The 72,089-nt window shown below is 44.4% G+C and overlaps 3 protein-coding genes across 3 annotated transcripts; 1 reads left to right on the forward strand and 2 right to left on the reverse strand.

Moving 5' to 3' along the window:
• Positions 1-14,156: 14,156 nt before the first annotated feature.
• Positions 14,157-17,108, reverse strand: LOC125514111 (ran-binding protein 1 homolog c). The gene is made up of 4 exons (XM_048679373.1): positions 16,848-17,108; positions 16,610-16,761; positions 16,368-16,493; positions 14,157-14,677 (listed from the first exon to the last, which is right to left on the reverse strand). The coding sequence occupies exons 1-4, from the start codon at positions 17,024-17,026 to the stop codon at positions 14,466-14,468; spliced, it is 669 nt and encodes a 222-aa protein (XP_048535330.1). The 5' UTR covers positions 17,027-17,108; the 3' UTR covers positions 14,157-14,465.
• A 15,610-nt stretch (positions 17,109-32,718) lies between these two features.
• Positions 32,719-35,581, forward strand: LOC125514119 (pre-mRNA-splicing factor cwf23-like). The gene is made up of 4 exons (XM_048679382.1): positions 32,719-33,643; positions 34,234-34,455; positions 34,783-34,965; positions 35,171-35,581. Exons 1-4 carry the CDS (start codon positions 33,164-33,166, stop codon positions 35,195-35,197), a joined length of 912 nt encoding a protein of 303 aa, XP_048535339.1. The 5' UTR covers positions 32,719-33,163; the 3' UTR covers positions 35,198-35,581.
• Positions 35,582-38,288: 2,707 nt separating this feature from the next.
• LOC125514128 (ERBB-3 BINDING PROTEIN 1) lies at positions 38,289-41,579 on the reverse strand. Its single transcript, XM_048679396.1, has 10 exons — positions 41,409-41,579; positions 41,201-41,297; positions 40,262-40,346; positions 40,023-40,172; positions 39,786-39,939; positions 39,398-39,613; positions 39,171-39,307; positions 39,005-39,096; positions 38,631-38,813; positions 38,289-38,497 (listed from the first exon to the last, which is right to left on the reverse strand). Exons 2-10 carry the CDS (start codon positions 41,295-41,297, stop codon positions 38,427-38,429), a joined length of 1,185 nt encoding a protein of 394 aa, XP_048535353.1. The 5' UTR covers positions 41,409-41,579; the 3' UTR covers positions 38,289-38,426.
• Positions 41,580-72,089: the final 30,510 nt, after the last annotated feature.

Below are 72,089 nucleotides of genomic sequence, written 5' to 3' on the forward strand. Positions count from 1 at the left end.
TGTTTTAGTCTTGTCGAGTTGTAATATTGAGTTGTAAGTAAATAGAAGTGTGATGATCATCATTATTAGAGCATTGTCTCAATGAGAAAATAAATAAATAAATAGAAAAAAGAGAGGCCAAAAAGAGCCCAACAAAAAATGAGAGAAAAAGAGAGAAGAGGCAATGTTACTATCATTTTCCACACTTGTGCTTCAAATTAAGTAGCACCATGTTTTTCATATAGAGAGTCCCCTATGTAGTCACTTTCATATACTAGTGGAAAATTTTCATTATAGAACTTGGCTTGTATATTCCAATGATGGGCTTCCTCAAATGTCCGAGGTCTTCATGAGCAAGCAAGTTGGATGCATACCCACTTAGTTTTCAGTTTGAGCTTTCATACACTTATAGCTCTTAGTGCATCTGTTGCATGCCAATCCCTACTCCTCTCATTAACATCAATTGATGGGCCTCTCCTTGCCCGTTGATTAGCCGCGTCGATGAGAGACTATCTTCCCTTTTTGTCTTCTTCATATTAATCTCTATCACCGTATTCTATTCCACCCATAGTGTTATATCCATGGCTTGCGCTCATGTACTGCATGGGGTTTAAAAAAGCTGAAGCGCATTAAAAAGTATGAACCAATTGCTCGTCTTGTCATCGGGGTTGTACATGATAAATACTTTGTGTTAAGAAGATGAAGCATGACAAGGCTATATGATTTTGTAGGGAGAGCTTTCTTTAGCATTTTTTAAAGGCATGATTGTTTGTTGGTATGCCTGAGTATTGATGTCCTTATGCCAAATTATAGACTATTGCTTTGAATCATTCGGATCTAAATATTCATACCATGAAAAAAATTACACGATGAACATTTAGGTAGCATTACATATCAAAAATTCTGTTTTTATCATTTACCTACTCGACGACAAGTAGGAATTAAACTCAGCTTCACAAAAAAACATTCACAAGCATAAGTTCAGTATGTTTATGCATCTCAATGATTCATCAAACATAACCAATATTTACAAGTTCATAACAAAACACAAAGCCATGAGAAGATGTACAAATCAAGAAAAATCGATCGATGCTTCTATGAGCAAAGGGCCTCCCTAGACACACTTTAATTTCCCGGGGTTCACTCTGATATCTCTTGTTGCCACCATTCAGGGTTAGGTTCTCTCATTCCATAATAACAAATTATAAGTGTGTTCTCAGTTGAAATATTGAACTGAACCTCTTGGTGGATTGACCATCTGAACTTCTTGTGTATTTCCACTAAATGTAAGCACCACTATTTGCAGAAATATGTAACAATCGAAGGAACATGCAGACGTGCTTCTTATACGCGCACATGGCGCCACAACCTCGTATGCAATGGAGCTCCTACAGTTGTGCTTAAAGGGGCACTACACCTTCTTGCACTGCAATCAGCAAGTCCACGTACGAATCGGCTTATTTTATCTTGCATGGTCATCTAACTAGTTACGAATGTAGGAATAACTAATATGGGTGGCTAGAGGACGACAGGTAGCAAGCGCCATCTAATTATGTGCAGTTTCACTAAAATTGAGGCATGTGCTTTTGTTTGCACATATAGAAACAACGTGGAGATAGATATTCCTATTTGCACAAATAGAAATGGAAGAACTTACATTGCCGGTGTACGCGGTCGAGTGAACCGAGGATGCTTTGGAATCCTCTTGATGCTCCAACTGTCAACGGTTTTTCTGTGTCCTTCATAGTTTGTTTTTGCAAGTACTCTGGTCCAAATACATTTACCATGATGAGTGCAAATTTCATCGTGGTATACACGCATGTGGTCTTTCCTATCCGGATTTTAGCATCATTGGCGTCTGCGGCTTTACCATAAGCAAGCATCATGTGTCGAGGGTTTGGTGCGATATATGCCAAAGGATGGCTTATCATGATGGGGGCTAGTAAGACGTCGCCGGTGCCAGGAAGCGGGATGAGGCAAAGATATGCATGCCGGTGAATCTTACCCAGGTTCAAGGCTCTCCGTGGAGATAACACCCCTAGTCCTGCTATGCGGGGTCTCCGCATGATCACTCAAGCAACAATGGTGGCTACAAGCTTGTTCCTTGAGCTGTTTCTCTATAGGGGGAAGGAGAGCAAGTCTAGCCCTAGCTTCCTCTCTCTATATGGGTGTGTGGGTGAACAAGAGGATGAACCCTTTGCATGGGTGCCCTAGGGGGTTTATATAGGCCTACCCCCAAGGGTACAATGGTAATCTGGCCGGGTGTAGGCCCGAGCTGTTAGTGTCTCTGGTCGCCGGCTTCTCCGCTGACCAATGGGGCCCGCTGCCTAGTGGGTCCCACCGTATGTCCGGTACTTGGCCGACAGGCTGTACTCGCCGCTTGCGGGTCCTGCCGGCTGCCCGATACTATAGCGATGCGGCTAATGATGCGTGCTTTGTTGGTGGAGGCGTGGCTACAGTGCCGCCGCCTGGCGGGCGTTCACTGTAGCCATTCCACGTCTCATCTCGTTAATGGCGCACCGGTCCCCAGGATGGGGAGGGCCGCCTGGTCATCTGCCGGCTTCTACTGAGCCGACTGGACAGGGACGGCCGCCTTCCGGTCTTCTCGTTATCGAGTGGGGCCCACCACCCACGGGCCGTACCGACAGCCCATCGTGGGGGCACAACCCCCTCTGACAGGGGTGACATCAGGGTCAGCATGGCAACAGTGCCGCGCCGAATGGAGGAGCCCCGCTTGGTACGGCGCACTGTGGCCTTGCTATGTGATACGTCTCCGTCGTATCTACTTTTCCAAACACTTTTGCCCTTGTTTTGGACTCTAACTTGCATGATTTCAATGGAACTAATCCGGACTGACGCTGTTTTCAGCAGAATTACCATGGTGTTATTTATCTGCAGAAACAAAAGTTCTCGGAATGACCTGAAACTTCACGGAACAACTTTTCGGAAAAAAAAAATCCTTGCAAAAGATGAAGGCCAGGGGGGCCACCACCTGTCCACGAGGGTGGGGGCGCGCCCCCCAACCTCGTGGGCCCCCTGGAGCTCCTCCGACTCCAACTCCAACTCTATATATTTTGTTTCAGGGAGAAAAAAATTAGAGAGAAGGATCCATCGCGTTTTACGATACGGAGCCGCCGCCAAGCCCTAAAACCTCTCGGGAGGGCTGATCTGGAGTCCGTTCGGGGCTCCGGAGAGGGGTATCCGTCGCCATCATCATCATCAACCATCCTCCATCACCAATTTCATGATGCTCACCGTCGTGCGTAAGTAATTCCATCGTAGGCTTGCTGGACGGTGATGGGTTGGATGGGATCTATCATGTAATTGAGTTAGCTTTGTTAGGGTTTGATCCCTAGTATCCACTATGTTCTGAGATTGATGTTGCTATGACTTTGCTATGCTTAATGCTTGTCACTAGGGCCCGAGTGCCATGATTTCAGATTTGAACCTATTATGTTTTCATCAATATATGAGAGTTCTTGATCCTATCTTGCAAGTCTATAGTCACCTATTATGTGTTATGATCCGTTAACCCCGAAGTGACAATAATCGGGATACTTACTGGTGATGACCGTAGTTTGAGGAGTTCATGTATTCACTATGTGCTAATGCTTTGTTCCGGTACTCTATTAAAAGGAGGCCTTAATATCCCTTAGTTTCCGTAAGGACCCCGCTGCCACGGGAGGGTAGGACAAAAGATGTCATGCAAGTTCTTTTCCATAAGCACGTATGACTATATTCGGAATGCATGCCTACATTACATCAATGAACTGGAGCTAGTTCTGTGTCACCCTAGATTATGACTGTCACATGATGAACCGGATCCGGCATAATTCTCCATCACTGATCCATTGCCTACGAGCTTTCCATATATTGTTCTTCGCTTATTTAATTTTCCGTTGCTATTGCTATCATCACTACAAAAATACCAAAAACATTACTTTTACTACTGTTACCTTTTGCTACTGTTACCACTACTATCATATTACTTTGCTACTAAATACTTTGCTGCAGATATTAAGTTTCCACGTGTGGTTGAATTGACAACTCGGCTGCTAATACTTGAGAATATTCTTTGGCTCCCCTTGTGTCGAATCAATAAATTTGGGCTGAATACTCTACCCTCGAAAACTGTTGCGATCCCCTATACTTGTGGGTTATCAAGACTATTTTCTGGCGCCATTGCCGGGGAGCATAGCTCTATTCTTTAAGTCACTTGGGATTTATATCTGCTTATCATTATGAAGAACTTGGGAGATCCAAAAACCAAGATTCATCCCTCAACTACGAGGGGAGGTAAGGAACTTCCATCTAGCTCTGCACTTGATTCACCTTCTGTTATGGGTAAGCTTGCGACACCTAAACCTGCTTCTGCTATTCGTTCTAATATGTCGCATGTTATTGATGATACTACTTCTGCTATGCATGATACTTATGATGAAACTACTTCTATGCTTGATACTACTGTGCCACTTGGTGAATTTCTTGATGAACACCTTGCTAGGGCTAGAGAGAATGAAAATATTGAATCTGATAATACTGATGAAATTGATGATGAAGACTTGCATGTTATTCCTGAGGGTTATGTTTTTGATAAAGAAGCTTCTTTAGCTATTTTAGCTTGCAAAGATAGATACGAACTCAAGAGGTTATTAGCTAAATGGAATAAGCAATCTCTAAATGCTAGAATAAAACCTGACCCTGCTTTTGCTACTTCACCTATTTGTGTTACCGATAAGGATTATGAATTCTCTGTTGATCCTGATATAATTACTTTGGTTGAATCTGTTCCTTTTCATGGCTATGATTCTAAAACTGTTGTGGCACATCTTACTAAATTAAATGATATTGCTACCCTGTTCACTAATGATGAGAGAACTCGCTACTTTTATATCCTTAAAATATTTTCGTTCTCATTAAAGGGTGATGCTAAGATATGGTTTAATTCTCTTGATCCTGGTTGTGTGCGTAGTCCCAGGATATGATTTATTACTTCTCTGCTAAATATTTCCCTGCTCATAAGAAACAAGCTGCTTTAAGGGATATATATAATTTTGTGCAAATTGAAGAAGAGAGTCTCCCACAAGCTTGGGGAGGCTTCTCAAGTTACTTAATGCTTTGCCTGATCATCCTCTTAAGAAAAATGAAATACTGGATATCTTTTATAATGGACTAACCGATGCCTTCAGAGATTACCTGGATAGTTGTGCTGGTTCTGTTTTCAGAGAAAGAACACCGGATGAAAGCTGAAATTATATTAAATAATATGTTGACAAACAAAAATAATTGGACAGCTCCTGAGCCAGTTCCTGAGCCTATTCCTAAACCAACTCCGAAGAAGAGAGGTATTCTATTTCTCTGTCCTGAAGATATGCAAGAGGCAAAGAAATCTATGAAAGAAAAAGGTATTAAAGTTGAAGATGTTAAGAATTTACCTCCTATTGAAGAAATACATGGTCTTAATTTACCACCTGTTGAAGAAACATATGATCTTAATCCTTTACCTATTGAAGAAAATCATGGTCTTGATAACCCGACACAGGTAGTAAAGGTAAATTCTCTCTATAGATATGATAAAGCTGAAATCTCATTTACTAAATTTGCTAGCCCATGCTTAGATGAGTTTGATAAATTTATGGCTAAGCAAGAAGATTTTAATGCTTACTTTGGTAGACAATTGAAATACAATTCAAATATGCTTGAACACTTGGGTGATTATATGGCTAATGTTAAAGGTGAACTTAAACTTATTAGTAAACATGCTTCTATGGTTACCACTCAAGTAAAACAAGTACTTAAAGCTCAAAATGATTTGCTCAATGAATTGAATAGTAAGAATAATGACAATGCTGTTAGAGTGGCTACTAGAACTGGTAGAATGACTCAGGAACCTTTGTATCCTGAAGGCCACCCTAAGAGAATTGAGTAAGATTCTCAGAGAAATAATATAGATGCACCTAGTCCTTCTAAAAGGAAGAAAAAGAAAAATGATAGGACTTTGCATGCTTCTAGTGAACCTATTACTGAAACACCTGAGAATCCAAATGATATTTCTATTTCTGATGCTGAAACACAATCTGGTAATGAACCTGAAACTAGTGATAATGTTCATGATGATGCTCAACCTAGTAATGATAATGCTATAGAAATTGAACCTGTTGTTGATCTTGATAACCCACAATCAAAGAATCAACGTTATGATAAGAAAGACTTTGTTGCTAGGAAACACGGTAAAGAAAGAGAACCATGGGTTCAGAAACCCATGCCTTTTCCTCCCAAACCATCCAAGAGAAAGGATGATGAGTATTTTGAGCGCTTTGCTGAAATGATTAGACATATCTTTTTGCGTATGCGATTAACTGATATGCTCAAAATGAATCCTTATGCTAAGTACATGAAAGATATTGTTACTAATAAAAGAAAGATACCGGAAGCTGAAATTTCCACCATGCTTGCTAATTATACTTTTAAGGGTGGAATACCAAAGAAACTTGGAGATCCCGGTGTACCAACTATACCATGCTCCATTAAAAGAAACTATGTTAAAACTGCTTTATGTGATCTTGGAGCCGGTGTTAGTGTTATGCCTCTCTCTTTATATCGTAGACTTGATTTGAATAAGTTGACACCTACTGAAATATCTTTGCAAATGGCTGATAAATCAACTGCTATACCTGTTGGTATTTGTGAGGACGTGCATGTTGTAGTTGCAAACATTACTATTTTAACGGACTTTGTTATTCTCGATATTCCCAAAGACGATAGTATGTCTATTATTTTTGGAAGACCCTTCTTGAACACTGCAGGGGCTATTAGGGCTGGAATTCGAGCCGAGTTGAGCCAGCTCGGCTCGACTCGCTAGAGCTCGTTTCGTTAACGAGCTAGCTCGACTTGACTCGTTATTATAACGAGCTCAAATCCAAGATTGGCTCGACTCGTATAACTCGTGAGCTGGCTCGTTTAGCTTGTTAAGCTCGTTAAAGATATGAACATAAAACCCTCAAATATTATAAAAATGATTATGTATATATTAAACATACATATCACTAACAATAGTAATTTCCTTCTAACGCTTGAGTCTCCTAGGCGGTTGGGCCTTCAACAGCTAGGCCTTGTGTTGTGCGCCTAGGACATAGGGTGTTGAGTGGCTGATCTTATTTTTGTATTGGGAGTGGCTGATCTTTTGTACTGAGCCTAACGAGTTACACGAGTACTCATGAGATTGGCTCGTTTAACTTGGTCTATAAACGATCTTAAACTAAAGCTTGGCTTGACTCGTTATTCTTTGAGTTCGAGTCGATTCGAGCCGAGTCATGAGCTACTCGTTTAGCTCACGAGCTCCGAGCTTTTTTTTCCAGCCCTAGGGGCTATTATTGATTGCACTAAAGGCAATGCCACTTTTCATGTTAATGGTAATGAGCATACGGTACACTTTCCGAGGAAACAACCTCAAGTTCATAGTATCAACTCCATTGGAAAAATTCCATCGATTGTATTTGGAGGTTTTGAATTTCCTCTTCCTACTGTCAAGAAGAAATATGATATTCTTATTATTGGGGATGTGCATATCCCCGTTGAGGTAACATAGTGTTATTTGAAATTTCTCCAGTTCCATGTTATTCAGAATGAGTTCGTTAACAAGACTTGATCAACCTTGTTAGTGGATTCCTTTTGATGAGCATGAGATGGATGAAACTAGAAGGCACAACCTTCTGTACCCTCCTTTTACTTTCTGTTATTTATATTAAATAAAATAAAAATAGTATTTTTCTATCTGTTATCTGATTATTCGTGCAATATAAAAATACCCCGAAAATAAAAGTTCTCCAAATGCCCTGAAATTTAAATATGATTTTTTCTAGAATATTGGAGAATATTTGGCACTGAGAACACAACAGGGGGGTCATCCACCTGGCCACGAGGGTGGAGGGCGCGCCCTACCCCCCTGGGCGCGCCCCCTGCCTCGTGGGCCCACAGTGGCCCTCCTCTACTTATCCTTTCACCCACACACTCCTTCTTCCTCCCCCAAACACAAATATCCAACTCAAACCCGACTCCAAGCTCATTTTCCTGCCATTTTCGATCTCCTTGCTCAAAGCACCTCTCACAAAACTGCTTGGGGAGATTGTTCCTTGGTATGTGACTCCTCCATTGGTCCAATTAGTTTTTGTTCTAGTGCTTTATTCATTGCAAATTTGTGTTGTCTAGGTGACCATGTTCTTGAGCTTGCATGTCAAATTTATATGGTCAAAAGTAGTTTTGATGCATGATATAGGCTCTGGGCACTTGTATGAGTAGTTGCTATCAATATTATTGAGTTTGGTTTACTTTTATTTTGAAGTTACTAAAAATTTCAGAAATTTTTCAGAGGAAGAAATATGCTTAGGAAAATGTTCCAAGGTGGTTCTTCAAGGAAGCAAGGACCCAGGCTTGCAATGCGTGATGCTGATGAAGAGCCACCAAGAGACGCTCCAGCGCGTCCTTGTGAATGGCCTTCTGAGAACTTTATGGATTGAGGGGGAATTAAGGAAGAATTTAATGCATATTTGCGTAACGCTGATCTTGTGAGCTTCGAGGAAGAGAAGTGCAGCCAGTATCACCAGCTCACTAGTTCCTTTGTGAGGAGGTTTGAATTTTCATCTTCTCGTAATTCTCCAACTGTCCTGTTTGATCTTTATGAAAATTCTTACACTATGGACTTAGAGGATTTTACCACTGCTTGCAAACTTCCACAATGGGGTAGTATCAGGGATCCTCGCAAATCTGAATTTAGAGATTTTCTTGCTAGTATAACTATGGGAGAATCTAGAGATATAACACAAGCCACTATAGGGACCATTCACTTTCCTGCTATACATTATTTTGCTCTCTTCACAGGTAGATGCATTAATGATAAGATGAGGCATGTCACAGGTGTGTCCCTGACCTCAGTATTCTTAGGAGTGCTTTGTTAGGAGATAAATCTTATAATTTGGGAGCCATTGTTGCACGTAGGTTGCATCTTAATAGATTTAATGGAGATTTCTTTGGTGGAATTTATGCAACCCGCATAGCTAATTTTCTTGGTATAGCCATACGCGAAGATGATATTGAATTACCCCCTGCTTACCTAGACTTTAATACTATAGTTCACCACCAGTTTGTCGAGAGGAATGAATCACCTCTCCAGTATCGACTAATCTTTGACAGACGTCGTGTTGTCCATATTACTCTCCCTGCTCATGCCTTCTTTGATCATCAGGCAAAAGGAAGATGTGTTATTACCAGAGAGGAGGCAGATGAGTACGAGAGGAGGGCTGAGGCCGCTCGTCGCCACGCTGTAGCTCAGGAGGCGATAGCCGCTGCATCGCAGTACGACCCCAACTACTATTATGGATATCCGCCAGGCCAGCCGTGGCCATAGAACAACTTAGGCCAAAAGCCTAAGCTTGGGGGAGTACGTATTTCCCACCGACATTACATTTATGTTCACACACTCATTGCTAGATGTCGGTGCTCATACTTTTTCATTGTATCATCTATGCTAGTTTATTTTCCTTTTTATGCTTTCCTCTTGTGTGTTTAATAAACCTTAAGAAAAACAAAAAAATAGTTGTAGTTTTTAATTAGTTTCCTTTCCATGCTTGTAGTAGTAATTAAAAAGAAAACCCAAAAAGATTTCTTGTTCTTCTTTTGCTTGTTGGGAGCTTTAGTTTTATTTCTTTTCTTTTCTTTGGGGGGTCGATCGGAGAAGACCATGATTAAATTGTTGAAGTGACTCTTATATGCATTATTGTTGATCTGACAAAAGAGCCCATATTGCCTTGTCTTCTCCTGTTTATTGAATGCTTGCGGATTCCAGCTTAGTACAATGCACGCGCACTATTATTATTATTCACACTATTCGGTCGTGCAAGTGAAAGGCAATTATGATGATATATGATGGACTGACTGAGATGAGAAAAGCTGGTATGAACTCGACCTCTTTTGTTTGTAAATATGATTAGTTCATCGTCCCTGATTCGGCCTATTATGAATAAACATGTTTGCAATGACAACTAGAGATCATAGATTCTTATGCCATGCTTGACTAGCTATGAGTTATAATGGTTTACCTTGCGTGCCAACATGCTATTGAAATGGTTATGATGTGGTATGATAGGGTGGTATCCTCCTCTGAATGATTTAAGTGACTTGACTTGGCACATGTTCACGCATGTAGTTGAAACAAAATCAACATAGCCTTCACGATATTTATGTTCATGGTGGATTATATCCTACTCATGCTTGCATTCGGTGTTGATTAATTTTAATGCATGTTCATGACCGTTGTCGCTCTCTAGCTGGTCGCTTCCCAGACTTTTGCTAGCTTTCACCTGTACTAAGCGGGAATACTGCTTGTGCATCCAATCCTTAAACCCCAAGGTTATTCCATATGAGTCCACCATACCTACCTATATACGGTATCCACCTGCCGTTCCAACTAAATTTGTATGTGCCAAACTCTAAACCTTCAAATAAATATCATGTTTTGTATGCTCGAATAGCTCATGTATCAACTAGGGTTGTCTGTATCTTCCATGTTAGGCGGGTTATTCTCAAGAGGAGTGGACTCTGCTCCTCACTCACGAGAAAGTGGCTGGTCACCGGGATGCCCAGTCCCATACTTTATGCAAACTAAATCAAAATAATTGCAAACAAAACTCCCTCTAGGACTCTTGTTAGTTGGAGGCACTCGTTGTTTCGAGCAAGCCATGGATTGCTGCTTGTTGGTGGAAGGGGGAGTATAAACTTTACCATTCTGTTTGGGAACCGCCTATAATGTGTGTAGCATGGAAGATATCGCCATCTCTTGGTTGTTATGTTGACAATGAAAGTATACCGCTCAAAATATTATTCACCTCTATTTCAAAACCGAGCTCTGGCACCTCTACAAATCCCTGCTTCCCTCTGCGAAGGGCCTATCTATTTACTTTTATGTTGAGTCATCCTCCTCTTATTAAAAAGCACTAGTTGGAGAGCACCACTGTCATTTGCATTCATTACTGTTAGTTTACATTGAGTATGACTTGAGTGGATCTCTTTTACCATGAATTACAATGTCTAGTCAGTCCTTGATCTTTAAAGGTGCTCTGCATTTATGTTTTGCGGTCTCAGAAAGGGCTAGCCAGATACCATCTTGTTATATCATATTATGATTGTTTTGAGAAAGTGTTGTCATCCGAGATTTATTACTATTGCTCGCTAGTTGATTATGCCATTGATATGAGTAAACTTGAGACCTAAGCGTTATTGTGAATGTGGTTAGTTATAATCTTTGCTGAAAACTTGAATTCTGGCTTTACATATTTACAACAACAAGAGCAAATAGAGTTTGTAAAAGTTTTTCTTTATCTCTTTCAGTTTGTCAACTGAATTGCTTGAGGACAAGCAAAGGTTTAAGCTTGGGGGAGTTGATACGTCTTCATCATATCTACTTTTCCAAACACTTTTGCCCTTGTTTTGAACTCTAACTTGCATGATTTGAATGGAACTAACTCGGACTGACGCTGTTTTCAGCAGAATTACCATGGTGTTATTTATGTGCAGAAACAAAAGTTTTAGGAATGACCTGAAACTTCAAGGAACAAGTTTTCGGAAATAATAAAAAATCCTTACAAAAGATGAAGGCCAGGGGGCCCACCAACTATCCACGAGGGTGGGGGGGCGCCCCCTACCTCGTGGGCCCCCTGGAGCTCCTCCGACTCCAACTCTAACTCTATATATTTTGTTTCAAGGAGAAAAAAAATCAGAGAGAAGGATTCATCGCGTTTTACGATACGGAGCCGCCGCCAAGCCCTAAAACCTCTCGGGAGGGCTGATTTGGAGTTCGTTCGGGGCTCCGGAGAGGCGAATCCGTCGCCATCGTCATCATCAACCATCCTCCATCATCAATTTCATGATGCTCACCGCCGTGCGTGAGTAATTCCATCGTAGGCTTGCTGGACGGTGATGGGTTGGATGGGATCTATCATGTAATTGAGTTAGCTTTGTTAGGGTTTGATCCCTAGTATCCACTATGTTCTGAGATTGATGTTGCTATGACTTTGCTATGCTTAATGCTTGTCACTAGGGCCCGAGTGCCATGATTTCAGATCTGAACCTATTATGTTTTCATCAATATATGAGAGTTCTTGATCCTATCTTGCAAGTCTATAGTCACCTATTATGTGTTATGATCCGTTAACTCCGAAGTGACAATAATCGGGATACTTACCGGTGATGACCGTAGTTTGAGGAGTTCATGTATTCACTATGTGCTAATGCTTTGTTCCGGTACTCTATTAAAAGGAGGCTTTAATATCCCTTAGTTTTCGTAAGGACCCCGCTGTCACGGGAGGGTAGGACAAAAGATGTCATGCAAGTTCTTTTCCATAAGCACATATGACTATATTCGGAATACATGCCTACATTACATCGATGAACTGGAGCTAGTTCTGTGTCACCCTAGGTTATGATTGTTACATGATGAACCGCATCTGGCATAATTCTCCATCACTGATCCATTGCCTACGAGCTTTCCATATATTGTTCTTTGCTTATTTACTTTTCCGTTGCTATTGCTATCATCACTACAAAAATACCAAAAACATTACTTTTACTACTGTTACCTTTTGCTACCGTTACCACTACTATCATATTACTTTGCTACTAAATACTTTGTTGCTGATATTAAGTTTCCAGACGTGGTTGAATTGACAAGTCAGTTGCTAATACTTGAGAATATTCTTTGACTCCCCTTGTGTCGAATCAATAAATTTGGGTTGAATACTCTACCCTCGAAAACTATTGTGATCCCCTATACTTGTGGGTTATCACTATGCCCTAGACTAGGGGCGGCGAGGCGTGCGGTAGCCACGCCCCGTCTCATCGTATTTATGAGGGTGCAAACTCTGAGAAACCTTGGGGCCGCCTCCCAAGAGTCGGCCCATCTTGAGGCCGCCTGCTGGGTCATGCCGCCTTCTAGCAGTCGGCTGCCTGGACCAGCCGGCGAGAGAAGGCGGCGCTTTGGTCTTGGATTCTTGAGGGGCGCAGTCGGCCCCGATGTCTTGAAACGCCATGGTGAGCTGATGAGGCTACCCGTGGCTAATTACTCCGACATCATGAGAGTAGCGATGATTTTTGTAGAGAGAACGGAAGTTATCCGCAATAATCCTTTCTCAACTTGAAGTAGTCATCAACCTCCTCCACTGCATTCACTATGCGCAAGAACTTATTTCTGCCCATCTGAAAGTGATGTTGAAAAAAACCTTGGATGTTGGGTCCGGTTTGAAGTAGTCCTTGTAGAAAAGCTTTGCGCCAATGGTCCTATCCCGGGGGAACAACCCTTCTGCCCTTTATTGAACCCTAAAGTTTAGAACATGCTCCTCTTGCCTCCAATTCCTCGCGGATCTTCATCAACGTCATTATTTCAACATCTTCTCCGTCCAAATCTGACGAATCGACAAAATTTGTGAAGATCCTTCTTCCCATACTCATCATCCAACAAATCCATCGCTGCCTAAAAATGAGCAGAAGAATAAAAAAACTACTTAGACATTCCATCAAACACATAGAGCCCAATGTGTATGTCCGGAAGAGTGACATATAAGACCTTGTACGGTGACAGCACGATTGACGACTTTGTGGGTTGGGGCACCCAGACAATGATGTAGCTAGGGTGGCGGCGGATCTACGGTGACAACTGTGCGGAAGAGACGGGTGAGAGGAGAGAGGGCAGTTCAAGCTAGGACGGAGACGTCTTGAAGAGATTTGGAATGGACCATTCCCGTCCCTATATCCACCCACACATGGGTTGGATTTTTGAAGTGCCACAGCCCGGACATAGGACAGGTTTTCATGACCGAGTAGATGGACATAGGACTCATCTACCCGGACATATAGGTGGAGCCGTGGAGGGTCGAGGGGTCCTATTGTAGATGATCTGATAGCTCCGTGAAGATTACGTAACTAAGTTGTCTTTTGTACAGTTTCAGCTCTAATGTATCCAAATCTACTGACTTCAAACTTTATAAGAACAAACCAAGGAACTGCTTCTCACATGTAAGAAGAACAAACCAACAAGGAACTGGCATATCAAATGTGCAAAAATAATATAGCAAGTAATTTATAAGCTGTATGCAATCCATAACCAACACATGCAACTCAAATACCCACAATTCAAACCCAAAATGTTCCAAACTCAATACTCATGGACTACATTTCAAGTTCTTGACAAAAGCAAGACAACACCATCCAAAAGCCATGCGAGCAGATATTTTACATAACAATAAATACTCAGACGCGTGAACACCCAGCCGGGGTGAAGATGGACTCTGCTCAAGACACCTTCTGACTGTCACAAAAAGTTCTCAGCATATTTCATCGTCAACGACTACCAACTTCCGTCGACAGGAAGGACCGACAAACTGACTCATGCCACCGAGCAATGCTCAGCAGTACCATTGTGACGGGCGTTGCTCTGCCCACTACTCTGAGGGGGCTGTTGCGGCTTTGGTTTCTGTCTCCTTGCTAGCATCAGTCGATTCCTCCTTAGCTGCACTTTCCTCAGGTTTGCTTTCACTTACACTAAGTTTCTCCAGCAGTCCAGCCGCAGAAGAACCTTCTTCGCTTTCACCGCCCTCATTCTTTGCAAGCGACTCAGCAATCTCGTCAACCAAGTCCTTAAACTTCTTGCAATCTAAAAAATAGACAAGGGAGTCATTAGCAGAGACATTCAACTAGTTTCAAAGTCTGCACTTAGTAAAACATAAATATGGAGCATCAGCACACTATCACTACGGTGGCATAGAGCAAAAGAAATTGCACGACTAAAGTTGACCTCTGGTTGACTGGGGCAACACATGGAAAACACTGCAGGTGTGTTTAGTTCCTAAATGTTAATGCTAACCCTGGGTGTTTGGTAGAGGAAAGTTAATTTTACCAAGCAATTCTGGGCTAGAAAATCTTTACTCCGCTGGGAGAGCCTACGCAGCTCTCTTCTGACAGCAATAACAGAGAAAAATGCAGAGTTAAACTGTTGTCCTGCTAGTGGGTGAAGATACTGCTGCTTGAATATGCTCAGGTTGGATTAGCTAACCACATATCAAACAAGTAGCTCCGCCTGGGTAGGGTATAGCTCAAACAGGCCAGTGGAGCCTAGCCTAACTAGGTGAGCTAATGATCCAAAGGCTCCCTATGCAGCTTAAACATGACTACTTGAACAGGGTATCAGGGAGATTTGCAGGAGAGACGTTATAGCTAAAAATAAGATTGAACGACAGCCATAAGTAGCAACAGAACATTTATATATCTAAACACGCAACTGCTACTTGGATGAAATAAGAAATACTACACAATAAATACTGAGCAAGTCAATAGGTTAAACAAGACATTATATGCCTAATTATAGTATTTCACAGAATTACACACAAAATGCTGCATTGAGCATGATTAAAAACAAAGACTAACGTGTGTGGCAGAGCTAGCATACACCATTTATCATGGCTACTAGTGGGGGAAACAACACGAAACAAAAGAACTAGGACAGTGCATTATTCCAAATTATGTCAGGAACCTATGAAACTACCAAGTTTGCAACTTCTCATCCCTAAAAAGTTCTAACAGGTTACAACCAGATCTTGATTGCAGCGACCCACAAGGCCGCTAAAAAGATGCAATTTTGAAGCTACAAATATCAATCATACTTTACAAGTGGAAATACTTTAATTAATGTACAAGTACTCGTCAACTGGAATTAAAAATGTCAATTAGAGAGGATCCCTGTGACCACTAACATAAACAAAGTGGCAAAAAGAACTTCCATGTGGACTACAGCAAAACGATAAAATTGAGACATGATATTATGATATAGCTAGGACGTTACAACTTAAATTAGAAGAACCTTGAATGTTACAAATTCAAAAACATCAAGAGTCACATGAAAACAATGATAGGTTGTGGTCGTGTCACCTTCACTCTGACAAGGAATGGCCTTGCCTCTTGGAACGTTACCCTTATTATACCCAATCCACCTACCCCCAATCATGAAAGGTATTTTTTATGATCCTTTATCCCAAATAGTAGATTACTACAAGATCACATGCTTAAGATGTAATTTCTGATAAAGAGTGCCAACACACACCCTAAATATGTTGTTTTGCTGATGATTCACTGAGCCTTGCAAATAATAAATTGGTAAAAGAAAAATTCACGTGGTCAAGACAAAACACAAGGTTCAGCTATAGAATGTAACCAGGTCATGTTTCACTAGTGTCTCACAAAGCATACAGAAGAAACTACTAATGCTACAAACAGGGTGATCTAGCATGTTATCCAACCAAGCCACCCACGCAAGACACACCCATGCGGAAACAGAGTTGAGAACTCACTCTCCACGGTGCCAAACCGGATGGCAAACATCTCATCCTTAAGCTCTCCGTCAGCAAAGTCTGCCGCGTGCCAGACACAGGACTTGTCGCTGCCGGCGTGTTCCTGCATCTTCGTGGTCGAGATCACTGCACACACAGAGGATCAAGGCCATAACCGTCAGATGAGATCCTGTGATGAATCTACTTGAAGCAGCTGAGAGATCGGAAATAAAGGAGCAAAATCTGAGGAAACAACTGCAAACCTAGGTGGTTGGCGCAGATCTTAAGCGTCTTGGCCTGGCGCATAACAAGGCGGACCTTGCCGTTCTCCTTATGCTTGAGCAGCTTGACGGTGCCCGTGCCCCTCTCCTTCCACTGGTTCCCGTCCTTGTCGAACCTGTATAGCTTCGCCTTCCTGCGCACCGCCGCACGAACCCGTCCCAAAATCAGCGCCAGATCGAGCCGAACGAGCAAACCTAGGGGGAACGCGGGGGGGCTTACATGTCGAGGAGAGAGTCCTCGTCCTCCTCGCCGGTGGTGACGGCGACCTCCTCGAGCCGCACGATGGGGGCGACCTGGGCACCGGTGTCCTCCTCCTCGCCGGCGGCGGCCGCGGCGGCGGAGTCCTCGCCTTCCTCCTCCACGACGGGGCGCTCCACGACGGGCTCCTTGTCCGCCATCGGAAGGGTTGGGCGGCGGCGCGCTTGTTACTTCCGAGTCGACGCGGCGGCGAGAGGGGGGGGGGGGGGGGGGGGGGGGGGGGGCGGCGAAGGGAGACGCCTAGGGAAGTATTGGGAGGTCGGTCGAGAGGAGGGGGGCGGCCGTAAAAGGGCAGTGCGCTAGGGTTTTTGTGTACCACGGAGGGAGAGGCGCCGCCACATAAGTGGGGCCCGCTGGAAGCGTAATGGGCGAGGCCCTGGCGTAGGGTCACCGTCTGAACTGCGTGTTAGCAACGCCACTACCGATTAGCAACGGCGTCAGTTTTTCTTCCAACAATTTTTCTCTTTTTTTTTCATTAAAAATAGCTTTTCTTTGTCCCTTTTCTTTCGTGACTTTTTAAATTTTGAACAAATTATTTGTTACTAGTTCATACACTCACCCTATGAAGGCTCTTAGAGGCTGAGTTCCTCTTAAGATTAACAAAGTTGCCATAAACGCCTTTGAAGTTGACGGAAATGTCTCATCGTACCAAATGCACATCACCGGAATAATTGAAATAAATTCTGGGAAATGTGACCACCAATGCTAAGTCTAAAACTTGAACCATCACAGTTACGCTCAATTCGTTCTTTACAATAGTTGCAAAATCATCACACATAACTTGTAGTCGACATGTACATTGTCTCCTGCTGAACATACAGATCTGCAACAAATCCAAAAAATTGCAAACACCCGTGTAAGATATAAAACTTGAATACATATACCATTATAAACAACTTATCTATCTAATCTAAACTACGACTCGAGAAAGAGGTGAACAACTTTTAGTCATCCAAAATGTTTTAAGGTAGTACATAATTAAGTCTAGACTAGTGCCATCCTTAGGAAAAATCCAGACTAGTGTTGAAAAAAATTATGTTCACAATCTTTGCAACCAGACATAACGATCTAATGCTTGAGATAGAACAAGTTTTGCAACAAAATATTACCGATGTCGCTAGTGTTTTTTTCCTTTGTCACATTTTCTTATAAACCTCTCCTTTAATTGTATCCTGTGAGGATTTATTTTACGTTATTTTTGCGAAGATAAGATTCTCGTACATTTTTTTATGTGGATGTGTAATATATGATCGTTGAATTTATGGTGACGTCATTTTATCTAAATCAGGCTTCATGAATGTTATGTCATTTTGATTATTATGTTGACTTTGTCACTATCGTCAAACTTCGAGGCATGCCTCTGGCTTTGGTTTTAGTGTGTGGATGGGCTCAACTCTGTGTTTCAGTAAATGTTCGGGATATGGGCCAAGCTCGGGCTAAACATTCGACACTCGGGGCTTTCGCAAGCCCAACCAAAAACTTGGCTACCCAAAGAAAGGCCATATTAAGATATCACTGGCTGGTCGATCGACCATTAATAATGACCAACATCACTAATAGGTTGACCAATTAGTGATAATTGTTGCGGGCAGCCAAGGGTTGGTGGGTAGTGATCGATTGTCCCACTTCGACTTGTCTGTGATGATTGGTGGTGGCTTTGGCAGTTAGGATTGCACTGCCTCGTACACATATGTACATGGACATAACAAATGATATCATATGTAAGATATTGCACATTATCACAGACAAGCATAGTATAAATAGTGCATATCAAAACATACAAGCGTAGTGTCAACATTGCATATCAACACATACAAACACATGTTGCATATCATCGCACAGTCTCTATTTGTCACATATCATCTATGGCAGCATATTATTAACATCGCATTTCACCCTTGTCACTTAGCATCTATACATTGCAATAGATTTTGTTGGTTACGTCATTGTTGTCCATCTCGCCTCTATATGTCTAGACCATCGATCATCGATCTCGTCGCACATATCCAGTCTATCCATGTGTACCCAAATATATGTCATTTAGAGCCTCGGTCGAGATATTTAGAGTGGTGCAAAATTGCTCATATAGCTAGTTTTGCAAAAGAATGACTTGGACCAAAACTGTTCCATTGAACACATAAGCACTCCTCATCCTAACCGGTTATGTAATAATCACAAAAAAAATATTGAGATAGTTTGTAGCATATACATAATCGGATAGGATACAAAATCACCCACGAACGATTGGAAAGGACATCAAGGTCCAAGTTATTAATTCAAAGCCTAGATGATATATTAGTTTCTATCTTATAATGTGTTCTCTCATCATCAGCGAGATCCAAATTTGTTGCCAAAATTCAAGGAGTGCAACCCAAGTATAAATTTTGGTGAAGCAAAACCTAAAATTAAGCCAAAAGAAAAATGACTCATATGTCATGTGGTTCGCACAAAGTGTCATCATTGAGCATCGAAAGCCAACGAGTATGCCATATCTGCCCATCAGTAAAAAGGACCCCTCTGATTTACGTCCACCATTAGACAAAGATGAGATGGGATTGGGAAAGATAAGAATAAACATAGAACCTTGCATCCTAAAGAAATTCTAATATATTCATAGAAAAAATCTAGTAACTTTTAGCAATTGTAACATTCATAGCAAAAGACTACAAGATTAATATCCAATTTAAATTACAACATTCATAGCAAAATGACTTTTTTCCGAGAGTACGCAAATTACGTACTTTAGTTCTATATTAAAAGTAGTTCATGGCAAAGTGACATGAATCAGAGCATCTCCAGGCGCGCCCCCAATAGCCCCCCCAGATCATTTTTTCGGTGTCGGCGCCAAAAAACCGCCCCAGTCGCGCCCCCAGGACATCGAAAAGCGCCGGTTCGGCTCATTTTTGGGCCCGGCGGTCGCAGACCGAACCCGGCGCACTGGGGGGTGATCGGGGGCTCCGGCGCAAGGGAAAAGCGTGGCTGGCCCACACCGTCAGGTGAAAAGTCAAGTCTTTCTTCCCTGGCTCGCCTCCCACCCCCTGCGCCCTCGGCCGCCACTAGCTGTATCCCGGCACCGCCCGCCGCCCGCTGCCCTTCACCGCTAGATAGCCAATCCCCGCTGGAAAAATAGCAGAGATTCGCCGAGGCAGCCCCTACATGAGCAGCTGGACATTTCCGGCCATGGAGGGGCAGTTTAGAGGTGGGTACACGCCCGCCGGGCGCAAGGTGTTTGGCGATTTGCCTGCCTCGGCGATGGACTCGGATGACGAGGAAGCAGTCACCGCGCTGCTGGAGGAGGAAGCCGAGGCCGACGTCCAGGAAAGAAGAGCATCTCATGGTGCTCGCCGCCCTCGCCCAGCTGCTGGCGAGCAATGAAAAGTTGCGGCGAGGTGGCTCGGCGCCAGGCCGGGTGAAAGCAAAGAACCGGCATCGTCTCGAAGGCTACTGCATGCTCTACTCCGATTACTTCGCCGACGCTCCACTGCATGGCGACAAAAACATTTCGGCGCCGTTATCGGATGAGCCGAAAGCTTTTCCTCGGGATTGTGAATTCCATGCGGGAGTTCAACAGCTACTTCAAGTGCAAGAAGGACGATTACACCGGCAAACTTGGATTCACCTCGATCCAGAAGTGCACGACAGTGATGAGGATGCTTGCATACGGAGCTCCCGGTGATTCGCTCGACGACTATGGGCGCATGGCCGAGTCCACCACCATTGAGTGTTTCTACAAGTTCTGTCGGGCAGTCGTGGCAGTGTTTGGACCGCAATACTTGCGAACACCCAATGCCGAAGACACTGTTCGGATCCTAGCACAGAATGCAGCAAGAGGATTTCCTGGGATACTTGGAAGCATCGACTGCATGCATTGGAAATGGAAGAACCGCCCATTTGCTTGGCAGGAGATGTACAAAGGCGCCAAAGGCGGTTGCAGAGTGGTACTTGAGGCGGTGGCCATACATGATCTCTGAATTTGGCACTCCTTCTTTGGTATGCCAGCAACTCACAATGACATCAACGTGCTGCAGTGCTCCCCTGTCTTTGTCAAGCTTGTTGAAGGTCATTCTCCTTTGGTGAACTTCGAGGTCAATGGGCGGCACTACAACAAGGGGTACTACCTAACTGATGGCATCTATCCGAGATGGTCTACATTTGTGAAGACTATCTCAAACGTTGTGCCAGGAGGCAAGAAGTCCCACTTTGCCAAGGTGCAGGAGGCTTGCAGGAAGGATGTCGAGCAGACTTTTGGTGTGCTCCAATCTCGATTTGATGTTGTCTGCTACCCTGTTCAGACCTGGTCGAAAGATAAAATGTGGGAGATCATGACTTGTTGTGTCATCTTGTACACGACATGATCATCGAGAGCGAGCAGGAAGAGCCAGTGTTTGACACTGAACCATACGACAGGCAGGGTCCTCTAGCCGAAGTTGATCACCAGCTACCGGCAAACTGGATTGCCTACCTCAGTATGCGTCAGGAGATCCGAGACCCATAGGTGCATCATCAACTGCAGCAGGATCTGGTGGAGCACTTATGGAGGCTCAAGGGCGACGCCGGGCTCGAGGTGTGATGAAATATGAGTTTTTATTTGTTGAACTATATAATTTGTATTGAATTATTTGTTGTTGCACTATTTTGTTGAACTATTTGATTTTCTGTGATGAACTATGTGATAAAAAAAATTTATGTTCATAATTGAACGCCGAGCCACGGCGAACCACACAATGGGCCGATTCTCGCCCATATGGGGCTTTTATTCGCCGAAAGTGGGCCGAAAACTAGGCCAATCTCGATACCTGGGAGCGACGACTGGATGCCCAACCACCTCCAGCGCCGATTGTATCGCCGGCTCGCCCCCAGGGGGTGATTTTTATGCCTCCTGGGGGGCCAACGGCTAGAGACGCTCTTAGAGGGACATGCACGCTTCACTGCGTCTTGTGATCGGCCGTGTTTTTTTTTGTGTGTGAGGCATGTTAGTCTGAATAAAGTATGGTCTCTACGTTATCAGGTTCAAGCTTTCTCACAAAAGTATCGAGTTGCTATAGCATACGCAATTGACAATGCCAAAAACGAAGCACCTAACAATATTTGATACATATATCACATTTGTTAATTTCTGTCAGAATTACAGCTAGTGTCCACAATGTGAAGCACAATACAGAATTGCAGGTTCAGCCACTCTCAAGATAGGCTTTGCATGAGGTGAGGCCGTTCTCATGATATTTTGAAACACCAAATCTCTTTCGTCTGCGACGGCAAATCAAACGCTCGGTCAAACCAGTGGATGCTCATCACACCACATTTAGAGCATCTCCAGCCGTTGGCTTTTCAGGAGGGGCTAAAAATCGCCCCTGGGACGCACCGGCGCTAAACCGCGCACTGGGGGCGAGATGCCCCCAATCACGGCGCCCACGTTTTTTTTAAAAAGTCAAACACGACGCAAACACGGCTCAAATTTATCGCAAACATCGGCGAGTTCGTTCAAATTTAAACATATTTTCAAAAAAAGAAAAAAACTAGCACGGGCTGCCCCCGCCGACTCCATCGCCGCTCCTCGCCGTCTACCTCGCTGCTCGCCGCCCGCCGCCCGCCTTTGCAGTTCTACATGCCGAGGAGGCGGTAGAACCGCGTGTAGTCGCCGCCGCCGTCCCTGCTGCATCCCTCCCCCGCTTGGCGTGACGGGTTGGACGGTCCGGGGCGTCGTCGTCGTCGCTGTCGAGGACGACGATGTTGTGCTCGTCCTCGCGCCCACGCTTGCGGGCGGCGATCTCCTCCAGGGCCTGGGTCTGCCGGGTCATCTCCGTCCGGAGGTAGTCGTCCCGCGCCCACCGCAGGGCGTCCTCGTCGGAGAAGCCGCGTCGGGCTATCTCCTCGTACTCCGCGGGGAGGCCGGGCTCCGGCTTGGACTCGACGAGGACGAAGCGGCCGGTGGGGGGGGGGGGGGAGTCGCCGATGCGAACGCCGGAGCTGCGGGTGCGCGCGCTGACAGGCGTGTCCTGGGGCTCCGGCTTGACGGGGCGGAGGCAGGGAGGGCCCGGCGAGCGGCCGGACAAGGAAGAGGACGCCCCGGGCCGCTCCATGCGCCTCAGCGTCCAGGAGCTTCCATGACGGCGTGAGAAGGACGGGGAAGCGGGATACTCGAGTCGCGGCGTGTTGCCGCCCTTGATGTACTCGAGGACGGCCTCCAACATGCGGCCGAGCACGCCCCACCACCGGCACCGGCCATCGGAGTTGAGCCTGCCGGAGGGCACGACGCCGTTGGTGGCCTCGAGCTGCTCGGCGTGACGGCGTCGGAAGTAGGGCTCTCAGAACGGGCTGTCGGGGACGTATCGTGGCCCTCCCTCGCTGCCCGCGGCAGGGACGCGTGGATACATGCGATCTCCGCACGCCGCGCCACCCCAGTGGGTGGTGGTGGCACCGGCACGCCGCCGGCGCTGATCCTCCAAGCCCCGGGCACCCGCATGTCCGGCGGGACCGGGTATTCGGCCTCGAAAAGGAGGCGAGCCTCGTCCTCGTGAAGATGGCGGCACTGTTGGGGATCCTAGCAGAAATTTAAAATTTTCTACGCATCACCAAGATCAATCTATGGAGTAATCTAGCAATGAGGGGAAGGAGAGTGCATCTACATACCCTTGTAGATCGCTAAGCGGAAGCGTTGCAAGAACGCGGATGAAGGAGTCGTACTCGTAGCGATTCAGATCGCGGTTGATTCCGATCTAAGCGTCGAACCACGGCGCCTCCGCGTTCAACACACGTGTAGCCCGGTGACGTCTCCTACGCCTTAATCCAGCAAGGGGAGAAGGAAAGGTTGGGAAAGACTCCATCCAGCAGCAGCACGACGGCATGGTGGTGAAGGAGGAGCGTGGCAATCCTGCAGGGCTTCGCCAAGCACCGCGGGAGAAGAGGAGGACTTGGGAAAGGGGGAGGGCTGCGCCAGAACTTGTGTGTGGCTGCCCTCCCACCCCCCACATATATATAGGGGCAAGGGAGAGAGGGGCCGGCCCCCTCAGATCCAATCTGAGGAGGGGGCGGCGGCCAGGGGGGTTGCCTTGCCCCCCAAGGCAAGGGGGGCGGCCCCCCTTTAGGGTTCCCCCAAACCCTAGGTGCATGGGCCTTAAGGGGGGAGGCGCCCAACCCACTAAGGGGCTGGTCCCTCTCCACACATAGCCCATAGGGCCCTCCGGGGCAGGTGGACCCTCCCAGTGGACTCCCGGAACCCCTCCGGTGGTCCCGGTACAATACCGGTAACCCCCGAATTATTTCGGTGACCGTATGATGACTTCCCATATATAAATCTTTACCTCCAGACCATTCCGGAACTCCTCGTGACGTCCGGGATCTCATCCGGGACTCCGAATAACATTCGGTAACCACGTACATCTATTCCCTATAACCCTAGCGTCATCGAACCTTAAGTGTGTAGACCCTACGGGCTCGGGAGTCATGCAGACATGGCCGAGACAACTCTCCGGTCAATAACCAACAGTGGGATTTGGATACCCATGTTGGCTCCCACATGCTCCACGATGATCTCTCATCGATGAACCACGATGTCAAGGATTCCAATCAATCCCGTATACAATTCCCTTTGTCTATCGGTACGATACTTGCCCGAGATTCGATCGTCGGTATCCCGATACCTTGTTCAATCTCGTTACCGGCAAGTCTCTTTACTCGTTCTGTAACACATCATCCCGTGATCAACTCCTTGGTCACATTGTGCACATTATGATGATGTCCTACCGAGTGGGCCCAGAGATACCTCTCCGTTTACACGGAGTGACAAATCCCAGTCTCGATTCGTGCCAACCCAACAGACACTTTCGGAGATACCTGTAGTGAACCTTTATAGCCACCCAGTTACGTTGTGACGTTTGGCACACCAAAGCACTCCTACGGTATCCGGGAGTTGCAAATCTCATGGTCTAAGAAATGAATACTTGACATTAGAAAAGGCTTTAGCATACGAACCTACACGATTCCTTTGTGCTAGGCTTAGATGGGTCTTGTCCATCACATCATTCTCTAATGATTGTGATCCCGTATCAACGACATCCAATGTCCATGGTCAGGAAACGTACCATCTATTGATCAACGAGCTAGTCAAATAGAGGCCTTACTAGGGACATGGTGTGTCTATGTATCCACACCATGTATCTGAGTCCTATCAATACAATTCTAGCATGGGATTAATACTGATTATCATTGAACAATGAAATATAATATAATAATAACTAATTTATTATTGCTCTAGGGGCATATTTCCCAACAGTTTCCCACTTGCACTAGAGTCAATAATCTAGTTCACATCGCCATGTGATTAACACTCACAGGTCACATCGCCATGTGACCAACATCCAAAGAGTTTACTAGACTCAATAATCTAGTTCACATCACTATGTGATTAACATTCAATGAGTTCTGGGTTTGATCATGTTATGCTTGTGAGAGAGGTTGTAGTCAACGGGTCTTGCCATATTCAGATCCCTATGTATTTCGCAAAACTTTATGTCATATCATAGATGCTGCTACCACGTTCCACTTGGAGCTATTCCAAATTATTGCCCCATTATACGTATCCGGTATCTCTACTCAGAGCTATCCGGATAGGTGTTAAGCTTGCATCGACGTAACTCTTTATGTCGAACTCTTTATCACCTCCATAACCGGGAAACATTTCCTTATTTCTCTAAGGACAATTTTGACCGCTATCTGGTGATCTACTCCTAGATCACCTTTGTACCCTCTTGCCAAACATGTGGCAAGGCACACATCTGGTGCGGTACTCAGCATGGCATACCGTATAGAGCCTATGACAAAAGCATAGGGGACGACCTTCGTCCTTCCTCTTTCTTCTGCCGTGGTCAATCTTTGAGTCTTACTCAACTTCACACCTTACAACTCTGGCAAGAACCCCTTCTTTGACTGATCTATTTTGAACTCCTTCAAAAACATGTCAAGGTGTGCGTTCTTTGAAAGTATCATCAGGCGTTTTGATCTATCTCTATAGATCTTGATGCCTAGTATGTAAGCAGCTTTATCCAGGTTTTCCTTTGAAAAACACTCTTCAAACAACTGTTTATACTTTCCAGAAATTCTACATTATTTCGGATCAACAATATGTCATCCACATATACTTATCAGAAATGTTGTAGTGCTCCCACTCACTTTCTTGTAAATACTAGTTTCTAGCAAACATTGTATAAACCTAAAAGCTTTGATCACTCCATCAAAGCATATATTCCGACTCCGAGATGCTCGCTCTAGTCCATAGATGGATCGCTAGAGCTAGCAAACCTTTTAGCATCCTTAGGATCGACAAAAACTTTGATTGTATCACATACACTCTTTCTTACGAAAACTGGTAAGAAAATTTGTTTTTGACATCCATCTGTCAGATTTCATAATCAAAAAATACAGCTAATGCTAACATGATTCCGACGGACTTAAGCATCGCTATGGGTGAGAAATTCTCATCGTAGTCAACTCCTTGAACTTGTGAAAAGACTCTTTCCCACAAGTCGAGCTTCATAGAAGGTAACATTACCGCCCACGTCCGTCTTCTTCTTAAAGATCCATTTATCTCAATGGCTTGCCGATCAACGGGCAAGTCCACCAAAGTCCATACTTTGTTCTGATACATGGATCCTATCTCGGATTTCATGGCTTCTAACCATTTGTCGGAATACGGGCCCACCATCGCTTCTCCATAGCTCGTAGGTTCATTGTTGTCTAACAACATGATATCTAAGACATGATCACCGCACCACTCAGGAGTAGCACATATCCTTGTCGACCTACGAGGTTCGATAGCAACTTGATCCGAAGCTTCATGATCACTATCATTAACTTCCTATTCAACAGATGTAGGCGCCACAGAAAACATCTTTCTGTGTTGCATCACTCTCTGGTTGAAGTAAAGGTTCGACAATCTCATCAAGTTCTATCTTCATCCCACTCAATTCCTTCGAGAGAAACTCCTTCTCGAGAAAGGACCCGTTCTTAGCGACAAACAATTTGCCCTCGGATCTGAGATAGAAGGTATACCCTACTGTCACCTTTGGGTATCCTATGAAGATGTGTTTGTCCGCTTTGGGTTCGAGCTTCTCCGGCTGAAGCCTTAAGCATCGCAGCCCCAAACATTAAGAAACAACAACTTTGGTTTCTTGCCAAACCAATGTTCATACGACGTCGTCTCAACGGACTTAGATGGTGTCCTATCTAAAATGAATGCAGCTGTCTCTAACGCATAACCTCAAAATGAAAACGGTAGATTGATAAGAGACATCATAGATCGCACCATATCTCATAGTGTTCGATTACGACGTCCGGACGCACCATTACCTTGTGGTGTTCCAGGTGGCTTCAACCGTGAAACAATTACATAATGTCTTAAGTGATTGCCAAACTCATAACTCAGAAAATCCCCTTTTTATCAGATCGTAGGAACATGATCTTATTGTTATGATGATTATTAACTTCACTCTGAAATCGCTTGAACTTTTCAAACGTTTCAGATTTGTGCTTCATTAAGTAGATATACATATATCTACCCAAATCGTCAGTGAAGATGAGAAAATAGCGATATCCACCGCACGCTTCAATTCTCATTGGATCACACGCATCAGCATGCATGACTTCCAACAAGTCACTTGCCCGTTTCATTGTACCTGAAAACGGGGTCTTAGTCATCCTGCCCATGAGGCATGGCTCGCATGTGTCAAGTGATTCAAAATCAAGTGACTCCAAACATCCATCGACATGGAGTTTCTTTATGCATCTTACGCCAATATGACCTAAGCGGCAGTGCCACGAGAAAGTGGTACTATCATTATTAACTCTACATCTTTTGGCGTGAACATGTGTATTACCACGACCGAGATTCAATGAACCATTCACATAGGGTGCATGACCATGAAAGGTATCATTCATGTAAACAGAATAACCATTATTCTCTAATTTAAATGAATAACCGTATTGCAATGAACATGATCTAATCATATTCATGCTCAGCGTAGACACCTGATAACATTTATCTAGGTTCAATACTAATCCCGAAGGCAGATGGAGCGTGCGATGGTGATCTCATCAACTTTGGAAACACTTCCAACACACATCGTCACCTTGCCCTTAGCGAGTCTCCGTTTAGTCCGTAGCTTTTGCTTCAAGTCACCAATAATAGCAACTAGACCGGTATCCAATACCCAGGTGCTACCAGGAGTACTAGTGAGGTATACATTAATAACACGTATATACTTTGTTGAAGTTGCCAGCCTTCTTATCTACCATGCATTTGGGGTAATTCCACTACCAGTGACCGTTCCCCTTACAATAGAAGCACTCAGTCTCGGGTTTGGGTTCAACCTTGGGTTCCTTCACTGGAGCGGCAACTGGTTTGCCATCCATGAAGTTTCCCTTCTAACCCTTGCCCTTCTTGAAACCAGTGGTCTTGTTAAACCATCAACACTTGATGCTCCTTCTTTGATTTCTACCTTTTGCGGTCTTAAGTACCGCGAACAGCTCCGGGATCAACTCCATCCCTTGCATGTCATAGTTCATCACGAAGATCTAGTAGCTTAGTGATAGTGGCTAGAGAACTCTATCAATCACTATCTTATCTGGAAGTTTAACTCCCACTTGATTTAAGTGATTGTAGCACCCAGACATTCTGAGCACATGCTCATTAGCTGAGCTATTCTCCTCCATCTTGTTGGCAAAAGAACTTGTCAGAGGTCTCACACCCCTCAACACGGGCATGAGCCTGAAATCCCAATTTCAGCTCTTGGAACATCTCATATGTTCTATGGCGTTCAAAACGTCATTGGAATCCCGATTCTAAGCCGTAAAGTATGGTGCACTAAACTATCAAGTAGTCATCAGGATGTGTCTGTCAGGTGTTCACAACATCCACAGACGACGTTGTAGGGGTTTGCACATCGAGCGGTGCATCAAAGACGTAAGCCTTCTGTGTAGCAGTGAGGACACTCCTCGGACTACGGACCTAGTCTGCATCATTGCTTACAATATCTTTCAACTTAATCTTTCTCTAGGAACTTATTGAAACAGGGAGCTACAACATGAGCTATTCATCTACAACATATTTGCAAAGACAATTTAGACTATGTTCATGATAATTGAGTTCATCTAAATCACATTATTTAATGAACTCCCACTCAGATAGACATCCCTCTAGTCATCTAAGTGAAACATGATCCGAATCGACTAGGCCGTGTCCGATCATCACGTGAGACAGACTAGTCATCAATGGTGAACATCTCATGTTGATCGTATCTTCTATATGACTCATGTTCGGCCTTTCGGTCTTCCGTGTTCCGATGCCATGTCTGTACATGCTAGACTCGTTAAGTCAACCTAAGTGTATTGCATGTGTTCCGAGGCCATGTCTGTACATGCTAGGCTCGTCAACACCCGTTGTATTCGAACGTTAGAATCTATCACACCTGATCATCACGTGGTGCTTCGAAACAACGAACCTTCGCAACGGTGCACAGTTAGGGGGAACACTTATCTTGAAATTTTAGTGAGGGATCATCTTATTTAAGCTATCGTCGTTCTAAGCAAATAAGATGTAAAACATGATAAATATCACATGCAATCAAATAGTGACATGATATGGCCAATATCATTTTGCTCCATTTGATCTCCATCTTCGGGGCTCCATGATCATCGTTGTCACCGGCATGACACCATGATCTCCATCATCATGATCTCCATCATCGTGTCTTCTTGAAGTTGTCTCGTCATCTATTACTTCTACTACTATGGCTAACGCTTTAGCAATAAAGTAAAGTAATTACATGACGTTTATGTTGACACGCAGGTCATAAATAAATAAAGACAACTCCTATGGCTCCTGCCGGTTGTATACTCATCGACATGCAAGTCGTGATTCCTATTACAAGAACATGATCATCTCATACATCACATATATCATTCATCACATCCTTTGTCCATATCACATCACAAAACACTTGCTGCAAAAACAAGTTAGACGTCCTTTAATTGTTGTTGCAAGTTTTTACGTGGCTGCTATAGGTTTCTAGCAAGAACGTTTCTTACCTACGCCAAGACCACAACGTGAATTGCCAATTTCTATTTACCCTTCATAAGGACCCTGTTCATCGAATCCGATCCGACTAAAGTGGGAGAGACAGACACCCGCCAGCCATCTTATGCAACTAGTGCATGTCAGTCGATGGAACCAGTCTCACGTAAGCATACGTGTAAGGTCGGTCCGGGCCGCTTCATCCCACAATGCCGCCGAATCAAGATAAGACTAGTAATGGCAAGATAATTGACAATATCGACGCCCGCAACTACTTTGTGTTCTACTCGTGCATAGAAACTACGCATAGACCTAGCTCATGATGCCACTGTTGGGGGTCGTAGCATAAATTTAAAATTGTCTACGCATCACCAAGATCAATCTATGGAGTAATCTAGCAACTAGGGAAAGGAGAGTGCATCTACATACCCTTGTAGATCGCTAAGCGGAAGCATTGCAAGAATGCGGATGAAGGAGTCATACTCGTAGCGATTCAGATCGCGGTTGATTCCGATCTAAGCGCCGAACCACGGCGCCTCCGCGTTCAACACACGTGCAGCCCGGTGATGTCTCCTACGCCTTGATCCAGCAAGGGGAGAAGGAGAAGTTGGGGAAGACACCATCCAGCAGCAGCACGACGGCATGGTGATGAAGGAGGAGCGTGGCAATCCTGCAGGGCTTCGCCATGCACCGCGGGAGAAGAGGAGGACTTGGGAGAGGGGGAGGGCTGCGCCAGAACTTGTGTGTGGCTGCCCTCCCACCCTCCACATATATATAGGGGCAAGGGAGAGAGGGGCCGGCCTCCTCAGATCCAATCTGAGGAGGGGGGCAGCGGCCAGCGGGGTTGCCTTGCCCCCAAGGCAAGGAGGCCCCCCCCCTTTAGGGTTCCCCCAAACCCTAGGCGCATGGGCCCTAAGGGGGAGGCACCCAGCCCACTAAGGGGCTGGTCCCTCTCCACACACAGCCCATAGGGCCCTCCGGGGCAGGTGGACCCTCCCGGTGGACCCCCGGAACCCCTCCGGTGGTCCCGGTACAATACAGGTAACCCCCGAATTATTCCGGTGACCGTATGATGACTTTCCATATATAAATCTCTACCCCCGGACCATTTCGGAACTCCTCGTGACGTCCGGAATCTCATCCGGGACTCCGAACAACATTCGGTAACCACGTACATCTATTCCCTATAACCCTAGCGTCATCGAACCTTAAGTGTGTAGACCCTACGGGCTTGGGAGTCATGCAGACATGGCCGAGACAACTCTTCGGTCAATAACCAACAACGGGATCTGGATACCCATGTTGGCTCCCACATGCTCCACGATGATCTCATCGGATGAACCACGATGTCAAGGATTCAATCAATCCCGTATACAATTCCCTTTGTCTATCGGTACGATACTTGCCCGAGATTCGATCGTCGGTATCCCGATACCTTGTTCAATCTCGTTACCGGCAAGTCTCTTTACTCGTTCCGTAACACATCATCCCGTGATCAACTCCTTGATCACATTTGGCACATTATGATGATGTCCTACCGAGTGGGCCCAGAGATACCTCTCCGTTTACACGGAGTAACAAATCCCAGTCTCGATTCGTGCCAACCCAACAGACACTTGCGGAGATACATGTAGTGAACCTTTATAGCCACCCAGTTACGTTGTGACGTTTGGTACACCCAAAGCACTCCTACGGTATCCGAGAGTTGCAGAATCTCATGGTCTAAGGAAAAGATACTTGACATTAGAAAAGCTTTAGCATACGAACTACACGATCTTTGTGCTAGGCTTAGGATTGGGTCTTGTCCATCACATCATTCTCCTAATGATATGATCCCGTTATCAACGACATCCAATGTCCATGGTCAGAAAACCGTAACCATCTATTGATCAACGAGCTAGTCAATTAGAGACTTACTAGGGACATGGTGTTGTCTATGTATCCACACATGTATCTGAGTTTCCTATCAATACAATTCTAGCATGGATAATAAACGATTATCATGAACAATGAAATATAATATAATAATAACTAATTTATTATTGCCTCTAGGGCATATTTCCAACAGGCGCCCGAAGCCATTCGCCGCCGCGCCGTCGCCTGAAAAGCGCTCGGCCATTCTTTTGGACTGGAGACGGCGAGAGGAGGAAGGGGGGAGAAATGGGCGCGTCGGCGGTGTAGTGTTTGTGTGTGCCTCCGGCGCGCTGGTGGTCGGCTTATATAGGCGGAGGCGCCGCGTGGTAGGCTTGGCCGGCGCGTTACGCGTGGCTTAATGGCGTGGCGGCCGAGGGGACGCGCGTCGCCCGGCCTTCACTGTGCCGCCCGTGAGGCGTCAATGGAGGCTGACCGGCGCGGCAGCGCGCGCAGCGCGCAACTTTGGCATTGATTCGCCGCGGGAAACGAGGCGATGAGGACGACGAAGCGGCGAGAAGAGAGTGGAGTCGCTGACGCGGCTGGCCCGCGGCTCTTCGCGCCAAAAATGATTCGACCGGCGTCCCCGAGCGACCCCCAGCGCGCCGGGTTCGGATTGGGTCCGCCAGTGTCAATTTCGGCCCGAGCCGGCGAAAACTGGGTCTTTAAGAACGTGACTGGGCCGATTTTCTGACGATGGCGGCCGAAAAATCGCCTGGTGGGCCTTGTTGGAAGCGCGGGTGGAGATGCTCTCAGTATCACATCTTGCAAGCTCTCGCTCTACCTCTGCTTTGCTATCCTCGCTCTGTTCGGAACGTTCTGAATTTTTGAACACTTGCAGGTAGCTTCTGAACTCTGAAATCTGAACACTTTCAGACGTCTTCATATTTCAGGCGTCAGGCTGAGCCTGACGCACCGCCTCTCGTTCCCCACCGCCTCCCCGCCTCCAGCCGCCGAGGGTCTCCGCCGCCGCCGCCCTCGCATCCTTGCTCCCCCGTTCCCCCCACCCGGCACCGGCGCCGCCCCCGGCGACACTTCGCGGTTTCTTCACCCGGTCGCCCCGCTCAGGTCTCTCCCGCGTTCTAGGGTTAGCCCTCCTCTGTTCTGGGGTTTGGCTCGCCTTGCCGCGCCGCCCTTGTCTCGCCGGCATCCCCGCACCGCCGAAGGAGCCTCGACCGCGGCCGCCCACCCTCGGCTAGTGTGCACCGCCTTCCCTAATTACCCGAGCAGCGCCTCGTAGTCGCACGCTCCCGCATCTGACGGGCGCTCCTTGTTTCGCCGAATCGCGGCCAGTCCCGCGATGGCGGCGATGGGGCAGGAGGGGGACGACGTCGACCACTACGAGGTGCTCTGCCTGCCGTCCGGCGAGGAAGGCGCGGCGCTGAGCGTCGAGCAGATCGAGAAGGCCTACCGGACGCAGTCGCGGCTCCGGCACCCCGACAAGCGCCCCGACGACCCCAACGCCACCGCTGACTTCCAGAGCCTCGCCAGCTCATACAAGTTCCTCCGGGACGAGTCCCTCCGCCGTCAGTTTGACGCCCGCCTCCGTGGCCGCCGCGAGGCCGCAGCCCGCGCCGCGGCCACCGGGGTCAAGCGGCGGAAGGCCGTGTCCGACCTAGAGGAGCGCGAGCGCGCCTTCGCCGCCGGCGGAGGCCCCGCCGTCGACCCCGTCGAGCTGGCCAGGCGAGAGGATAAGCGGAAGGCTGCCGACGTCAAGCGCGAACTCGACGAGTTCTTCGCTGCCAAGAAGTCAGGCGTCTCTGGCTCTGCTTCGACTCCGGTAATGTCTCAGTGTTGTTTGAATCTATTCAATTCATTCGTTCTTCGTGTAGGATTGATAGCGCTGTGCTCTTGTTTCACCTATAATTGCTGCCTGCCTCTTGCTAGCGTACTTGAACCATGCCGAATTGCTTAAAGATCTCATCCAGCTAGCGTACTTCTGTATTAGTATTCTGCCTCATCATGGTTTTGTAATCAATTGCCCCGAAGTTGAGCTTTAGACTTTAGACGTTAGGTGTAAATAAAAGCCAAAATGATGCCCCTAAAACGCATACTTCTGAATTAGTATTACTGAAGAGGGACAGGGTTTGCACTTGTAACCTTGCAGAGGAAGGTGGAACAATATGTAACTGACTGCATGTAGCATTGAGGATAATAACCTTCAAACAGAGTAATAGAGTATATAATTTCGTACTGCGGGTGATGATTTTTTTAGAAGTGTTAACCTACAAACAGAGTAATATTCCCCAGAAATGCATCAACAGTACTTACCTTCAAAGTAAAATCTTAAGGTTATGCAAGAGATCTGTTGATATATATCTTTTATGTTGGTACTACTACTGACCACAACTTGATTACTTCTCCTTTTAGGCACATGGAGATAAGAAGGGTGCAACTCCAGAGAACGGACCAAAAACGGACAAGGGTAAGATCTTGAAGGTTTCTTGGGAAGGGGGTGCAGATTACTACACTGCAGCAAAGCTTGATGAGATATTTAAGCAATTCGGCACGGTTGAAGACATTGTGATCAAGACTAGGAAATCAAAGAGCAAGGGTTCAGCAATTGTTGTCATGGCTTCCAAGGAAGCGGCAGTAAGTTTCATTTATCTACTGTTTTTTTTTTTTCCTGGAGAATTTTTCTACCTTTATTAAAAGTCTTGTAGATCTTGAACTAGCACATAAAGTTGAGCTCAGTTCAGATCGACCACAAGATAGGAGTTTGCAAGCAATCGCATGCCTATGTTTTATCATGCATGGCGTCTATCTGTCTCTGTTTATGGTTCAATAATCAATATTGATGTCATTTGTTCCATTTCCATATCATATCACCGCGTGGATCTTTGCCAAGCTGTACTATCTGTCGGAATTGATTATATGTTTTTGTTGTGCGGCTAACCAACACTTGTTGACTTTTTACAGCAAACTGCACTGAAGAACCATTCTGTGTACAATGTTTTCCCTGTCCCATTGATTGTTGCTTTTGTTCAAGAATCGGGAGGGCTACCGGCAAGGTCAACTCAAACACCTGAACCGAGGACAAGCAACATTGATGGAACTGGGTTCAGCGATTTGGAAGCATCGGTATTCCGAAAACTTCAAGAGGTACTTGCTTTGGTTCTTCTTCATTTTCCACTGTATTAGTTAAATTTAATATTCATTTTTTTTGCGGTTAGTGAACAAAGAAATCCATCTTAGAATTATGTTTAGTTTCTTTTACAAGGTAGTTTAGCATATGTGTTGCGTGATAAGACATATACTTGTGTGCATTGTACAAATAGATAAGCATGAATGCATTTTGACTTTGCAGGCCCAGAAAAGGAAGAAATCTGGATAATTGATGCTCCTCGAGGCATGAGGTACCGCAAGTTACAGAGGACATTTCCCTTCGCTACAGCTGAGGATCATCGGGGCAATCCAGAACAATCTTCTAGTATCGTTACTGTTATTTTTTGATGGGTATTTTGCATCTTAGATACAGTAGTAGAACAAAGTTTTTGCTAGGAGAGGTGAAAGGGAAACGGAGCCATTCCATATCCATACTTGTGCTTTCGATCGCACACTTGTGCTGGTGAAAGGGAGTATTTTCCTAGCCCACTGAAAGGCGAACAAGTATTACCTCCGTACTGACAGAGAGGTAGTACTAAATTACTACCGATCTTTGGTTGATATAGATATGCTGATGGAAGGCAAGTCCATAATAATTTGTTTACATGATTGATTGATTGTTGTGCTATTGATCTCTTTTTGTTTTTGAGTGAATGCCATCATGGCTTTATTAATCAAATAAGCACACTTACATCGTTCACTGGATATATAGTAAGAAAAGACGGGGGATCATCTACCCAATTACAAGATAAATGATTCTCATAACTATGTTTCGCTAACTCATGTGGAATACCATTGGCCTCCCAGAGACAGTGAGAGTATTGAACTATTCCTATTTCCGTCACTAGATGAATACAATCAGCATAAACTGCAGCTTATTCATTCCACCACGTTTGTCCTCCTTTGCAAGCTTCAATCACCTGCAAACAACTTCAATCACCTGCAAACAATCAGATTCAGCGACGATTTGGTGATAGCCAAAGGATGCCACCAGTTCGCCTTTTTTCATTGCCAGTGCTTCCATCATCGAGGCCGATGACGAGTATGGAACATAAAAACATGCACATGCAGGGAAATTGCCCATCTTGCTTCCATCATCGAGGCCGATGACGAGTATGGAACATAGGCCGATGACGAGTGTGGAACATAAAAACATGCACATGCAGGGAAATTGCCCATCTTGTCATGGATAACCGTGCCCGTCGCCCCTTCTCCCTTTTCAAAATGAAACGAGGCATCTACGTTTAATTTAACTTGGCACGAATCTGATTTCATCCATGTAACTGATTCTCCTGTGGTTCATTAACCTGGGGAAATTTGCAAGGTCATGGAGACCATCCTGACAGGGTTTCCCCGCCACGCCATTTGCCGGGAAAGATTTCCATGACTCGAGACATCAGGCGAGAAATCATCATCCTCATCCTTGGCTTGCTCCACCTCCCCTTCCACATGAGTTGGCTCCGCCTTCCTCTATCTTTTCGGTACCATTGTATCCGTCCATTCATTTTGAGGCACCATGTGCCTATAGCTATCCGCCGCCATGCGATGGAACCAATTTCTCGAACTACATGTCCGACTCCTCCTCCGCTTCTTCATGTGACGACTTTTTGTCGGCAGCCACCAGCGATTTCACTTGTAATTTAGAGCATCTCTAGAAGTCTCCTTAAAAGCGGTCAAACCCGTAAAAAGTAACACATTTACAGTTTCGATCGAAAAAACGGTCCCTAACAAATCCCGTAAAGTTCGATCGACCGTTCAAATTTTTAAGGGGCACCGAGAATTCATCCGCGAGAACCTCATATGTACAATTTGAAAGGCAATATACAATTCAACCCGCAAACGGTCAAACCTCATTGAAGCAGATGTGCCGCCGCGAAACTGGTCGGAATCAACCCGAAACTCATCAGAATCTGTCGCCGCACATCGGAAAAGGTCGCTGCCGTTCCAAACTGTGGCCGGCTCGACCTTCACCCCCAAGGCGAGCCGGCCACGAGCGGGGTGGACCAAGCCGTCGGCAGCCCGAATCCAGGCGGGGCGGAGCCGGAGAAGGGGCGCTGGTAGGAGGGTGCTCGGACGAGGCGGAGCACGGATGAGAGTTCGCCGCTTGTTGTATCGTTTAAGATACAGTTTGTAATACGATATCTGTTTTTTTCGGCCCAGTTTCACACCGTAAAAACGGTTTAGAGGGACTTTTAAACGTGTTTTTAAGGGTTGACTTTTAAGATATCTACTAGAATGCTCTTACAGTAGGTTTGTCTGCTTATGTCTTCCCTGCGCTTCAGCAAGGCTGTGCCATTCCATCGGAGGTGCCGAAGCAGGCATTCAGGACGAGCTCTCCCAGTTCGTGGCTTTTTTTTTATAGTTTTAAATAGCCGGCTATAGCCCGAAAATTCGAATCTGAGCCCGAGCTCATCTGCACCTGCGCTCACGAAAAAAAAAAATACTAGAAAAATTCAAAAAAATTTAAAAAAAATTAGGGTGGTAGACAATTTGATGCGTGAGGTACGCTCCAATTTTCAAAACATTTGGACTTCTATGCAGCTCTCAGCAAAAAAGACAATGTTTTAAAAATTAAAGCGTACCTCACGCATCAAATTGTCTACCACCCTAATTTTTTTAGAATTTTCTGAATTTTTCTAAAAATTTTATGAATTTTTTTTTGACCGGGTGCAGATGCACCCGGCACCGAAACACCGCTCTCGCTATAGCCCCGCTATAGCTGTTTGAAGATGTTACCGCTAAATGATTTCATATATAATTTGCCGCTATAGCTGTTTTTAAGAATCGCCGCTAAATGCCATAGCCCGCTATTTAAAACATTGATTTTTTCTCATGAACCTGGTTTCCCAAATGACAGAAAAATTCTCACCCGCTGCTTGTTTACCTAAGTGCTGTACCCCTGACAACCAAATAATACTAAATTGATTGATAGCCGCCACATCGATCCTTTCTCACCTTTTACATGAATTCTTTTTTTACTTATTGCATGAATCCTCAAGTCTTATACCGTGCTCCTCATGGCTGAATAATATCAAACTAAGTGGGAAAAGCATGTATTCAACAAAACGACGAAACTTCAACCATAGCAAGATTGTATAGAGAAACACCAGAATCCTCGAATAGACATAAAAGCCAAAACGTTCGTGAGCAATTGCCCAGAACAAATAACGTAGGTGAACACCAATCAGCCACACCTAAAACGGTAAAGCACAGGTAAACATCACACAGTAGTGGAACTTACGCCGGATTTATAAGCATTACTGATAGGTAAACATTCGGCACACCATGCATAATTATCAGGCTTGTACTTTGATGTGATGTGCGCCAGGATCAACCATTTTCATTAGACACTTCAAAAAAAGGTACTCAAATCCCCACAGCTGAATGTAATATAACACAATCAGATGCAGCAAAGAGCAGGTACAAACGTAAAGGAAGCAATTCAAAAAAAATGAGAATTATTCCTGGCTTGGTGCGTCCTTAGAAACCTCCATGGGCTCTGCTACTTCTGCCGCATCTCCTTTCTTGCCTATTAAAAGATAAAAAAAACTCTGTGAGTTCCAAGGGACTTGAGACAGATGTAAACCAGTCTAGCAATCAGGAAAAGAACTCATGTATCAGCAACCAAACAGAGCAGCATATACAATGTCAACCAAGCAAACCTTTCTTTTTCTTGCCACCACCCTTCTTCTTTGACTTTGTGCCCAAAGCAAGCCAAGCCTTAATCTCAGCATCGCCCTCGATGGATTTTGAGGGCTCCAGTTGCTGTAGTGGATGTGAAGTTATCTTGTCAGACCCATTTGGCATCAACAACACGGTGAACTTGATGTGGGCAACCAGGTCGCCTGCATAAACACCAGCAATTAAGAGCCGAAACAAGCATGGAAGGGAGACTAATTACTATCAGATAAGATAAGCAAAAAATGACAAATGAACACAAACAATTCAGACAGTTCAAAAGATCTACAACCCCAAGTGACTTGACACAAGTCACAGGACAAATTCTAAAATATGTCCAGTGGATTATCACAACTACCTTGCTTCTCATGTAGAACAGGGTATGGCTGCAACAGCTCATGATTCATGCATTCTACCAAACCTAAGCGTGCACGCTTCTCCTCCAGCGCCCTGCCACAATTCACAACATAGGTTAGTAGACTAAAATAATGGGTGTCACAAAAAATTAATGTGCACTCACACACCTAGCAGTGAATGGCATGATTGGGAACTTCTGGCTAATCTCACTGAAGATGAACCTTGATGCCTTCATCTTCAAGTGATAGTTCTTGTCTACCGCTCTCTTGTAAATAGTGGTCTGCTTCTCATCCAGTAGCTTCGGCTGTGAATTACATTTCAACATAAATGTAATTAAGGACAGTATAAAACATGCAAGCCAAAATATCATCATGCCAAGAACATCTATTAACACCTTTCCCTCGCCAGTGCTGGTGACAATATCAATTGCATACACTTCATTTTCTTCAAATTCAGCATCATCCACCTTTGTGTCCGCGTTTGAAACACTAAGTACCACTTTGTTACCATCAATGACAAATTGTTTCAGCTGATGGCTAAGAACTCCTTCAACAATTTTACAATCATAAGCAGCAGCAACTTTCTGAATTGCTTCAGTGACATCCTTATTCTGGAGAAAATATAAGGAGCGGATTACTAATAAAACCAGCATATCAATAGACTATTACAAAGAGAAAGGAGAAGACTACTTATTCAGAGAGAAATTTCAGCAACCATGCAGTGAAAGAAAAAGAAGATAACTTGTGAAAGGCAACCAATGGGATAATCTATACATAATGTACCTTCTTGCCAGGTCTAACAAGCCTCATTGCAACTTCTGCTGCTGTGTTTGCAGCAGCAAGAACATTAGCTGCTCTTCCAGTAACCGGCCCAGCTTTGATGACATGTGTATGAGCCACCACAGCAATAAAACCATCAATATGGCAAGCCATATCGCTGTCAAATGAGAGCAGAATCATCAAGGCGTGTGGTGAAATAATAAGATAAACACATGGTAGAAAGGTTAAAGGGAGACATACATCTTCACCATGTCATTTTCTTCGAGTACAGAATCGTCAGTTGCCAGTGGGGAGAAATGACAGACGGTGTTGTTCACAGATACACATGTCGGGAAAGCAATGCCCCTTTCAATCTTCCTCTTCACGTTCTTGTAGACATTCCCAGTTTGCCTGCCATCAACAGGAAACACCATGTAATCAGGAATCCAGCAAGGAGACAGCAAGGAATATGTTATGAAAGACAAAACTGGATGCATTACTCTGTTATGAAATTGTCACCCTTCTCACAAATGTCAACAATCTTGGCTTTCGGCTTGCACTCCGACAATACCAACTTCAGAGCCTCTGTTCCACAATGAATATCAAGTAAGAATTAGATATCTAATGACATCATACATATCAATTATAAATGCGCATTCACATGCCATGGCCCATCCCACAAAAACAGCCCAATCCGAGACACTGAGAACCTCACACTACAGTTACAGCCTTTCTCAGCACGTGCACACTGAATTTTAAAATTGCATGAAGGTGAAAACGTAACAGAGTAGGGTGAGTCATCAACAACAAAAGCAAACAAAGAATGAATTGCACACTGAATTTTGAAATTACATGAAGGTGAACATTACAGAGTAGAGTGCATCATCACCAACAAAATGGAGCAAACAAAGAAAGGCGTGCGCTGAATTTTGAAATTACATAAAGGTGAACATAGCAAAGTAGAATACAATATCACCAGCAAAATGGAGCAAACAGAGAAAGACGTGCACACAGAATCTTGGATGTTTCATGAAGGCAAACCGTGCACATAACAGAGCAGGGTGCAACATCACCAACAAAACGGAGCAAACAGAAAAAAGACGTGCACACTGAATTTTAAAATTACATGAAGGCGAACTGTGAACATAACAGAATATAGAGTACAACATCACCAACAAAATGGAGCAAACAAAAACTACCAGTGTCATAAAACTACAACCAGAACATCAGGACTCTAATCATGTTAATAATATCATTCCTCTGCAGGGAGCTGTATGGACACTCCTTAAAGCTTGCAGAGCTACCGACCAAACAGCTAAATTCAGCAACAGGTAACAATACACACCCTAATCCGGGACAGCCTGCCCCGATAACTAAAAATCGCATCGCGCGCTACAGCAGCACAAACAGCAAACGAGTGTCTAGGGAGGCGAGATTACTGTTGATGATCTCGGCGGCGGTCTTGTACTTGGTGACGACCTCGTTGGAGGAGAGGTCGAGCTCCTTCTCCTCCCTGACCTCCTCGTCGGACGACATCTGAACAAGGACCCGAGAAGGTTAGGAAATGGCCGCGAAAACACCCGGGGAAGGCACGAAGCCGCCCGAATCGAGCCCCGGACGCGCGAGAGGAGCCTGGGAATTCCTCACCGTTCAAGCCGTAGGCGGGATGCGGAGGCTGGGGAGGGGAATCGGGCGGCGGCGGCGGCGGGAGGGCGGAGGTTTTAGGGTTAGGGTTTGGGAGGGCAAGGGGTTTGGGGCTTTGGCGTCTCGGGAGGGGGCGGATTAGAATGGAAGCGGGGGCTGGGACTGGGGGGGATAGGCGGTGGCGGCTGCTTGTAGTAGTGGCTAGGGCTCGGTGCAAGCGACCCGCGCGTGCAGAGACGAGAGACGCTGAGCCGTGGGTCCAGGGGTTGGCGTGGATTTAGGGCGTGTCGCCGTTGGGTTGAGTGGGCCAAGAAGGCCCGGTGGTTCTAGCCCATACTTACAGGTGGACGACGCGAGAGTTGTTGTGGCCGGCCCAGGGATTCTTTTTCTCAAAGGAAAAAAATGATGCACCCCTCGAAAAAAGAATATACGAGGGATTCTCAAATGGGAAATTATTAGGATCACCCCACGGATAACGATGCGTGCGTCCGCCGCCTCCGTGGCCCGTTGGATCCGATTTTAATCATATAGCTAGGTTTTACAACGGTATCGTTGTTGCAATCTTTCCCCGCAACAACTAGGCCTCATTTGGTTCTAAAGGATCCCAAGAGGATCCCGGCCTTTTCCCCGGGTGGGTAAACCACGGGCTAAGTTGGGCCTAGGGAAGTAGACAGACCCATTGGGTAGGTGCTAGGGGAGAAGATCCCTGGCCTTGCCACGACCTTGTCCTTGAGTCAGATTTCTTGGTGTCGACGGGTTAGGAAGAAAACCCTCGCCTCGTTCGCTTGCGACTCTCCTCCGACCGAGAGCTAATGGCCTTTGCCTCGAGCCTCCATGCTTCCCTGTACAATGACTGGAAATCGACACCCGCGCCCCCTTGCTTGAGAACCGCCTCCACACGCCACTCCTCCGGCAGCGCCAGCGGTGACAGTGACAGACTGGTCCAGCGCCTGAAGCTTTTCTAGCATTTTTTCAGGACGTGATCTTCTCCCCTCTCCTCTATTGTACAAACTGACATGCTGATATCCTCGTGGTGGGGGTCGAGGACCCCCTACGTCCATGGACATTCCCTCATGGGGGATTAGAGCCCTGGGTTACCCCCCCCCTTGGAACGAAATTAGGTCCTAGTGTGTTGCGGGATCTGGATCCGGATCCCCTTGAGAGCAGTCGCACTCGTGCTCCTCCCGAGCTCCCGTCAAGCCGACGCTTCTTCATGTTGCTCCGACCGCCAGCAGCACGCCGACGAGGTCGTCTGCGGCCGCTGTCGCCCACCTCCACCATGAACATCGTCTGTCACGGTGCGCCTGAGCTCAAGATGTATCCGTCGTCCCGGGGGAGCACCGGCGTCCGTGTCCACCATGAGTTCCTACGTCCGGCGCCGGCGTGTTGCTGCTAGCTGTCCGCGTCCACCGTGAGTTTTCATGTCCGGCACCGGCGTGTAGTGAATTTCTGCAACATGGTCTCTGTTGCAAAATAAAAATGTAACAAAACATCTATTGCAAAAAAATCCAACGAGACCTCTTGCAAAAATAAATAAATTGCAACAAGACCTTTGTGACAAAAAACTGAAACAAGACCTATATTGCAAAAATAATCTGCAACTTGAACTGTGTTACAATTTTTTTTCTGATTTTGCAACATGACTTGTGTTGCAGTGATAGAAGATGACGCTCGACCGCTCGATCCACCACAGATATGATGGCTCGCGAGGTGGCGGGTCTTTTAAAAAGATCCGTCGATCGACACGTTGCGGGGCCCTTCTCAAAATGCATAATAGAAAACCATAGGGACTTAACACGGCACACAGAAGCGCTCCATTCTGAAGTGCCAGCCTTGCTAAATGCCATTCAGTTCGTGGAGGCTCAAGAAATGAAATGTGTGGACGTTTGGTGTTTGAAACAAACTATCTTGCACTCCAACATGCGGTATCTTCTACTAGCCTTGATCCCGACCTTCTTGGCATGCTTTTCCGAGAAGAAAATTACCTGCTCCAAATAGGTTTTATTGATTATCGGATCTCGTATTGCCCTAGAACTTGTAATCAACCGGCTCATGTGATGACATCCTATGGTTGTGGGAGCAATGCGAGTACCAAGCTTTATGGCCACCCGATCTCCCGCTTGATGTAACATGTGTTGTGACCACCGACTTGGTTGGTCCACCATAAGTTTAGAATGCAAGTGTTCCAAAAAAAATAAACACGGGGGTTTTGGATTCAAGAGGTTTATGGATGGAAAAGCATCCAAAACAGTGTGCAAAGCAATTATTAGGGTTTTTTCAATGATTTCATTCATGTGGATCAAACAACATGTGTGGGGAAAATTCCTAAGGATACAAATCCTTCAAAAATCATATGAAATTTCTTTAAATCAATGAGTATAAAATGTAGCCTGAAGTTATATAAAATGTTAGTTGCAATAGTGTGTAACTTTTTATTAAATTAACTCTTGCATTTTTATGTGATCACGAGCAGAGTTAGTTGATATGTTTAATACCAATGTGAACTGTTTGATCTTGTGGACTCTTGCTATCGAGAACTTTTGTGTAAATGACTTGTATTTTCTTTAAACATGCATGTAAAAGTGGATGACTTGTGTATTTTAACATGTATATAAATGGATGAGTTGTATTTTGGCAATATGTTTAGCTACCCCGACAATACATATGTGAGATGTGATCTCACCCTTTCTATTTCTATGCTAGAGGTGAGTTGAACCAAATCCGTTCCATTCGATCTCTCCTACCAAACACTAAAACAGAAGCATTTCCGTTCATCTAATTGCCCTCAACCAAAAACTCGATCGGAACTAACTCATTCAAATGGAATGGAACCACACCATTGCAATATATTTCGTACCCAAACCAACCACACCCTTAGATGCAACCAATCACACCTACGCCATCAGATGTCCCTAATTAAAACATTTGTATGCTTGCTCTAAAGGAAACACATAACACCATGCACAATGTCTAGACAAAGGTGACGTGGAGGTGGGGGGTCGAGGAGGCCAATTAGTGGCGGGAGATCACTCACGATCACAACATCGGTGCAAAGATGGTTGAGTGACGGAGGGGTCAAATCCATTTGGGTCCAAGGATGGAATTTCCCAAGTTTGATGGGTCAAATCCATCAGTGGACCAGACATGCTAAAACATATTTCGAAATGGCAAGGGCACCACCTGAGTACAAAATGTCATTAGCAAATATGTATTTTGTGGGTAGCGGTGATGTGTGGCTGAGAAGACTAGGGATTCTCAAGAAAAGTACACTTGGGGGCAATTTTGTGCAGAAATACTACATCATTTTTCAACATCCAGTACTTACGTTTTAGTGGACAGATTCAATGATTTTTGTCAGAATAATCTCTCCATTGTTGAACACACTGATTAGTTTGAGAATCTGATGACTGAGGTCCAGGAAGATAAGCCAAATCTTTCAGAAATTTGTTTTGTAAAGTGCTATGTTAATGGAATTAGAGCAACTATCAAGTTTTAGTTAAGGCCTTTGAAACCAGAATCTATAGATTTTTATTGGTTGGCTGTTTAACATTGAGCAAGCCACTCCTGCCAGGAAACCTTATCCTCCATTAACATCAGTCATACAGAAGCAGGTATTTCAATCTTATACTCAGGGTTTAACTAATGGAAAAGGGAACATAAGTTAAGCACCCACGTGCCATTCAGAGAGCCAGAGAGCCCGAGAAGTGATGGATATGTGGTTTCATGGGCATAAGTGCAAGCAAGCTCCAATCATAAAAATGTTAACTAGAGAGGAGCCAACAAAATTACCAAATGAGCAAGAAGAACTGACTAAAACAGAGCAGTCGGTGTTGGAAATATGCCCTAGAGGCAATAATAAAGTGGTTATTATTATTTTTTTCTTGTTCATGATAATTGTCTATTGTTCATGCTATAATTGTATTAACCGAAAACCATAATACATGTGTGAATACATAGATCGTAATATGTCCCAAGTAAGCCTCTAGTTGACCAACTCGTTGCTCAATAGATGGTCATGGTTTCCTAACCATGAACATTGGATGTCGTTGATAACGGGATCACATCATTAGGAGAATGATGTGATGGACAAGACTCAATCCTAAGCATAGCACAAGATCATGTAGTTCGTTTGCTAAAAGTTTCTCTAATGTCAAGTATCATTTCCTTAGACCATGAGATTGTGCAACTCTCGGATACCGTAGGAATACTATGGGTGTACCAAACGTCACAACGTAACTGGGTGGCTATAAAGGTGCACTACAGGTATCTCCAAAAGTGTATGTTCAGTTGGCACGAATCGAGGCTGGGATTTGTCACTCCGTATGACGGAGAGGTATCTCTGGGACCACTCGGTAATGCATCATCATAACGAGCTCAATGTGACTAAGGAGTTAACCACAGGATCTGATACGTCTCTGTCATATCTATAATTTTTTATTGTTCCATGCCAATATTATACAACTTTCATATACTTTTGGCAACTTTTTATACTATTTTTTGGGACTAACATATTGATCCAGTGCCCAGTGCTAGTTCCTGTTTGTTGCATGTTTTTTGTTTCGCAGAAAATTCATATCAAACAGAGTCCAAACGGGATAAAAACTGACAGAGATTTTTTTGGAATATATGTGATTTTTGGGAAGAAGAATCAACGCGAGACGATGCCCGAGGGGGCCACGAGGCAGGGGGCGCGCCCTAGGGGGTCAGGCGCACCCTGGGCCCTCGTGGCCACCTCGTAAGGCGGTTGGTGCCCTTCTTTCGCCGCAAGAAAGCCAATATCCGGATAGAAATCGTGTCCAAATGTCAGCCCAATCGTAGTTATAGATCTCCGGAAATATAAAAAACGGTGAAAGGGCAGAATCAGGAACGCAGAAACAGAGAGAGATAGAGAGACAGATCCAATCTCGGAGGGGCTCTCGCCCCTCCGCCGCCATGAAAGCCAAGGACCAGAGGGGAAACCCTTCTCCCATCTAGGGAGAAGGTCAAGTAAGAAGAAGAAGAAGGGGGGCCCTCTCCCCCTCTCTCCCGGTGGCGCCGGGACGCCGCCGGGGCCATCATCGTGTGACGGCGGTCTACACCAACACTTTCGTCATCTTCACCAACATCTTCATCACCTTCCCCCATCTATCTACAAAGGTCCACTCTCCCGCAACCCGTTGTACCCTCTACCTGAACATGGTGCTTTATACTTCATATTATTATCCAATGATGTGTTGCCATCTTATGATGTCTGAGTAGATTTTCGTTGTCCTATCGGAAATTGGTGAATTGCTATGATTGGTTTATCTGCTTGTGGTTATGTTGTTGTCCTTTGGTGCCCATCATATGAGCACGCGTGTGGATCACGCCATAGGGTTAGTTGCATGTTGATAGGACTATGTGTAGGATCGAAAGTATGTTTAGAGGGGATGATTAAACTACTTGACCAAATAAAAATCCACCCTTTTCCCAATTTTAGTTCTAGGCAGGTTTTGGCAACTTAGCACAAGTCAAGCAATCAAACTACACATGCAATTCTAAGAGTATAGCAACGGAATGTAAAACAATTGCATATGAAGATAAAGGGAGGAGTTTGGAGGGAGCAAACGCAATGTAGATACGAAGATTTTTGGCATGGTTCCGATAGGTGGTGCTATCGTACATCCACGTTGATGGAGACTTCAACCCACGAAGGTTAACGGTTGCGTGAGTCCACGGAGGGCTCCACCCACGAAGGGTCCACGAAGAAGCAACCTTGTCTATCCCACCATGGCCATCGCCCACGGACTTGCCTCACCCGGGTAGATCTTCACGAAGTAGGCGATCTCCTTGCCCTTACAAACTCCTTGGTTCAACTCCACAATCTTGACGGAGGCTCCCAAGTGACACCTAACCAATCTAGGAGACACCACTCTCCAAGAGGTAACAAATGGTGTGTTGATGATGAACTCCTTGCTCTTGTGCTTCAAATGATGCTCTCCCCAACACTCAACTCTCTCTCACAGGATTTGGATTTGGTGGAAAGATGATTTGAGTGGAAAGCAACTTGGGGAAGGCTAGAGATCAAGATTTATGTGGTAGGAGTGGAATATCTTGACCTCAATACAAGTGTAGGTGGTTCTCTCTCAGAAAATGTAAGTTAGAAGTGTAGGCATGTTCTGATGGCTCTCTCTATGATGAAGAGTGGGTGGAGGGGTATAAATAGCCTCCACAGAAAATCTAACCATTACACACAAATCACCAAACTCGGTGGGACCGAATCATGAAACTCGGTCAGACTGATTTAGTTCAAAATGTGAACATTAGGATTCTCGGTGGGACCGACATGTCAACTCGGTGGGACCGATTTCGTTAGGGTTAGGGCATAACGTAATCTCGGTGAGACCGATTACACAAACTTGGTGAGACCGATTTTGGTAATGGACTAACAGAGAGTTGGTCACGCAAACTCGGTGGGACCAATTTGCTCATCTCGGTTGGACCGAAACGTTACGAAAGGGAAACAGAGAGTTTACATTGCAATCTCGATGGGACCGATCGCTCAACTCGGTTTGACCGAAACGTTACGAAGGGGAAATAGAGAAATTACAATCCCATCTCAGTGAGACCGAGATCCCTATCGGTGAAACCGAAAAGACTAGGGTTTCCAGCAGTGGCTATGTCAACTGAACTCGGTGGCGCCGGATAGAAAATTTCAGTGTGTCCGAGTTTGACTTTTGGTTTGGGACATATGTGGATGTGAGAAAGTAGTTGAGGGTTTTGGAGCATATCACTAAGCACTTTGAGCAAGCATAGCCAACACCTCATCCCCTTTTAATAGTATTGGCTTTTCCTATGGACTCAATGTGATCTTGGATCACTTAAAATGAAAAGATGTAGAGTCCTAAGATTTGAGCTTGAGCCAATTCTTTGTCCTTAGCATTTTGAGGGGTCCATTTTTCTCATCCATGCCATGCCAATCATTGAGCTTTCCTGAAATGTTTATCTTGAAATAGCATTAGCTCAATGAACTATATTTGTTAGGAATTACCAAAACCACACAGGGATAGTTGCACTTTCAATCTCCCCCTTTTTGGTAATTGATGACAACATATAGATCAAAGCTTCGACAAATGATAAAAATTAAAAGAAACATCGTCGCTTTTGAGAAGTATGTGATAAGCAAGAGCTCCCCCTAAATTTGTGCATTATTTAAAATTTGCTTTTGAATGCAAATGCACAATCGATTAGGATCATGGGTTACTCTTCTATGTCACATACATCTTGGTGGGGCGCTCAAAATGATAGAGATTAAAAGCATGCACTCATCACCGAACAAGTGAATGATCATATAAGGAATGTAAAGGATAGCATCATTCAACCAAACATTAATGTAGCAAATGACATCATTCAACCAAACATTAATGTAGAAAATGATCAAATACATGATCAAACAAGTATCTCACACAAGGACACGACAAAGAAGTTCAACCAAAATAGCAAGAGAGATCAAAAGGAGCAACACTCTCTCTCGAAGCCTATGATTTATACATTTTTCTCCCCCTTTGGCAACAAGTTACCAAAAAGTTCAAAAACATAGTGCTAAACGACTCTCAAGCTTGATCTTCGAAAGGTGGTGTAGAGAGAACTCCAAGGACGAAGGCTTCCGATGAAGTAGTTGGAGCTGATGGAGTGGGTGTTGGAGGTGGCACTGGAGCTGTGGCTACTGGTGCTGACACTGAAGCTCGAGTATCTGTCACAGGCACTACAGCAGACCTTGGACCTCGTGGCACTCTCTTGAAAGCATCAGTAGTGGACTTTCCCTTCTTCTCATCTGCTTCCTCCTGTAGCTGCTTAACTGCAGTTTAGATCTCAACTACCTTGACATCCAGATCATAGAACTTCTGCTCAACAATCCTCTCCAAACTCTCCTGGTTCTTAGTCAGGGTGGCCAAGCCCTTCTCAATCCTCAGGGTGGATTGGATCAGATATCCAAGCTGATCTTGCTTGGTCTTCAAGAAAACCTGAGATGCCTCTTCAGCAGTTGGCATTCTTGCAGCTTTCTCTGCCCTTGCCTTCTCTCTCTTCTCATGTGCTTGCACATATGATGGATATTCCTCAGTCATTACAACAGTATTGTCTTCAAAATTAGGGTAGATGGGCTGGTGCTTCTTATCCAAAAGATATGTGCCTGAGCCCATCTTTGAGTTGATGAGCTCCTGAATTTGTGGGGCATACCCACAGCTTCTCTTTTGGTCAGTAGCAGTCCTCTTGATTGTCTCAACAATAAAGCTCGTGACCTTGAACTTCTGTGGGACATCAAATATGTGCAGCAAGTTTATAGCATGTCCTCTGTTCATCTTGTGATCACCTGACTTGGGTAGCAGGGTGTGCCTCAGAATCCAGTTTATGGTAGGCAGACCAGACAACAAGTAGTGGACAGATCCAAACTTGTGTGTATCAAGCAGCATCTGGGATCTCTTTGTACATGTTGGCCATTGTGTTGTGGTCTTTCTTCTTCTCAGCATATATATCCAAGTCATCCTCACTTTCTTTTGGGGCATTGATCAACTGAGCCCATTCATCAACAGTCGACTGGTACCTGGTACCCTCAGACATCTAAACTATCCTTCCATCTGGATAGAAATGGGCAGTGGAGTAGAACTGCATGATCAACTCATCATTCCACTTGGTGAGCTTCTGTGCAGCGAATTCATCAACTCCACATGCCTTGAAGCTGTCATACACTCCAGGATAGCGATCCTCATTCTTATGGATGTATTCCCAGTCCACCCATTTCATGTCACATACAATGGGCTTCTTGTCAAGCAACACTGTCTCATAGAAGTCCTGTTGTTCCTTACTGTGAAACCTGTAGTCCACATCCGTCCTCCTCCTGATAGCATATGGATCAGACTCTCTCCATAGTCCCAATCTTGCATCCCTCCTGATTTTCATGTTTTCTGCACCTGGATGTGCATCATTGTGGTCAGGGATCTTGGGTTTCAACTTCCTCAACACTTGAGTTTTATCTTCTTCAGTAGCTTCAGGCACTAGGGCCTTATTCTTTTTCTCAACAGAAATGTTTCTAGTGCTTCTATTGGGCTTCTGAGCTGGAGCAGTAGCCTTGGGAGCTGCTTTGGGCTTAGATAGAGCAGCCCCTGATCTGATTGCATCTCCCATGAGCTTTTGAGCTTTGGTGCTGGTGCAACGTCCTCTTCCTCTTCATCATCATCTCTCATAATTGATGATCTACCAAGCACTCTGGCAGTGGTCTTCTTGACCCTTTCCTTCCTTTTCTTTCCTTCTCCAGTAGCCTCTTCTGATGGCTTGGAGGTTTCAGTAGTGGATGCTCTGACTTTTAAGGTTGGCACCCTCTTGGCAGGGTCCTTCTTGTGCATCCCTGGCTTAACTGTGGCAGCTGAGCCATACTCCCTTTTCAGCACCTTTTTCTTGGAGCTGACTTCTTCCTCGACAGCCACATAATCCACATCCTCAGAATCTGAGGTCTTCTTCTTTCTTGTTCTGGTGGCTGCCTTTGGCAAGTTACTTGGTGTGCTCCTGTTGCCAACATCAGAAGAACTGGAGGGACTAGTGCCCTCGCTCAGTTGAACCTGCTCCTCAGACTTGTTCTGGCTATCACTTTGGTCAGACATCTTGCAAGCAAACTGTCAGCAGACCCTGTGAATAGATTATAGATGAGGTAGAGAAGATGAGCATCACAAAGTGCAGGAGTTTTGCAAAACAAATGACTTAAAAACTTAGTTTTAGTTCTTCACAGAAGGCATTTCGGATCTACCGATTTGTAAACTTGGTGATACCGAAGCAGTTTTTTGAACCTAAACTAGTGAACTCAGTCAGACCGAGTCATAGTTCGGTGGCACCGAGTCTGCTAGGGTTTCACAGAGAATTGAACTCGGTCACCCCGATTTGCAATTTTCGGTCAGACCGAAAACGCATGTGCAATGGCCTAAGCCAAATCGGTGAGACCGATTTCTACAACTCGGCCGGTCCGAGATGAATTCGGCTGAGACCTAACCCTAAATTTTCAAATCAAAACTAATCTACGGGACATTTTCGCTGGACAGGATGATTTCATACATGGCGAGAATCATGGCAATGCAATTTGCTAAGAATCAGAGTTATGGATTAGCACAAAGATCAAGTTTGTACCCTAGTTCGGCGGCGAACTTGCTACGGCGGCAACGGCGGGGCAGATTTCCGTTGACTGCGACGGGAGGTCACTAGCGACGAGAGGATGATCCGGAGACCCAAAGTGGCAGAGTAGGTTAGGCGGGGGCGAAGGGGTTTTGGAAAAATTTCCAAAATTTGGCCCGTCGGTATATATAACCTGACCCTGTCGGTGTGACCGAGTGGAACAACTCGGTGGCACCGAGATGCAAAACTGCAGGCAGTTACTGCAAACTCGGTGTGACCGAAAGGTTCTAATCGGTTGCACCGAGATTGAAAACCTAGATCAACTAAGTGATCTCGGTAGGACCAAAAAGGATGAATCGGTCAGACCGAGATACAGAAAGAGGTTTAAGTTTAAGTCTATGACGAATCGGGAACTCCGAGTGCTCCTCACACAGAGTGGTTCGAATCTGACTTGCTCAAACTTTGTGATGTAGCATGAATAGAGTTTGAGATGAGAAAAGCACAGATAGCTAGAGGGAGTTCTTAGGCATTCTTGTCCATCCATTTGGTAAAAGAGAAAAAGGCCAAACAATCAAAGCAACAAATGGATGTCCGCGAATGAGTAAAATATGCAACCAACATGCTCACACAATAAGATAGCAAAAGAAATATGTGACAATCATGCACAAACACTCTAGCATCTAACAAACAATTGGCGATGACTAGGTCATCTATATATGAGTATATTGACTTAGGAGTCAAATGAGAACATTTGATCGTATGTCATACTCATTGTTTAAGCACAAGTGGGGATGCCACTTTTACATAAAGCATTGTTGTGTTCACACCATTAGAGTTGCTTTACCTCAATTGATTAGAGTAAAGCTCCCCCTTGATGTGATATCCCCCTAAGAGGGATCAACTAACCTTGGGTTTTGTCGATGATGACTTCATGTAGGTCTTGAAGATGTGGATGCTCAATGTTGACGTGGATCATTCGGAGCAATCCTTTGGAGTGAGTTGCACTTTCAATACCTACATGGGTTAGTCCCACAAGGAACAAACAAGGATATCCATAGACATAGAGTGATGTGTACACAAGATGATGTCCATGGAAGCATTAGGTTACCTTGTCCCTTGTCTTACCAACAAGAGAGTTTGTGACTCCTTGAACTAGTGTAAGATATTAAAGTTGTTTGCACTTGTCCTTGCCAAAGTGATATGAGTGAAGTATGTTGGCGGAGTCACCCTCAAGAACTCTTTAGTTCTTCTTCTTCGGGATCCACACCATCTTGATAGGAATCCTTGGAGTTGTAGTCATACTTGATGAAGTAGAACTTGATGTAGTGTTGGGAACCCACTTGACCAAGGCCTTAGGAGCTTCTTCAAATGCATCAATCTCCTCTTGAAGCTTGTCCTTGCCCTTTTGCTTGTGGTCTTGTGGTGGAAGATCATCTTGAGATTGTGTTCCTTTGAAAGAAGTAGGATCATACTTATCTTGTTGAGGAATAAACTTTATCTTGGGGTATTGATCTTCTTCCCACTCAACTCCATTGGCATTGAACTTTCGTTCAAAACCAACACCTTGATTCTTCTGGTGTCTTCCTTGCTTGCGTACAGTTTCCTCAAATTGCTTACTTACGGCAAGGCTCTTGTAAACACCTTTCTCTATAATTCCCTTCAATACGCTATTTTCTCACTCAAGTGTAACTTGGCTAAGAGAATCATTAGTGGAATCAAGAGAACTACTAGAGGCAACAACATTGGATTTAGCATGATTGTTGTTACTACTAGATGAAGAATCTTTCTTGTTCTTGTTGCTAGATTTAACTTGTGGCATGTAAGTAGACAGGAGTAAACGCTTGGCAATGTAAGAAGAACTTTTCTTGCGAAGACCAGCATTGATTGCCTTTAAGAACTCATGCTCTTGCTCAAGGTTAAGCTTTTCAAAGCGTAGCTTCTCATGAGCCTTTAAAAGTTCTCGATGATCTTCCAAGATAGTTTCATGAGCTAACTTAAGAGTGTTTAGTTCTTTAGTTAGACGCTCAATTTCCTTCTTATCATCGTCATTCGTTTTATCTTGATTAGCATGATTAATAGCAAGCTCATCATAGTTTTCATAACTAGAGTTGTCAACAAGTAAATCATCATCTGCTAGCAAATCATCTTCATCACTATTGAAATCAACATACTCAGGGTGTGTTACCTTTGGACCTTTAGCCATGAAGCATCTCCCAGTTCCTTCATTTGGTGAGTCAAATATGTCGAAGGAGTTGGTTGTCACAAGTGCTAGTCTGAAAACACCTTCATCTTGAGTATATTCGAAGTCGGAGTGATAACTTCTTTCGGAGTGATCGTCAGAGTCGGAATCGGATACCCATTCACCAACCTGAGCTTGATGTCTTCTTTTTGTGTAGCTCCTTGATGACTTGTCCTTCCTTTCCAAGTCCTTGCTTCTCTAAGAGGGTCTTCGTTCATAACGATCATCTCTACTCCTTCTTTCTCGTGATGGTGATTCTTCTCTTCTACTTCTTCTTTTGTAGGGAGAATCTTCTCTTCTTTTGTAGGGAGCCGTACACTCATTGGAATAGTGTCCGGGTCTTCCACAATTGTAGCAATTGCTCTCACGACTAGAAGATCTTTTGTCATTGAACTTGTTGAAGTTCTTTACCATTAGACTCAATTCTTCATTGAAGGTTTGCTTCTCACTTGATGATGTGGGAGCATCACACGAGGCTTTGTAAGCACCACTTGACTTGTTGTGAAGCTCTTCCTTATCCTTGGGTGACATCTCATGGGCAACAATTCTTCCAATAACTTCCGTTGGCTTGAGATCTTTGTAATTGGGCATCATTTGGATCAATGTGCACATGGTATCATATTTTCCATCGAAGGCTCTTAGGATCTTCTTGATGATGAATCTATCGGTCATCTCTTCACTTCCTAAGCCGACAATCTCATTTGTGATGAGAGCAAGCCTAGAGTACATTTCAGCGACGCCTTCACCATCCTTCATTTTGAACTTGTCAAGCTGACTTTGAAGCACATCCAATTTGGATTCCTTGACAGATTCGGTACCTTCATGCATATCAATCAAAGTATCCCAAATTTCCTTTGCATTCTCAAGACGGCTGATTTTGTTGAATTCTTCGGGGCATAATCCATTGAAGAGAATATCACAAGCTTGAGCATTGTATTGTAGCATCTTCAACTCTTCCGCGGTAGATTCACGGTTTGGTTCTCTCCCATCGAAGAATTCACCTTGCAAGCCAATAAACGCAATAGCCCAAATGGCGGGGTTATGTCCAAGAATATGCATTTTCATCTTATGCTTCCAACTAGCAAAATTTGTACCATCAAAGTAAGGACCTCTACGGTGGTAATTTCCCTCGCTAGACGCCATACTCTCCTAGGTTGTGAAACCAAGGCTATGACCACCAAAAGCTATGGAAATCAAAGCAAATGGAGACCAAAGCTCTGATACCACTTGTAGGATCGAAAGTATGTCTAGAGGAGGGGGGTGATTAGACTACTTGACCAAATAAAAATCTAGCCTTTTACCAATTTTAGTTCTAGGCAGGTTTTGGCAACTTAGCACAAGTCAAGCAATCAACCTACACATGCAATTCTAAGAGTATAGCAACGGGATGTAAAACAATTGCATATGAAGGTAAAGGGAGGAGTTTGGAGGGAGCAAATGCAATGTAGACACGAAGATTTTTGGCGTGGTTCCGATAGGTGGTGCTATCTGATACATCTCCAACATATCTATAATTTTTGATTGTTCCATGCTATTATATTATCAACCTTGGATGTTTTATATGCATTTATATGCTATTTTATATGATTTTTGGGACTAACCTATTAACCTAGAGCCCAGTGCCAGTTTCTGTTTTTCCTTGTTTTAGAGTATCGCAGAAAAGGAAAATCAAACGGAGGCCAATTGACCTGAAACTTCACGGAACTTATTTTTGGACCAGAAGAAGCCCATGGAGTATCGGAGTTGGACCAGGAGAGTCCCGGGCTGCCCACGAGGGTGGGGGCACGCCCACCCCCTGGGCGCGCCCCCTGCCTCGTGGACAGCCCGGATGTCCATAGACGCACTTCTTCCTCCCATATATACTCATATACCCTAAAAACATAAAGGAGCACAATAGATCGAGAGTTCTGCCGCCAGAAGCCTCCGTAGCCACCGAAAACCAATCTAGACCCGTTCCGGCACCCTGACGGAGGGGGGAACCCTCTCCGGTGGCCATCTTCATTATCCCGGTGCTCTCCATGACAAGGAGGGAGTAGTTATCCCTCGGGGCTGAGGGTATGTACCAGTAGCTATGTGTTTGATCTCTCTTTCTCTCTCTCTCTCGTGTTCTTGAGGTGGTATGATCTTGATGTATCGCGAGCTTTGCTATTATAGTTGGATCTTATAATGTTTCTCCCCCTCTACTCTCTTGTAATGGATTGAGTTTTCCCTTTGAAGTTATCTTATCGGATTGAGTCTTTAAGGATTTGAGAACACTTGATGTATGTCTTGCGTGGGATAACCGTGGTGACAATGGGTTGTTCTATTGATTCACTTGATGTATGTTTTGGTGATCAACTTGCGGGTTCCGCCCATGAACCTATGCATAGGGGTTGGCACACGTTTTCGTCTTGACTCTCCGGTAGAAACTTTGGGGCACTCTTTAAGGTCCTATGTGTTGGTTGAATAGATGAATCTGAGATTGTGTGATGCATATCGTATAATCATACCCACGGATACTTGAGGTGACATTGGAGTATCTAGCTGACATTAGGGTTTTGGTTGATTTGTGTCTTAAGGTGTTATTCTAGTACGAACTCTAGGTCTGTTTGTGACACTTATAGGAATAGCCCAACGGATTGATTAGAAAGAATAACTTTGAGGTGGTTTCGTAGCTACCATAATCTCTTCGTTTGTTCTCCACTATTAGTGACTTTGGAGTGACTCTTTGTTGCATGTTGATGGATAGTTATGTGATCCAATTATGTTATTATTGTGGAGAGAACTTGCACTAGCGAAAGTATGAACCCTAGGCCTTGTTTCAACGCATTGCAATACCGTTTGTGCTCGCTTTTATCATTAGTTACCTTGCTGTTTTTATAGTTTCAGATTAGAAAAACCTATATCTACTATCTATATACCACTTGTATCACCATCTCTTCGCCGAAGTAGTGCACCTATACAATTTACCATTTGTATTAGGTGTGTTGGGGACACAAGAGACTCTTTGTTATTTGGTTGCAGGGTTGCTTGAGAGAGACCATCTTCATCCTACGCCTCCTACGGATTGATAAATCTTAGGTCATCCACTTGAGGGAAATTTGCTACTGTCCTACAAACCTCTGCACTTGGAGGCCCAACAACGTCTACAAGAAGAAGGTTGTGTGGTAGACATCAGTAGTCAAGTAGAGGCATACTAGTGTCACTCTGTTTGTCTATGTATTCACACATGTACTAAGTTTCCGGTTAATACAATTCTAGCATGAATAATAAACATTTATCATGATATAAGGAAATATAAATAACAACTTTATTTTGCCTCTAGGGCATATTTCCTTCAGTCTCCCACTTGCACTAGAGTCAATAATCTAGATTACATTGTAATGATTCTAACACCCTTGGAGTCTTGGTGATGATCACGTTTTGCTCGTGAGAGAGGCTTAGTCAACGGGTCTGCAACATTCAGATCCGTATGTATCTTGCAAATCTCTATGTCTCCCTCCTTGACTTGATCGTGGATGGAATTGAAGCGTCTCTTGATGTGCTTGGTTCTCTTGTGAAATCTGGATTCCTTTGCCAAGGCAATTGCACCAGTATTGTCACAAAAGATTTTCATTGGACCCGATGCACTAGGTATGACACCTAGATCGAATATGAACTCCTTCATCCAGACTCCTTCATTTGCTGCTTCCGAAGCAGCTATGTACTCCGCTTCACACGTAGATCCCGCCACGACGCTCCGCTTGGAACTGCACCAACTGACAGCTCCACCATTTAATAAAAATACGTATCTGGTTTGTGACTTAGAGTCATTCGGATCAGTGTCAAAGCTTGCATCGACGTAACCGTTTACGACGAGCTCTTTGTCACCTCCATAAACGAGAAACATATCCTTAGTCCTTTTCAGGTATTTCAGAATGTTCTTGGCTGTTGTCTAGTGATCCACTCCTGGATTACTTTGGTACCTCCCTGATAAACTAATAGCAAGGTACACATCAGGTCTGGTACACAGCATTGCATACATGATAGAACCTATGGCTGAAGCATAGGGAATGACTTTCATTTTCTCTCTATCTTCTGCAGTGGTCGGATATTGAGTCTCGCTCAACTTCACACCTTGTAACACAGGAAAAAACCCTTTCTTTGCCTGATCCATTTTGAACTTCTTCAAAACTTTATCAAGGTATGTGCTTTGTGAAAGTCCAATTAAGCATCTTGATCTATCTCTATACATCTTGATGCCCAATATATAAGCAGCTTCACCGAGGTCTTTCATTGAAAAATTCTTATTCAAGTATCCTTTTATGCTATTCAGAAATTCAGTATCATTTCCGATCAATAATTTGTCATCTACATATAATATCAGAAATGCTACGGAACTCCCACTCACTTTCTTGTAAATACAGGCTTCTCCAAAAGTCTGTATAAAACCATATGCTTTGATCACACTATCAAAGCGTATATTCCAACTCCGAGAGGCTTGCACCAGTCCATAAATGGATCGTTGGAGCTTGCATACTTTGTTAGCACCTTTTGGATCGACAAAATCTTCTGGTTGCATCATATACAACTCTTGTTTAAGATATCCATTAAGGAATGCAGTTTTGACATCCATTTGCCAAATTTCATAATCATAAAATGCAGCAATTGCTAACATGATTCGGACAGACTTAAGCATCGCTACGGGTGAGAATGTCTTATCGTAGTCAACTTCTTGAACTTGTCGGAAACCTTTTGCAACAAGTCGAGCTTTGTAGACAGTAACATTACCGTCAGCGTCAGTCTTCTTCTTGAAGATCCATTTATTCTCTATGGCCTACCGATCATCGGGCAAGTCAACCAAAGTCCACACTTTGTTCTCATACATGGATCCCATCTCAGATTTCATGGCCTCAAGCCATTTTGCGGAATCTGGGCTCATCGTTGCTTCCTCATAGTTCATACGTTCGTCATGGTCAAGTAACATGACCTCCAGAACAGGATTACCGTGCCACCCTGGTGCGGATCTTACTCTAGTTGACCTATGAGGTTCGGTAGTAACTTGATCAGAAGTTTCATGATCATCATCATTAGCTTCCTCACTTACTGGTGTAGGAATCACTCGAACCGATTTCAGTGATGAACTACTTTCCAATAAGGGGGTAGGTACAATTACCTCATCAAGTTCTACTTTCCTCCCACTCACTTCTTTCGAGAGAAACTCCTTCTCTAGAAAGGATCCATTCTTAGCAACGAATATCTTGCCTTCAGATCTGTGATAGAATGTGTACCCAACAGTCTTCTTTGGGTATCCTATGAAGACACATTTCTCCGATTTGGGTTCGAGCTTATCAGGTTGAAGCCTTTTCACATAAGCATCGCAACCCCAAACTTTAAGAAACAACAACTTGGGTTTCTTGCCAAACCACAGTTCATAAAGTGACGTCGCAACGGATTTAGATGGTGCCCTATTTAACGTGAATGCAGTCATCTCTAAAGCATAACCCCAAAACGATAGCGGTAAATCAGTAAGAGACATCATAGATCGCACCATATCTAGTAAAGTATGATTACGACATTCGGACACACCATTACGCTGTGGTGTTCCGGGTGGCGTGAGTTGCGAAACTATTCCGCATTGTTTCCAATGAAGACCGAACTTGTAACTCAAATATTCTCCTCCACGATCAGATCATAGAAACTTTATTTTCTTGTTACGATGATTTTCCACTTCACTCTAAAATTCTTTGAACTTTTCAAATGTTTCAGACTTATGTTTCATTAAGCAGATATACCCATATCTACTCAAATCATCTGTGAAGGTGAGAAAATAATGATATCCGCCGCAAGCCTCAATGTTCATTGGACCACATACATCAGTATGTATGATTTCCAATAACTCTGTTGCTCGCTCCATTGTTTCGGAGAACGGAGTTTTAGTCATCTTGCCCATGAGGCATGGTTCGCAAGTACCAAGTGATTCATAATCAAGTGATTCCAGAAGTCCATCAGAATGGAGTTTCTTCATGCGCTTTACACTAATATGACCCAAACGGCAGTGCCACAAATAAGTTGCACTATCATTATCAACTCTGCATCTTTTGGCTTCAATACTATGAACATGTGTATCACTACTATCAAGATTTAGTAAAAATAGACCACTCATCAAGGGTGCATGACCATAAAAGATATTACTCATATAAATAGAACAACCATTATTCTCTGATTTAAATGAATATCCGTCTCGCATCAAACAAGATCCAGATATAATGTTCATGCTCAACGCTGGCACCAAATAACAATTATTTAGGTCTAGAACTAATCCCGAAGGTGGATGTAGAGGTGAATAGTTATAATGGCACCAACCTCGTCCTTAGTCCTTAGCCAATCTTCGCTTAATCCGTTTGATGACTAAAACTCCGTAGCCAATCTTCACCTCGTCCTTAGCCAATCTTCGCTTAATCCGTAGCCCCCGTTTCGAGTTGCAAATGTTAGCAACTGAACCAATATCAAATACCCAGGCACTACTGTGAGCATTAGTAAGGTACACATCAATAACATGTATATCAAATATACCTTTCACTTTGCCATCCTTCTTCTCCGCCAAATACTTGGGTCAGTTCCGCTTCTAGTGACCAGTCCCTTTGCAGTAGAAGCACTCGGTCTCAGGCTTAGGTCCAGACTTGGGTTTCTTCACTTGAGCAGCAACTAGCTTGCTGTTCTTCTTGAAGTTCCCCTTCTTCCCTTTACCTTTTTTCTTGAAACTAGTGGTCTTGTTGACCATCAACACTTGATGCTCCTTCTTGATTTCTACCTCCGTAGCCTTTAGCATTGCGAAGAGCTCAAGAATCGTCTTATCCATCCCTTGCATATTATAGTTCATCACGAAGCTCTTGTAGCTTGGTGGCAGTGATTGAAGAACTCTGTCAAGGACACTATCATCAGGAATATTAACTCCCAGTTGAGTCAAGTGGTTGTGGTACCCAAACATTCTGAGTATATGTTCACTGACAGAACTATTCTTCTCCATTTTGCAGCTGTAGAACTTATTGGAGACTTCATATCTCTCAATCTGGGCATTTGCTTGAAATATTAACTTCAACTCCTGGAACATCACATATGCTCCACGACGTTCAAAACATCGTTGAAGTCCCGGTTCTAAGCCGTAAAGCATGGCACACCGAACTATCGAGTAGTCATTAGCTTTGCTCTGTCAGGTGTTCATAACATATGGCGTTGCTCCTGCATCGGTTTTGTCACCTAGCGGTGCTTCCAGGATGTAATTCTTCGATGCAACAATGAGGATAATCCTCAAGTTATGGACCCAGTCTGTGTAGTTGCTACCATCATCATTCAACTTAGCTTTCTCTAGGAACACATTAAAATTCAACAGAACAACAACACGGGCCATCTATCTACAACAACATAGACATGCAAAATACTATCAGGTACTAAGTTCATGATAAATGAAAGTTCAATTAATCAAATTACTTAAGAACTCCCACTTAGATAGACATCTCTCTAATCATCTAAGTGATCACGTGATCCATATCAACTAAACCATGTCCGATCATCACGTGAGATGTAGTTTTTGTTGGGGAATGTAGTAATTTCAAAAAATTTCCTACGCACACGCAAGATCATGGTGATGCATAGCAACGAGAGGGGAGAGTGTGATCTACGTACCCTTGTAGACCGATAGCGGAAGCATTATCACAACGCGATTGATGTAGTCGTACGTCTTCACGGCCCGACCGATCAAGCACCGAAACTACGGCACCTCCGAGTTCTAGCACACGTTCAGCTCGATGACGATCCCCGGACTCCGATCCAGCAAAGTGTCGGGGAAGAGTTCCGTCAGCATGATGGCGTGGTGACGATCTTGATGTACTATCGTCGCAGGGCTTCGCCTAAGCACCGCTACAATATTATCAAGGATTATGGTGGAAGGGGGCACCGCACACGGCTAAGAATATGATCACGTGGATCAACTTGTCTGTCTATGGGGTGCCCCCTGTCCCCGTATATAAAGGATCAAGGGGGGGGGGTGCGGCCGGCCAGGAGGAGGGCGCGCCAGGAGGAGTCCTACTCCCACCGGGAGTAGGATTCCCCCCCTTTCCTAGTTGGAATAGGATTCGGGAGGGGGAAAGAGGAGAGAGAGAAGGAAGGGGGGGGGCACCGCCCCCCTCTCCTTGTCCTATTCGGACTAGGGGGGAGGGGTGCGCGGCCCAGCCTTGGCCACCTCTCCTCTCTTCCACTAAAGCCCACTAAGGCCCATATACCTCCCGGGGGGTTCCGGTAACCTCCCGGTACTCCGGTAAAATCCCGATTTCACCCGGAACACTTCAGATATCCAAATATAGGCTTCCAATATATCAATCTTTATGTCTCGACCATTTCGAGACTCCTCGTCATGTCCGTGATCACATCCGGGACTCCGAACAAATCTTCGGTACATCAAAATGCATAAACTCATAATATAATTGTCATCGAAACCTTAAGCGTGCGGACCCTACGGGTTCGAGAACAATGTAGACATGACCGAGACACGTCTCCGGTCAATAACCAATAGCGGAACCTGGATGCTCATATTGGCTCCCACATATTCTACGAAGATCTTTATCGGTCAGACCGCATAACAACATACGTTGTTCCCTTTGTCATCGGTATGTTACTTGCCCGAGATTCGATCATCGGTATCTCAATAACTAGTTCAATCTCGTTACCGGCAAGTCTCTTTACTCGTTTCGCAATACATCATCTCGTAACTAACTCATTAGTTGCAATGCTTGCAAGGCTTATGTGATGTGCATTACCGAGAGGGCCCAGAGATACCTCTCCGACAATCGGAGTGACAAATCCTAATCTCGAAATACGCCAACCCAACATGTACCTTTGGAGACACCTGTAGAGCTCCTTTATAATCACCCAGTTATGTTGTGATGTTTGGTAGCACACAAAGTGTTCCTCCGGTAAACGGGACTTGCATAATCTCATAGTCATAGGAACATGTATAAGTCATGAAGAAAGCAATAACAACATACTAAACGATCGAGTGCTAAGCTAACGGAATGGGTCAAGTCAATCACATCATTCTTCTAATGATGTGATCCCGTTAATCAAATAACAACTCTTTTGTTCATGGTTAGGAAACATAACCATCTTCGATTAACGAGCTAGTCTAGTAGAGGCATACTAGTGACACTCTGTTTGTCTATGTATTCACACATGTATTATGTTTCCGGTTAATACAATTCTAGCATGAATAATAAGCATTTATCATGATATAAGGAAATAAATAATAACTTTATTATTGCCTCTAGGGCATATTTCCTTCAGTTTTCAATGGTGAACATCACTATGTTGATCATATCTACTATATGATTCACACTCGACCTTTCGGTCTCAGTGTTCCGAGGCCATATCTGCATATGCTAGGCTCGTCAAGTTTAACCCGAGTATTCCGCGTGTGCAAAACTGGCTTGCACCCGTTGTATGTGAACGTAGAGCTTATCACACCCGATCATCACGTGGTGTCTCGGCACGACGAACTATAGCAACGGTGCATACTCAGGGAGAACACTTATACCTTGAAATTTAGTGAGAGATCATCTTATAATGCTATCGCCGAACTAAGCAAAATAAGATGCATAAAGGATAAACATCACATGCAATCAATATAAGTGATATGATATGGCCATCATCATCTTGTGCATTTGATCTCCATCTCCAAAGCACCGTCATGATCACCATTGTCACCGGCTTGACACCTTGATCTCCATCGAAGCATCATTGTCGTCTCACCAACTATTGCTTCTACGACTATCGCTACCGCTTAGTGATAAAGTAAAGCAATTACATCGCAATTGCATTTCATACAATAAAGCGACAACCATATGGCTCCTACCAGTTGCCGATAACTGTTTTATAAAACATGATCATCTCATACAATAAAATTTAGCATCATGTCTTGACCATATCACATCACAACATGCCTTGCAAAAACAAGTTAGACGTCCTCAACTTTGTTGTTGCAAGATCTCTCTTTCTCTCTCTCTCTCTCTCTCTCTCTCTCTCTCTCGTGTTCTTGAGGTGGTATGATCTTGATGTATCGCGAGCTTTGCTATTATAGTTGGATCTTATGATGTTTCTCCCCCTCTACTCTCCTGTAATGGATTGACTTTTACCTTTGAATTTATCTTATCAGATTGAGTCTTTAAGGATTTAAGAACACTTGATGTATGTCTTGCGTGGGATAACCGTGCTGACAATGGGTTGTTCTATTGATTCACTTGATGTGTGTTTTGGTGATCAACTTGTGGGTTCCGCCCATGAACCTATGCATAGGGGTTGGCACACGTTTTCGTCTTGACTCTCCGGTAGAAACTTTGGGGCACTCTTTAAGGTCCTATGTGTTGGTTGAATAGATGAATCTGAGATTGTGTGATGCATATCGTATAATCATACCCACGAATACTTGGTTTTCCCTTGAAGAGGAAAGGGTGATTCAGCAAAGTAGCATAAGTATTTCCCTCAGTTTTTGAGAACCAAGGTATCAATCCAGTAGGAGACAATGCACAAGTCACCTAGTACCTACACAAACAATCAAGAACCTCGCAACCAACGCGATATAGGGGTTGTCAATCCCTTCAAGGTCACTTGCGAAAGTGAGATCTGATAGAGATAATAAGATAAATATTTTTGGTATTTTGTTGTATAGATTGGAAAGTAAAGATTGCAAAATAGTAAACACGATGCGATAATAAAAGAGATGCAATATAATAAGAAAGAGATCCGGGGGCCATAGGTTTCACTAGTGGCTTCTCTCATGATAGCATGTATTACGGTGGGTGAACAAATTACTGCCGAGCAATTGATAGAAAAGTACATGGTTATGAAGATATCTAAGGCAATGATCATGAACATAGGCATCACGTCCGTGTCAAGTAGATCAAAACGATTCTGCATCTACTACTATTACTTCACACATCGACCGCTATCCAGCATGCATCTAGAGTATTAAATTCATAAGAACAGAGTAATGCATTAAGCAAGATGACATGATGTAGAGGGATAAACTCAAGCAATATGATATAAACCCCATCTTTTTATCCTCGATGGCAACAATACAATACGTGCCTTGCTGCCCCTACTGTCACTGGAAAAGGACACCGCAAGTTTGAACCCAAAGCTAAGCACTTATCCCATTGCAAGAAAGATCAATCTAGTAGGCCAGACTAAACAGATAATTCGAAGAGACTTGCAAAGATATCAAATCATGCATATAAGAATTCAGAGAAGAACCAAATAATATTCATAGATAATCAAGTTCATAAACCCACAATTCATCGGATCGCTGCAAATACACCCCAAAAGAGTATTACATCGAATAAATCTCCAAGAACATCGAGGAGAACTTTGTATTGAAGATCAAAGAGAGAGAAGAAGCCATCTAGCTAATAACTATGGACTCGAAGGTCTGTGGTAAACTACTCACGTGTAACATCCCAAATTTTCAATTTAGAATGTTATACATAGATCATCATTGCATATCATATTTTATTTGCATTTTGGCTTGATCCTAGAAATCCTACGCAACTCAAGGACCCATGGAGAGAGTTGGGGATTTTGTTATTTTCATATTTGGTGTTTTATCAAAATTTGAAAATAGGATCATTTGATTTAATTATTTTATCTTCAATAATTCCAATTATAAAAAAAATAAGTGAGAGGGAATAAAATGACTTTCCCAAATTAAAGGAATATTAAGGATATAATAAAAAAATCAAATAAGATTTTATTTTGGAGTTTTTCCCTGTTTTATTTGAATTTAGGAAAAATGCGCGTTTTCAAAATTGCATTTAGACCCCAAATAAATGTTCACTTTGTCCGGCTTGATTTTAGAAGTCGGGGAAAATTTATTTCGGGATTTCTCAAGTCCGTTTAGTATTTCTTTTATTCGTTTTTCTGCGCGAAACTATTTAAAAAAAACGAACCGACCTAACCGGGCCGTATCCGGCTAGGACACCGCCCGGCTGGCCCCTTTAAGAGGCGAGGCCGAGGCCCGAGCCAGCCCCAGCCCAAGCCGCCGCCCCATCAGCCCTAGCACCGCCGCGCCGCCGCCGCGCCGCTTCGCCGCGCCGCCGCCCGCCGCCGACTCGCCGCCGGAGTGCGCCGCCGCCGCCGACTCGTTCCACGAGGTAGCCGCCGTTTTTTTTAAACCGATCGGTTGTATTTCGTAAACGCTAGTTTCGGTTTTTTATTATTAGATCGGGTTAGATCGGTTTTTTCGGTTTGGTTAAATAGCGGACGTTCGTCCGTACATTCGTTTTAACAAACGGTTTTCGTCGTTTAGCCGCAAACAGTGAACGTTCGTTCGTTAGCCTGTTCGTCGTTTTTTTTTCTTTTTCTCGGATTTTCCGCGATTATTTCTGATCGCGATTCCTGATCCGATTTTCGTTTTAGTTTAACTTTTCGCTCGTTTATCGGAATCAGGCGATTCAAGCGCCTAGAGTTTCGTCTCGAAACCCTCTTTCCGTTTAATCAACTCAAAAAATTTTTTGCTTCTGTAAAATTTGACTTAGACCCAGATTAGTAAACGAAGCTTGTTTCCTTCGTTGTTTGACCTTCGTTGCTTCGTTTGTTTTGATTCTTTTTGCAACCGGAGTTCTTAAGTTGAACTTTCTGGTTAGATCTCTTATTTGAGTTTTACCTGTGCATTAGATGAGTGCTCATTGTGTGCTTGTTTGTTTGCGATAGAGTACCCGGAGTGCGCCGCTTGCTACTTCGAATCTCTAGGTTTCACGGATCATCAGCAAGGCAAGTAACACTTTGATCATACCTCTTACTACCCAGTTTTATTGCATTAGATCAATCCCCAAACAATTGCATGGTTAGGATCTGATTAAATTGTGGGTTTTGGAAAAGTAGGTGAGGCAGTACCTATTACCTGTTTTATTATCAAACCCTTGGGAGTTACTATTACGTTATGCTTATATTGACATGCTATGCTCGTAGACGTGGATTGGGTTTGAGTGTATTCCATGAAAGATGTGAGATTGTTAATTAATGGTTAAACTTAAGGTGGCAACTTTAATACACATCTGGGTGGATTGAGGCACCTGGGTATTCCAGCGATTGCCTGTTTTTCTTTATGGGCCGCCACCCAGGCTCAAAGGGATCATGAGATTATTCATACTAGAAACTTTCCGTGTGCAGCCACAAGCTACTATGGGCTCTAGCATAGTTGATTAAGTCGTGCAAACTCTTACAGTGGTAGACTAGCAGATGCAGGGGAAAGTAGGTGTAACAGTCTACCCGATCGTAAGGTGCTAGCGCTTCTGAAAGACTATGTCTCGGTCATCCGTTTCTCAAACACCATGTAGTGCGAGAATCCCAACGGAGGAGATCGAGTCTTGTGGGGAAAAGTGCGCAAACCTCTGCAGAGTGTATAAACTAATCATGATTAGCCGTGTCCCCCCTTATGGACGTCTTGAGTATCTAGTACTTGGATTATCATGTGAATCTCAGCATGTGACTTTAATTAATTTTGTTGGGTTTTAATGATGATATTTAATTGGGATTGAGAGGGTGTCTACGCTCTCAATGTTTAACAACTACCATGATAGTTAAATAAAATTTATTCCTTTGTAGTAGGGAAAAACTGGCTTTGCGCAAAACTATAACCATAGAGCTTTCCACCAGCCAAATATGCATGTAGTGATAGCATTATTCTGTTCTTGCTCTCTATGTGTTACATTGCCAGCATATTCCATGTGCTGACCCGTTTCGGGCTGCAACGTTCATGTTGCAGACTTTTCAGACGACAAGTAAGGTGCCTTTAGGTCGTGGTTCTATACTCAGTGATGCCGCTGGAGTTGATGGACTCACTTATCTTCCAAGCCTTCCGTTGTTATCGTAGTTAGATGGCCTTAAGCCATATTATTTGTAATAAGTTCTCTTTTGAGACACTCGTTGTAATAAGTGTGTGATTGCTACTTTGTTATAAATCCTTCAATTACTGTGCGTGTCAGCATTACTGATCCAGGGATGACACTGAAGCACAAAGATCAGACTGTTTGAGATCTGGTCGCTAAAAGATGGTATCAGAGCACACGCTGACTGTAGGACTGACCACTAAGCTAAAAACCCTAGATCACTACTCACTCTTCTCATTTCTGACTCCTCATCTTTTCCACTCTTTTAGGATGGTGGATGCAAGGAACAAGTTCACACAACCGGATGAAGATACACCCTTTGGACGCCACCTGAAGGAAGTCACTAAGTACCTAAACATGGAAGTACCAAGCTTCACCGGGACCTACAACGCCACTTTACCCGAGGAGGAGCGCTGGATGATTAAAGTCCAAGTTCCAGGAAGGACGTTCGCGCCAGTCACCGAGCCCATAGAGTTTTCCTTTGATGCACCAACCTGGAGTCTAGGAAAGAGTATGGCAGCCCACACCGCCATGGGACGTATTGGAGAAGTTTACCGCAATGATCTCAAGGATACTATCTACGAGATTTGTGGGTGCCGAGATGAGCACTGGGAAATGATCAGCACCAAGAAGGATAGATCAATCGCAGCTTTTATCCAGGAGTTAAACCAGCACATTCGACGTCAGGAGAACCAGATGTGCGCAGGCATGATAGATATGAAGAAGGCAATGACAAGAATCACGGAGCTGGAAGAAGAACTCAAGGCTACACGTGAAGATTATGAGGAGGAAATTGTCGTACTAGTGGAGAAGAATGACGACCTAATTAAGAAGATCGGAATATTCATGGGAGACCCCACACCAGTAGAAGAAGACGAAGAACCCAAGGAGATTCGCCCGGAAGACTACATCATCATCGACGACACCGACTCTGACCTGAGCGATGATGACTATGAAGACAAAGCTGGAGCAGATATCATGGAGTCTGCAACCGAAGAATATTTCTAGTATACCACCACATCAGTAGTAGTATTCCACCATGTAAATAGAGTAGTCCGAGCACTTTTGCGATAGATAGACCGACTGTATGACTTGATTGATTGATTGAGTGAAATTTTTGTGTTTGTCTCATGTGCATATGGGTAGTGCTTTCTCATTAGACCTCATTCTATTCTAATCTCTTCCCTCTAAACCCATCAGATGCCTCCGAGACGTGACAATGGATTTTCCTTCCCACCGGAGCTCACTCAGTTGATCTAGCAGCAGAATGCGTTGATGCAGTTGCTAGTCCAGAATTAGAATCAGGGGAACAACAACAACAACAACAACAACAACAACCCCCCACCACCACCACCTGTAGATCACTTAACCCGTTTCCTTAGACTGAATCCGCTGGTGTTCTCCAGTAGCACCGAGCCTATAGTAGCAGATGATTGGATCCGCAAGATTGGAAGGGATTTAACCACTACAGGATGTACTGACGCTGAGAAGGTGCGTTTTGCCGCACATCAGTTGGATGGACCAGCAGCATCATGGTGGGAGAATTACACTGCCACCTACCCTATAGCCACAGTGACATGGGACCAATTTCAGCATGCTTTCCGTACTGCCCATGTTTCAGCAGGAGCTATGGCCATGAAGAAGCGTGAGTTTCGCAACTTGCGCCAAGGAGGATGCGCAGTTATGTTGGGGAACGTAGTAATTTCAAAAAAATTCCTACGCACACGCAAGATCATGCTGATGCATAGCAACGAGAGGGGAGAGTGTTGTCCACGTACCCTCGTAGACCGAAAGTGGAAGCATTATGACAACGCGGTTGATGTAGTCATACGTCTTCACGGCCCGACCGATAAAGCACAAAAACTACGGCACCTCCGAGTTCTAGCACACGTTCAGCTCGATGACGATCCCCGGACTCCGATCCAGCAGAATGTCGGGGAAGAGTTCCGTCAGCACGACAGTGTGGTGACGATCTTGATGTTCTACTGTCGCAGGGCTTCGCCTAAGCACCACTACAATATTATCGAGGACTATGGTGGAGGGGGGCACCGCACACGGCTAAGAGATCAATAATCAACTGTTGTGTCTCTGGGGTGCCCCCTGCCCCCGTATATAAAGGATCAAGGGAGGGACGTGTCCTTGTGGACCTTCGAATTTCAGTAGGAGCTTGATCAGAAGTATCTTGATCATTATCATTAACTTCCTCTCTAGTCGGTGCAGGCACCTCAGGAACATTTTCTTGAGTTGCGCCATTTTCCGGTTCAAGAGGTAATACTTCATCAAGCTCTACTTTCCTCCCACTTACTTCTTTCGAGAGAAACTCTTTCTCTAGAAAGGACCCATTCTTGGCAACAAAGATCTTGCCTTCGGATCTGAGGTAGAAGGTGTACCCAATAGTTTCTTTTGGGTATCCTATAAAGACGCATTTTTCCGACTTGGGTTCGAGCTTTTCAGGTTGAAGTTTCTTGACATAAGCATCGCATCCCCAAACTTTTAGAAACGACAGCTTAGGTTTCTTCCCAAACCATAATTCATACGGTGTCGTCTCAACGGATTTCGACAGAGCCCTATTTAAAGTGAATGCGGCAGTCTCTAAAGCATAGCCCCAAAAAGATAGCGGTAAATCGGTAAGAGACATCATAGATCGCACCATATCTAATAGAGTGCGATTATGACGTTCGGACACACCGTTTCGCTGAGGTGTTCCAGGCGGCGTGAGTTGTGAAACTATTCCACATTTTCTTAAGTGTGTGCCAAATTCGTGACTCAAGTATTCTCCTCCACGATCTGATCGTAGAAACTTGATTTTCCTGTCACGTTGATTTTCAACCTCACTCTGAAATTCCTTGAACTTTTCAAAGGTTTCAGACTTGTGTTTCATTAAGTAGATATACCCATATCTACTTAAATCATCAGTGAGCGTGAGAACATAACGATAGCCACCGCGAGCCTCAACACTCATTGGACCGCACACATCAGTATGTATGATTTCCAATAAGTTGGTTGCTCGCTCCATTGTTCCTGAGAACGGAGTCTTGGTCATCTTACCCATGAGGCATGGTTCGCACGTGTCAAATGATTCATAATCAAGAGACTCTAAAAGTCCATCTGCATGGAGCTTCTTCATGCGTTTGACACCTATGTGACCAAGGCGGCAGTGCCACAAGTATGTGGGACTATCATTATCAACCTTACATCTTTTGGTACTCACATTATGAACATGTGTAGTATTACGTTCGAGATTCATAAAGAATAAACCATTCACCATAGGAGCATGACCATAAAACATATCTCTCATATAAATAGAACAACCATTATTCTCGGATTTAAATGAGTAGCCATCTCGAATTAAATGAGATCCCGATACAATGTTCATGCTCAAAGCTGGCACTAAATAACAATTATTAAGGTTTAAAACTAATCCCGAAGGTAGATATAGAGGTAGCGTGCCGACGACGATCACATTGACCTTGGAACCATTCCCGACGCGCATCATCACCTCGTCCTTTGCCAGTTTCCGCTTATTCCGCAGCCCCTGCTTTGAGTTACAAATGTGAGCAACTGCACCGGTATCAAATACCCAGGAGCTACTACGGACACTAGTAAGGTACACATCAATTACATGTATATCACATATACCTTTTGTTTTGCCGGCCTTCTTGTCTGCTAAGTATTTAGGGCAGTTCCGCTTCCAGTGACCGCTTCCCTTGCAATGAAAGCACTCAGTCTCGGGCTTGGGTCCATTCTTTGGCTTCTTCCCGGCAGCTTGCTTGCCGGGCGCGGCAACCTCCTTGCCGTCCTTCTTGAAGTTCTTTTTACCCTTGCCTTTCTTGAACTTAGTGGTTTTATTGACCATCAACACTTGATGTTCCTTCTTGACTTCTACCTCCGCTGATTTCAGCATTGAGAACAACTCAGGAATGGTCTTTTGCATCCCCTGCATGTTGAAGTTCATCACAAAGCTCTTGTAGCTTGGTGGAAGCGACTGGAGGATTCTGTCAATGACCGCATCATCCGGGAGATTAACTCCCAGCTGAGACAAGCGGTTATGTAACCCAGACATAGTGAGTATGTGCTCACTGACAGAACTATTTTCCTCCATCTTACAGCTGAAGAACTTATCGGAGACTTCATATCTCTCGATCCGGGCATGAGCTTGAAAAACCATTTTCAGCTCTTCGAACATCTCATATGCTCCATGTCTCTCAAAACGCTTTTGGAGCCCCGGCTCTAAGCTGTAAAGCATGCCGCACTGAACGAGGGAGTAGTCGTCAACACGTGTCTGCCAAGCGTTCATAACGTCTTGGTTCTGTGGGACGGGAGCTTCACCTAGCGGTGCTTGTAGGACATAATCTTTCTTGGCAGCTATGAGGATGATCCTCAGGTTCCGGACCCAGTCCGTATAGTTGCTGCCATCGTCTTTCAGCTTGGTTT

The sequence above is a fragment of the Triticum urartu genome, chromosome 1 (genome assembly GCF_003073215.2).
Source record: "Triticum urartu cultivar G1812 chromosome 1, Tu2.1, whole genome shotgun sequence".
In the NCBI taxonomy this organism is placed as follows: Eukaryota; Viridiplantae; Streptophyta; class Magnoliopsida; order Poales; family Poaceae; genus Triticum; species Triticum urartu.

What these genes read in the sequence shown, in the direction of transcription:
- LOC125514128 (XM_048679396.1), bottom strand. Translation starts at nt 41,297, where the DNA reads ATGTCGTCCGACGAGGAGGTCAGGGAGGAGAAGGAGCTCGACCTCTCC. An exon ending in GGTGACAATTTCATAACAGA is followed by an intron (nt 40,173 to 40,261) that starts GTAATGCATCCA and finishes TGTTGATGGCAG; the next exon opens with GCAAACTGGGAATGTCTACA. An exon ending in GAAAATGACATGGTGAAGAT is followed by an intron (nt 39,940 to 40,022) that starts GTATGTCTCCCT and finishes CTCATTTGACAG; the next exon opens with CGATATGGCTTGCCATATTG.
- LOC125514119 (XM_048679382.1), top strand. Translation starts at nt 33,164, where the DNA reads ATGGCGGCGATGGGGCAGGAGGGGGACGACGTCGACCACTACGAGGTG. An exon ending in CTGGCTCTGCTTCGACTCCG is followed by an intron (nt 33,644 to 34,233) that starts GTAATGTCTCAG and finishes TTCTCCTTTTAG; the next exon opens with GCACATGGAGATAAGAAGGG. An exon ending in TGGCTTCCAAGGAAGCGGCA is followed by an intron (nt 34,456 to 34,782) that starts GTAAGTTTCATT and finishes GACTTTTTACAG; the next exon opens with CAAACTGCACTGAAGAACCA.
- LOC125514111 (XM_048679373.1), bottom strand. Translation starts at nt 17,026, where the DNA reads ATGGCGGACAAGGAGCCCGTCGTGGAGCGCCCCGTCGTGGAGGAGGAA. An exon ending in GAGGACTCTCTCCTCGACAT is followed by an intron (nt 16,762 to 16,847) that starts GTAAGCCCCCCC and finishes GGCGGTGCGCAG; the next exon opens with GAAGGCGAAGCTATACAGGT. An exon ending in GATCTGCGCCAACCACCTAG is followed by an intron (nt 16,494 to 16,609) that starts GTTTGCAGTTGT and finishes CTGTGTGTGCAG; the next exon opens with TGATCTCGACCACGAAGATG.